Consider the following 72,089-nt stretch of genomic DNA (forward strand, 5'->3'; position numbering starts at 1 on the left):
TTCCTGCTCCGGTGTGAACGGACACGTCCACTCAGCCGCAGTCTCTCTGATAGGGCGTCCTCACTGGCGGCCGGCTCAACAGGGACCCGCACCGGCAGGCGCTGGGGTCAAATTCCGAGCGTGGCAGTCACCTCACTTGGTCCTCGAGGTGCCGCTCCAGCTGCGCCTCCTCCTCACCCTGAGCAGCCCTGGTCGGCAACGTGTGCTCGGCTGTTTCGCGCCCTTCTCCGGTCTCCATCAGCCACCAGTCCCTGGGCTCCGCTCCACAGGGCTGCGCAGCAGCCTCAAGGGAGAGACAAATTTCAGGCTCCCTCAGTTACCGGTCCACAGTCGCGCCACCACTTCAGTCACCAGGGCTTGTGGATTCAGGCTCCCCCACGAGTCTCCTATCTCCGAGTGCGTGTGGGGCAGCTCTCCAGGCTGCTTCGTTCCTCTTGCCGGTCGCTCACAGGCAGGTCCTCCTCCCCAGTCGCAGTAACCGCCCAGCACCTCCGTAACACGTGGAGGGTGTCACCGCTCTCTGTTATGACTCCGCCGCCGTTCCCTCCTGTAGTCTGCCACTCGTTGTAGCCGAGCGCTGTAGGCCAAGCACTCCCGCCGTTAAAGGCTGCATTCATCTCGGCCAGGCTGCAATTTGAGGTTCGTTGGCCGGATTGCGAAGGGCTGATTCTCGGGTCGTGGAGCAAAGCACTCTCCCAGAAACTCCTTGAGTGGCCCAGGCCCCTCCACGCACCCCCTGAGTGGGTCAGGGGAGTCCGAGCAGACTTTAAATCTGGATAATTGAAGGCTCGGAGACGGAGCTCGCTTTCTAGGTGGCCATCATCCGCGGCTCCAAGCCACACCCCCCATCCACTTGATAATCTGATGCATCTCCTCACTCGCTAATGTAACCTTTGAAACACCCATTCTAAAATATAGATTACCATTATTGAAACCATAGACACACCAATACCAGTTAGTACATACCCATTCACTGATGCTTAGGTCTACATACACATTCACTCATTCACCCATACAATCACTTATACATGCAGTCACTCGTCAATACAACACTATCATATGCACTCATACATGTATTCAGACTGTCGCATACTGCCACTCATCCATGGAATTACTCACTGACCTAGATAGTCATGCAAAGAATCAATGGCACTCCCATTTACTCACCTCTACAGTTATACATACACCACCTCACTAATTCATACAGATAGTAATGCATACTTACTCTCTTATATAATCAATGTTACAAATGGACGCTCATTTATACAGCCACTCTCGTAATCACTCACTGTCACATATAGTTATTTATATACAACATCACTCACATAAACTGCCTTTTACATATGTAGCTACTTACTTGTACCACTGACGTCTCAATTCACTCACAAACACACCCTTACACACACTCACCCAGTCATATAGCTGTTTCCGCATGCACTCTTAAACCCATAGAGCCAGTGAATCAACTAGTCACACATCTATGCACAGAGTCACACACCTCCAACCCACCCACACACACACTCAGGAACTGCTACAAATGCTCAGGCAAACAATAAGTAACCCATACATACTGTCATGTAGCTACTGACTAAAAAATGTACTAGCTTACACAATAACAGACACACTGATACAGACATTCACACAGTTCAGTCACCAATGCATGCATTCAGTAAGATAAGTTTAATCAGTGACTTACACAGTCAGTCACACACCTTGTAAATCCTTCATACAGACATTTATACACTCACTGATTCTGAAATACACCTTTGCATATATATAAAATGTATTTAAACTTTATTGAAACACATAGTCACTGGATGATGTCATCAGTGATGTCATTTGAGAAGTCATCAGTGATGTCATCAGTAATGTCACTGACCATGCCAAGAATGATGTATTATGTGACCTCATGAGCAGTGCATTGCGAGGGCGCGAGTTATAGTTAGCTTAACTAACTTTAACGGTGGAATTTCTCTGGTTTTGTATGAGTAAACTGTCCAACTAACTATAACATCCCTTAAACCTATGGTTTTTCAGTGAATATTTATATATATATATGTATATATATATATGTATATATATATATATATATATATATATATATATATATATATATATATATATATATATATATATATATATATATATATATATATATATATATTCAAATAGGATCATTCCATCTGAAAACCTGAAAACCAACCATCCAGCACTCCAAGGGGCATTGGTTACTCAATACTTTTATTTACATGACGAATAACTTCAACGCATTTCAGCAGTCTCACGCTACCTTGTTCACGATGCATGAGCGCCATTGCTTTTTTGTTAAAATACTCAATATAATAGAGAAAATCAACGAGGGACTTCATTCACAGTAATTATCAAGCGATGCTTTTTCGCTTGCAAAGCGGCTCCATGTTACAACATGCTTGGTTTAAACAAACAATAATTTATACAGATAGTTCACTATGTTTCATGCCCTCTGTAACATTCCTTGTACAGAAATGGGTATTCAGATGTTGTTATCATTACATGACATTAGTAATTCGAACAATCAATGAATCTGGATAAATATAATTTGCAGGAATATTAATTCATTGCATTTTTAATCCATTATTTTTGTTGATTAAATATATAATTACATCATTGTCCATGATTTTAATTTTTGACCCGTTTCATATATTCATGAATTTTGGCTGTTAATTAAAGTACAAGTGCAAAGGCTCATTTGAGCATTTCAGAAAGTTTACTCTGCAAATGCCTGTTATATACTGTGCAATTCTTGACAATACAGTGCTTGTGCTTGAATGCACATCAATCAGTCCCCCATCACTGAAATTTATAGACTAGATAACAAAACTTAACTTCTTTTTCAAGTACAAATGCTTACACATTTATTATTTTTAAACCCTTCACTGGCATGAAAAACTTTCATATACTTAAAAATGCACATGGAGGAAGAGAATATTTCCAAAATGTAAACCATATTTTTCATGATTATATCATCTAAATAAAGTGCCAGTGCTTTAGTAAACAAGAAATGATTCATTTTTTACACCAATCTTGAAAACTTGATTACAGTACAAAACTATTGTATGTGCAAGTGCTTCACAGTATATTGTTTTTCTAAAAACAAGGGAAGGAGATAAGAAAAGGAATATACAAGGGGAAATTTTCATTACAAAAACAAGTTTCATATAGCACATAAAAACACTTAAAAGAACTTGAAATAATTTTTTTTCTGTATTACAAATATCATAAGGTACTATGGTTTTAAAAGTTTCTCATTCCTACTATTATAAATTAACCATTGCACCCTTCCTGTCCAAGAATTATTCCAAAACATTATTTTATATAACATCAATTGCGTGTAGCTACGTCCCTCGTTTTGCGACATACAGACAAATAATAACATTTAAAACAAAAATAACTAATGGTCTTTACTATGTGCAGATTTAACTCCATTTTCTTGTTTCCATCTTTTTCTTAATAAAAGCAGGTATACAGATCCTCATCTACATTCAGCCATGAGGCTCCATGCTATTGAACTCAAGTATAAAATATGTCTCCAAAATTCTGAGTTATTTTTCCCTATCCCTGCCTCTTCTTTTCCTGGGGATTTCTGCTATACAGCTATCCTGCAAGTTAGAGGGATTGCTGTGGCGATGGATTTTAAAATGCCTTGCAATCAGATAAGTCCCATCCTGATTTGCAATCGCTCTCCGATGTTGCAGAATTCTTTTATATACAGGCAAGGTTGTACTTCCTATATAAATATTCGAACGTGGGCACAGCAGTAGGTAAACAACAAAACTGGATCTACAGGTCAGAAAGCTTTTGATAGTGATGATTTTATTTTATAATGTCTTTAAACCTGTGAGATTCATGCCATGTTGGCATGCCTTACATTTAAAACGTTTTCTAAAACCCCGTTTTTTTTTCGTAGCTATGTGGAGACGCTCTGTCTCTCCTTTCCTGATATTCACTTCTCACAATTAGGTCTTTTAATTAATTAGATTTTCTATACGTAATATCTCGATGTTTTCTCACCTTAAGACCCACTACTGGATCGTCCCTTATCAGATGGCAATGTCTGTTCAGAATAGATCTGATTTCTTTATGTTTGATGTTAAATGTTGTCAGGTATCTATGATTCTCCAGACTTTTTTGCTCTTTTTTATCACTTTTCATCTTTTGGGTTCTAGATGGTTCAAACAATACTTTGTGTCTCTCTAGGGTCCTGTCTTTGGTGGCCGCCCCTTTTATGACCTCAGGTAGATTTCCTCTCTGGATAAACCTATCTGTCATTTCCTGTTCTATTCTGCAGTACTCTTCCTGGTTGCTAAATGCCCACCGTGCTCTATATAACTCCCCAAAAAGGATGCTCCTAATTAGTGGTGCTGGGTGAGCACTATCCGCGTGAAGGATAGTGTTGCCAGCTGTAGCCTTTCTAAAAATAGTGGTCTCTAATTTCTCACCAGTTTAATTCAGATATCTAAGAAGTCTATGCTAATCTTACTGTGTTGCCCCACAAACTTCAGATTAAGAACATTTTGGTTAAGGTCCCTGATGAAGATTTCAATGTCCGTTTCCGTGCCCTGCCACAGCACAAAAACATCATCGATAAACCTAACCCACAGTAAAATCTGTTCTGACCACTGTTCAAGGGGCGGTCCTCTGAGCACCTGCTCCTTCCACCAGCCAAGATGTAAATTAGCATAGCTGGGGGCAAAGCAGGTGCCCATCGCCGGCCCTTGTTCTTGTTGAAAAAGTTCTTCACCATACAGAAATATGTTCCTTGTGAGGCACCATTCCATTAACTCTAAAATCAGTTGATTTTGCTTCAGGAATCTTATCGGTCTCTTATTCAACAAGTATTCAGTAGCTTTAAGAACATCCATGTGTCCTATACTGGTATATAAGGGGGATGTTAGAACTGGGGGTCTCTAGTTGGCAGAGGTAGGTACCACTGTCCACATAGGGACCCTTGCTTCTAGTCAGGGTAAGGAGGAAACACTCTTTAGATAACCTCTGCTCACCCCCTTGGTAGCTTGGCACAAGCAGTCAGGCTTATCCAAAAGCAATGTGTAAAGTATAGTTAGCAGTAGTTCACAGTAACACAGTGAAAATACCACAAACTGACTCCACAACAGTTTAGAAAAATAAAGGTATAAACGACATAAATCCAACATACACAGTTCAAGAATATGGTTGCAAAAGAGTTCTTAAAGTTGCTATAAAATAATCCACAGCTGCGTTAAAAGTTCACAGTTGCGTCACGTTTTGCTCACAGTACCTTTTAAAAGTAAAAAGTTCCAAAGCAGAAGCTGGTGCAGTGGAAAACAAGCGATGCGTTGCTCCTGGGACCCTGGGGAGGCGATGCGACAACCACGCTGCAGCAGCGGGCGTATTGCGACGAATCCGGTCTGTATGGGGAGGAAGGCGAACTTGTATGGATTCCGGTGCGAAGGTTCCGTAGGAGGTTTTCTCTCGCAAAGGCATGATGCGATGATCTTTGGAGTTGCGACGATCTCTGGGGTGACGATGTGTGGACTAGGGGTAATCTCTCTCTTGCAGCTCCTCGATGCTATGGCTTCTGCGATGACACTTGCAGCAACGTGATGCTTTCCGCAAGCATGCGGTGCGGCAATCTCACCCAGCGACGACAGGCTCTGAGACGACACTCGCAGCAATGGTAATCTTCCTGCACAGGTCTGGTGTGTCCCGCAAACGAAGGATGCGACGGCACTGGCAGAGGCAACAGGCGCTGCGGCGATCTCGGCCTTCGTAGTGGCGGGAATTTCCTTGCACTGTCGGGGATGCGATCCGCAAGCGAGCAATGCGTCAAAACTTGCAGAAAATCTTTAAAAGCTTGGTTTCCAGCTCTGCAAAACAGGTTCAACTTCCAGAGGCACCACACATGGGCCACGCACTCCAGGAAGGACAGAACTCTCTCAGTCGAGTTCAGGGAAGCTGGGGGTGAAGTCCTTTTGTTTCTGGGGTTTAAAAACAAGGAGCCCTTCTTAGGCCATTGGAGATTCCTTCAAGCAAAAGGAAACAGCACAAAGCAAAGTCCTTCCCCTCCCCTTGGCAGCGAAGCAACAGCAGGTCAGTCCAGTAGACCAACAACAGGACAGTCTTCCTTCTTCAGTTTCAGCGTTCTCCTTGGCAGAGGTTCCTTCTTGATTCCAGGATGATCTAATTTTCTGTAGTCAGGGGTCCTGTACTTATACCCCTAAAAGTCTTTGTTCCTTTTATGCAGGAGGGCTTTGAGTCCGGTCTGAACCAGTTCTGGGTGTTCCTTGAGCACTTTGTTTTCCTGGCTTCTCCTTTCAGAGTGAGGGGCAGGGTCGTCAGCCGCCCAGCAGGAGGTGGAGCCAGCATTGTGGAAGGCAGGCACAGCCCTATTCAGGCCCAGGTGCTATCTCCTCCCACCACTCTAATTGAAATGCAGTCATTAAGCCTAGGGCTGACTCAGCCAGCCTCCTGGGGAATCCCCAGCCCCTGTCACTCTCAACCCAGACAGTCAATTCACAAACAGGCCAAGGCACACTTTCTAAAAGTGCTATTCTCAAACACAGGAGTTAAACAATTTCCTAAAAGATGTGTTATTAAATTCTGAGTTCTGGTATACCAGACTTTTATGTCCCATCTTGCTCTTATGGGAAGATACGCTGGTAGCCACTGTATCCAGCATCCCCAATGATAGCCTATGGAGCAAGATAGCCTTGCAGAAGTGAAAAACGAAAATGGCTGTAATTCACTACCAGAGCATGTCACCTGCACAAGTACATGCTCTACCTTTCACATACAGTGCACCCTGCCCAAGGGGGTACCTTAGGCCTTTCATAGGGGTGACCAATGTGCACAGAAAGGGAAGGGTTAGACCTGGTCAGTGGGGACACTGACCAGGAGGACATGGCAGTTCACAGACTTCACACCGGCACTGAACAGGGCTACTCATGTGGGTGGCTCAATCAGTGCTGCAGGCCCACTAGTAGCATTTGTCATCACCAGCCCTGGCACACCCAGTGCACTTTACTAGGGACTTCTTGGTGATGCAAATATGCCAATTATGTATGGCCAATCACAATAACAATTTACACAGGGAGAATTTACACTCTGACACTGATCAGCAGTGGCAGAGTGTCCAAAGCATCTAAACCAGCAAAAAGGAAATCCAGCACAGCATCAAAAATGCAGGAGGTAGAGGCAAAAAGATAGGGGTAAACCAGGCCAAAGATGCTAGACTAACAGTGGAAATATCAAGATTCAACATTACCATGGTGGTTTCATTCCAGCATATGTCATATGCATTTAAGAAAATCTGTGGAGTTCTTAATAAATGACGTCAGAGTTCTCACAATGGGTTTATAGTCAATATATCTCGACTAACCCTGGGGAAAGGACTACGCTAAACTCGCATAGTTTGCGAAGTTGGCACTACTTCGAACTACGCGAATTTCACATAGCACAGTGCAAACACAAATAGTGTAGTGTAGTGCAGCGGTAATTTTTTGCTTGCTTGCGGTCCTCAACGTCAAGTTGGCGAACGGGAGCAAGCAAAATGACATTCCAGCGAGACTTTTTCCTCGTTCACAATCAGCAACATCAAGTTGCCTATCGTGAGCGTGGAAAATAAGCCTCCCGGCGAGCTTCTCAACGCGGGGAGGTCAGGTTTCTCATTGCGAGTGGTCGCTTATGCTCGCGACTGCTCACGATGAGAAAATACCAGTCCGTGTTGAGAAGGCTGCCGCTTGAGTAAAAATCTACTTAATGATTGCACAGTGCCGACAAGCATCCGGCAAAGTGCAATCATCGTGGACAGCGTACAACACAGTTTGCATAGTGCTACGGGTAGCTCATGTAGTGCGAAGTGCCCTTTGCGTAGCTTCGTGTGGCGCTACTTCTCAAACTACACCCAGGGTTAATCTCGACGCATTTTCAAACAAGCTGCCACATGAAGAAATTACTGGCCTCCCAGGTGGATTAGTGGTGCACCTTCAGGAGCATGTCGAAAACTGGTATTGCCGGCTTTTCCTTCTTGATGAGCTTGTACTCATCCCAGCTCAGCAGTTCTTCCTGTTTCTAAACATCTAGTTTTTTTAAAAATTGTTCCTTCACCCCCTTAAATTCCTTCATACTGATTCTGCTGTGACATTCACAATTGTTAAGTTGGCTGAGTGCTTCTTTTTTATACAATTCACGACCCCACTGTATAACATTTCCTCCTTTATCAGAAAATTTGACCAGTACCCTCTCCTCTTACTGTAGTTTAGTCACCGTTTTATGTAATAAAGCTTTTTTGGATTAATTTTCTTTTCCTTTGGACTTGCTTCATAATACAGTTGTTTGAAATCTTTTGTTACATTTTCAACAAAGATCTCCAAATTGTCTCTTGCCAACTGTGGTGTAAATCTGAAGGGTGGCCGGAATGGAGTGTGGTACTCTCTTTCTAACAGCGGTGCATTGTTATCTTTTGTCATGTTTTGAGCCATGTAAATTTACATATAACTTCATTATTATTTTTCATGTGGCATTCCTATTAATCATTGATGTGCACAGTATAACTTTATTGACAAAGAGGACACAAGTATGTCTTTTATTTTTATACATTTGCACAAAATGAGCACTTTCCTCTTTAAAAGAAATCGATGATGCACTAAGCTTTGCCAGTGAGAAAGGAGTAACGCAACACCGAAACGCGTCGGGACCCAGTGTTGCAATAAACATACTTGGAATTGTGGCCATGGCTCCAGTGTTTCGTTTGTTACACAAACTTATTTCATTGGATTTTTGTGGATATATATATATATATAGTTATATATAGGAGTGACATTATAGCTAGTTGTTAAGACCTTAATATATGTTAAAAAAACGAAATTCGACAACTGTGGAGGACGTGATGTAGGAGAGCCACACCTCCGGGTAATCGCAGGTAGCCACGCCCCCCATGATGGCGACTCTCGGCGTTGCCTGGTCGGCGTGTATGCCTAGCTCACGAGTGCTATGAATGCGGCAGCTTAACGTTGAAATCCGCTGCTGATGCAGAGAAAGGAGGCAGAAGCGGCTGCTGTTGTTTTTGCTGGAGAAGGGATTATCTTCCATGATTGAGCTCGATTACAGCGTCTTGGATGTGGGCGCAGCGGAGAAAGGCAAGGGGGAGATAATGGAGACTGCAGCACGGACCTAGGAGGGGGCTTGTGCAGCGGCAGTTCTTTGAAAGTCTGTTGAGGGCGGGCAAGAGGCTTCTAGGAACCCGCACTCACGGAGGCAGAGGAGGGTTTGGCTTTTGGAGGCTCAAGGTCTGTGGAGAAAACGGAAGGAGTGGCGAGTTGTGACCAGGGGAGGAGTTACTACTGAGATACAATGTGCAAAAATACCGCAGCAATAAGGCAACAAGAAATTAATAATTTATGCACCTAGAGGGGGAGAAGACTATATCATTGGTAATATAAGGCATTGGAAATTGGACATTTGAGCATTTGAGCGCTGCCGCTGTGAGTTAGTTGGGACTTCTCCACGACTTTTGGTCAGACTGACTTGGTTAATCAGTTTAATATGGGGAGGCACGACAAATTGGGTCGGTTGGTATCCAGAGGAGACACGTCCATTGCCCTAAAAGTAATAACACGGCTGGCGAAGCCGCAGAAAAGTTCGACACTGGGAGGCAGTAAGGCAGGTGTAGTGGGGGAGTCCCACCTGCATAATTCCAGTTTTGAGAGTTCAGAGGATGAATAGATACCACTGAAAGCAACAATGGAACCTCCCAGGATGTCTGTGGAAGTCTGAACCCCCCCTACAATTTCTGCTAGTAAACCTGAAGATAGAAATACGCCTAAAAGGGGGGAAAAATGACAAGAAAGAGGAAGGGGGAGAAAGGAGGTCCCCATCTTCGTGAAAAAATCGGTACAACCTACCTCCCAGCAATCCATTTTATCGCCATCTCAGAACACAGCTCCTGGCTCCGGTCTTGCCTCCTCGAGTCCACTCTCACTCCCGCTGGACCTAAGTGTGTCAACTTTAGCATCTCCCGAAAATTCCATTGTGGCGAAAGCAACTCCAGATAATCAAAACCTACTACCTTCACCTTCAAGTCCAAACCTCATTACTTCGATGCAAGGACCAGACTTGGATTTGTCAAATCAGGCAACCCCGTCCTCTTCAGCCTCCTCACCTGGTGGTAATGCAGAGCAAGCTTTAGCTCAGCCATTAACTTCATTCATTCAGGCGAATCAGACGCAGATATCAGACGGGAGCAATTCTGTCCTCTCTTCACAAACACTGGTCGCACAGAGCCAGCAGGTACTTAATCTCGAGAATGACAAGGAAGTATTGAATGTATTCACTGAGGATCCAGAAGCAGCCACTGGAACTACTAAACAAATGGAAATTAAAACATTGCTTAATCTTATCCTGGAAGAGATTAAGGATATGAAGAAATCCCAAGAAAATGAAATTGCTTCTCTACATTCTAGATTAAATAAAATGAGGAGGCAGTTACATGTCTTCCAGGTAGAGTACAAGAATCTGAGTCACGGATCTCTCAGTTGGAGGACCAGATGTTGGGATTGCTTACTATAGTGCGGGATGTCAATAAGGACAAGCTTTTACTTGAAAATAAACTTGAGGAGTTGGAGAACCACTCACGGAGAATGAACCTTCGTATTGTTGGTGTGCCAGAGAGAGTGGAGGGAGCTCAGGCACCACAATGGGTGGAGTCCATCATTAGAGAAAAGGTCCTTCCGGAGTTTAGTGGAGACTTGACTATCACAAGGGCCCATAGGGTTCCGTTTCATCCTTTACCAAGTTCAAGTGGTCCGCGGACGATATTAGTAAACTTTTCAGATTATCAAATCAAGGAGAAGATCCTTACTAGGGCCATACAACAAAAGCAGTTTCCAATGAATGAAACGTCAATTTTTAGGTTTTTTCCAGACATGTGGGCAGCTGCTGCTTGCAGACGGAAGGAATTGGTTAAATTGCTCTTTCTGTTTAAAGCACAAGGAGCACAGGTATCTATTGCCCAACAATCTAAATTACGGGTCCTTGTTAAAGGGAAGCTCCACATGTTTACGAACATAGACGATGCACAGGAGCTCCTTAACACCTTGGCTGCTAGGGGATTTCCCCTCCTGTGCTGATCCTTGGTGAACTCCATTGTTCATGACGAGCTCAGCTCGTCATAAGCACAGCCCAACCGTGCCTCATGACGAGCTGAGCTCGTCATGAGCAGCGAAGGAGTTAAGGAAATGTCAGGGCCTCAGTAAGGTGGTTTATATCTGTCTTGTTTCTTAGTTGGGGAAAAATCCCCCTACAAAAAAAAATGGTGTTGTGGTCTGTTTCAGTTTAGGATTTGGAAAAGAAAAGGTAAGTCGAGAATGATGAGAAAATGAAGTAATAATCAATCTAGTAAGCTTTAAAAGGCTATCACTCTTAAACCAGATCAATTATGAAATATCAAAAAAAAATGTGTCACGGGGGAGGTTAACTAAATTCAATCACATGGCACCTTTAAAGGAAGCGGGGAAGAGCAAGAGGTGGAATGTGTGGGGAAGTAGGGGTCTCACCTCTTGGGGGGGAGGGTTGGGGGAGGAGAAGGGTTGGGGGTGGTTAAAAAGTTCAGGTGTAAAATGAGTAGAAGCAGAGGTGTATCAGTTAAGAATACAGAAAAGTACAAGTTCATGATCCGGCTTGAAAAGAAGGGGAAGAACAAAGATTAGTAGATGTTGTTTTCACTCTGTGAATGTCAATGGAATGCTGAATAAATCCAAGTATGGGGCACTAATAAGATGGCTAATTTCCTGCGCCCCACGGGTCCTGTTTTTTCAGGAAACTCATTTGAAAACAAATTTTCCTAAATTGTATCTTCCTAGATATTTCTCACATGTATTTTTTGCCTCTGCTGGGTTAGCTAAAAGAGGGGTGGCAATATATTATAGCCGTAATCTTCCCTGGGAGTTCAGGCACATTAGGAGAGACCCGCATGGGCGATGGATCTGGGTAGAGGCCAAGATGAACGAAACGCTGCTAAACTTTATCAATTATTATGGTAAATAGTCAATGATACCAACCCATCACTTAGGATTACTGAGTTACTCAGAGAAATCCCGGGGAAAATTGTGATTGGTGGAGATTTCAATTTTATTTAAGACTTGAAGAAAGATACCTCAAATAAGAACAAAAAAGAGCTGAAACCTCAGACTAAGAAAGTTTTAGAAGCCCTAAAGCAGGAGCATTTATTAGTAGATCAATGGTGGTTCTGCAATCCCCTGGTGGCCGAAGTTACTTGTTACTCCAAGCAATTTCATGCAGCCTCCCGGATAGATTTTATCCTTAGCTCATGGTCTCTAAGGGTATTAGACATCTCTATAGGGATTAATCCTTTCTCTGACCATTCTCTGGTTGAAGTTAAAGTTGAGATCGAGGGGGGAGTCAAAGCTCAGTGCAGGTGGCAGATGGACCGGCTGCTCCTCCAAGATTCCATATGGGTGGCTTCAACAAGGGAATGGATATTTTATTCAGAATGAGGGCACAGCAGAGATCTTTTCAGTCTGGGGAGGCTTTAAGGCAGCTAGAAGAGGTCATATGGAAAGGGGCGACCAATCGGTCCCCCCGAACGTATGGTCGAGTACCACGATCCCCCCGGGAAGCCATCTTGGGCGGGAGGCGAGTCTCGGCTGGTATGCCCGAAGCGGCGTAGCCGGGGCGCGCCTTTTTCCCGCCCTAGAGTGGGCTGGCCTAGACACCAACACGGCCGGCCACGCCCTTGGAGGCAGGCGGGGGCGGGTTCACGCCCACCCTGAAGACGGATAAAAGGAGCAGAAGCTAACAAAGCATCCTCTTGTTCCTGTGCTCTGAAGCTGCACCTCCCCGCTGCACGTGAGCTCGAGACGGAACGAAGAGCAATTTTGAGCGTTGTAATCCCTCTTTTTGTCTTTCAGATATCCCGTCTAAGAATGCCCAAGAAGGTCGGAAAGCGGGTCGGTACCGATGAGATGCTCCGTATGCTCATGAAGGAGATAGCCGATCTGAAGAGAAAGGTTGAGGCCAAGGACGGGGAGGGAGGACCGAAACGGCCTTTACCGGGAGCAATTCCCGGTGGAAAGAGCAAGAGGCCTAGAAAGGGAGCACTTGGGGGGGAGACCCCGGTTCCCGAAGCGCCACGAGAAGAGCCAACCCCGGCGCCAAAGGAGGGGAACCCAATCCCTGTAGTGGTCACCCCTGCGAACAGGGAGGATATGCCCCCCGAGTTAGCGGCGCAATTGGCAGCGTGGTTGGGAAACGATAGCGAGGGCGCCACGGCTGACGACGCCCGGGCAGTGATGAGACAACTGCGGGAATCGAGGGAGGCTGCGAAAGCTCCATCTCCTGTTCCCCCGCAGGTCCCAGCGGTTGGAAGTACAGCAGGCCCAAGTTCGGCGACAAGCGTGGGGTCTACTTCAGGTAAGCGGCCATTGCCGATTGCGGGGGGGGACTCTGCACCTTCTCGAAAGGAGAAGATTGCCCAGCACGTCCCACTAGAAATCAAGGAGTTGATTTGGGCGGACAAATATGTAAACATGTTTTCATTGCTTACCGACCATTACGAGATCGAACATGTAAAGAGTCAAAAGGAGCTCATGCATCCGAGTGTTTGGCGCGCTAAAATGGCCGCCTTTAAGGTTGATGAGACCATTGGTACTTGGGGCAGAGCGTGGGGAATTTTTACTTCCATCATGGGGGAACGCAGACCTGAGTTGTTGACCGAGTTACCCATCTATCAGTCACGTATTATGGAGTATTCTGTGGCATATGGGGGCAATCAGTGGTTCTGCTATGATAATCTGTTTAGAAAAGCTAAGGAACACAACCCGTTGTTGTCCTGGGACTGTTACGACTCTGTGTCTTGGCAAAAAATGGAGAGTACAGGGATGTTGAAGGTGCCATTAGTAGGGAGTAACGGGGGGAATCCTCCCGCCAAAACTCTGGGACGCCCTTTCGGACAGGTTCAGGTACCGAGTCCCACACGAAGCCGAGTGGCAACACAGGTAAAAGGGGGATATGTTGGAATTTTAACAGGGGCAAATGTACCAGGCCCCAGGGGTCATGCAAATTCAAACATGAGTGTGGGGGATGCGGGCAGCCATCCCACCCTGAGTCCATGTGCAGAGCCAAAACGGGTGATAACGGTGGTAAGGGAGGCGCCAAACAAGTCTAATATAGTCCGAGGGGCGCCTTTACCGACCCCGATTGATACCATGGCAATGATTCCTTGGCTCAGCGAATACCCAGATTATGCTTCCGCTGGGGTGTTGCGGAACGGGTTTTCATATGGTTTCCGCATCCCAGTGGGGGATTTTCAGGGGGTACCGGACTGTAAGAATCAAATGTCGGTCTTACAGCACACGGCGGTGGTTCAGGTAAAGATTAAGAAAGAGGTGACTCGAGGTCGTGTCGCCGGTCCATACGATGTTCCGCCAGTTGCAAATTTTGTGTGTTCTCCTCTAGGGGTGGTTCCCAAGAAGGACCCGGGGGAGTTTCGGCTGATACACAATTTGTCAGCCCCACATGGTCTTTCCGTAAATGATGCGATAGATCCGGAAGTATGTTCGGTGCGGTACGCATCTTTCGATGAGGCCGTCGCCATGTTGAATCGCCTGGGGCCCGGGACGCTGATGGCCAAATCGGACATCGAGTCAGCGTTCCGGTTGCTCCCGGTACACCCAGACGATCAGCGTCTCCTTGGTTTCCAGTTTCAGGGTCGCTATTACATGGATAAATATATGCCAATGGGTTGCTCGATTTCATGTGCCTATTTCGAGAAATTCAGTTGTTTTCTACAGTGGGTATTCACGAGGAAGACAGGTTTTCAACATGTTATGCACTATCTCGATGACTTTCTGTTTCTGGGGGCTGCCGGGGATTCTGAGTGTGGACAGGCCTTACATGAATTTTGTGTCCTAATGAATCAATTTGGTGTGCCATTAGCGCCAGGTAAGACTGTCGGTCCGTCGACCTTGATCGAGTTTCTGGGGATCGAGCTCGACTCAGTGGAAGGTTGTTTTCGTTTACCTAAGGAAAAGGTGTTAAAATTCAGGTTACCCCCTGAGACATGTATTCGTGCAACGAAAGTGAACTTGCATCAATTGCAACAGGTGGTGGGTCAGTTGAATTTTGCCCTAAGAGTAATGCCGATGGCGCGCCCCTTTTCCCGCTCGATTGCACAGTCCATGGTCGGCTTGAAGGAAGGACATCATCGTACGAGACTCTCGGCAGAGGTTCGCCAGGACATGCGCATTTGGATAGCATTCCTGGCGGATTTCAATGGTCGAATTGTCTGGAACAAACCAGCAGTGTCTTCCGAGGAGTTGGGACTATGGACAGACTCGGCGGGGAGTGTGGGTTTTGGCGCCATATTGGGTACACAATGGTCGGCTCAAAAATGGCTGTCATGGTGGCATGAGTGTGGGTTGACGAGTAACATTGCTTTTCTCGAACTGTTCCCTATTCTGGTGGCCTTGAAAACATGGCCAGAAGGGTTTAAGGGTCACTCTGTGGTTTTCTGGTCTGATAACATGACCGTGGTTGAGTGTATCAATAGTCAGGCAGCACGTTGCAAATTGATTCTGAGACTACTCAAGGAAATTGTGTTGTTGTGCATGCAACTAAATGTACTGTTTAGGGAGCGGCAAGTGCCGGGGGTGATGAACCAAGCGGCTGATGCGCTCTCTCGTTTCCGTATGCAGGCCTTCTGGGGTTTTCTGCCCACAGTGGACCCGGTGGCGGCACCCTTTCCCGAAGCTCTCTGGTCTCTCGGTGCCCCGAACTACAAGACCTCGTGGGAGAGAGTTTAGCACCCAGGACGAGGAAGGCATATGAAGGGGCGTTCCGTTCCTATTGGGCCTTTTTGGGTACTGCCGGGAGGGGGCTTTGGGGGCTGGAAGAGTCTGTAGTAAGATTCCTGCTCTCTTTACGTCACGCAGGCAAGTCAGTGGCTACGGCCCAGAGGCATCGGGCCGCCATTTCCTTCATGGCAAGGGCTCATGGGATCCAGGACCCGACAGCGTCTTTCGTTGTGCAGAAAGCGCTACGTGGGTGGCAACGCCTTGAGGGTCGCAGAGTAGACGATAGGCACCCGATAGGTTTGGATAGGTTGGCCCTGTTATTGTCCGTGCTACCGGTAACATGTTCATCCCAGTACAAAGCAGTGTTGTTCCGAGCCGCATTTGCATTAGCATTCCATGGGGCTATGCGGGTAAGCGAATTAGTGGCAAAGAACAAGCAGGATACAATGGGGGGACTGTGCCGGGAACACATTCAGGTCAGAGGGGAGACAATGACGGTCTCGTTTGTAAAGTCCAAATCCGACCAGGATGCAATCGGGGACTGTGTAATCATCCAGAGGATCCCCGGGTCTGCCATGTGCCCTGTTGGGTGCGTAGAAGCATATTTAGCGCAGAGGGTGGCAGCATGGGGGGGGACCTTGATAAGACACGCTGACGCCACCCCACTGACGAGGTTTCAGTTTCAGCGGGTGCTTGCGATGTCGATTTCTGCCGCGGGCTTGAACCCTGGCGATTTTGGGACTCATTCCTTTCGGATAGGGGCTGCTACGGAAGCTACAGCCAGGGGTCTGAATGTTGATCAAATAAAACGTGTGGGGCGTTGGTCCTCGAACTGTTATAAGAGGTATGTACGGTTGCACATGTTGTGAAGCTGTAACGATGTACTCACGCTTCTTGTTTTTGTTTGGTTTTCAGTTGCGCAAGCCTACGAGGCGGGGCAGACTGTCCAGTCGACCCGACACCGGGGGGCCAGCGGTCAGACGGCTGGGAAAAAGGAGGTGTGGGTCGTGGGCCACTCATACGTGAGGCGTGCCGCGGACGTATTCAAAGCAGGTGACATGATTCACGTGGCTGGGGAATACGGGTACAGTGTGTCCTTCTACGGAAAGTTAACCCACAATGGTGGCTGGGCCCAATGGGAGGGAGGGTAGGCAGGGCCAAACTAGAGAAAGTCAAAAAATGTGCCTATGCCTCCAAATGTACATTCAGTGTTTGTATTACTGTAATTTGGAGGCATAGGCACATTTTTTGACTTTCTTCTACGGAAAGGGCGGGCTCTGTATTGACCAGTTTCAGGCATTTTTCGAGGGTTTGTTAGGGCGGACAAGGTCACCGCCGTCTGTAGTCATAGTACATCTTGGGGGCAATGATTTGGTGACCACTGGTAGACGACTTCTTCTTGAGGCGATGCTTTCCACGGTAAGTTGGTTGGCGAGAAGAGTTCCAGGGTGCACGATTGCATGGTCCCATATGATCCCACGGAAAGTGTGGCGGGGGGCTATTTCTGTTTCTGCGCTGAATCATTCAGTAAGGAAAATTAATAATAAAGTGAGTAGATTGTTTCGTTCAAGTACACTGCATTCTGTTTCGCATGGTTGTATTAAAGGGGACAGTATGTATTTGGGGGACGGTGTTCATTTGTCCCGGGTGGGGAACGAATTACTCATAGGAGACTTCATAGCATGGATAAGGAGTTTACAACATGACCTTTAGGTAGGAGTGTTTTGTGGGGGGTCCGGATAGCCGGTCAACTATCCGGCCTGTGGCGGTAAGGTCATGATTGGTGAGCAGTAATTGGAAGATCCCTATGAGGGGGCGTCACCCATTACGTATGGGAGCGCGCGGGGGAGGTGGCCAATTGGCCCCTCAATGGGGAGGCGGTCCTGTCTAAGGAGAGGCCGCCGGAAGGAAAGGAAAGGTGGTCAAGGCCCCTTCCTGGATAGGAGGGGCTACGGCCCCTCCTGGGGAATTTCCCGGGGCCAGGACATCTGCGACGGCAGATGGGTAAGTTGTGTGGGGTGCGGGAGGGGGTTTACGCTACCTTTTAGACACCTCACACGAGTCCTCGAACGACCGTTAAATGGCGTCGAGTTTATTTGGGCCCCCGTCAAGTACAAAGGGAAATTGGTAAATGCACTTGAGGTATGCCTCTGTGCGGTCGCCCCTCTCACAAGTGAGGGGGGTATTTCTGGTTTAGGGATCTGACACCGGTTACGACCTTGCCGTTGGCCCTTAACGTTAGGATGTACAATTTCAAGTCAAATGTTTTGTAGGATGTTAGTTCGGCTAGGAGAACCTTTGTATTAGAGATCTGTTAAGGTTAGCCAACATCGTAATGTGGAAATGAAATTGTACATTATATGAAACTGTTATTTTAATGTTTTCTTTTGTTTCATATTTTAATAAATACGGCCGGAAAGGGTGACTCCCTTCCCGCCTTCCAAAAGTTCAAGAACTGTTTCCGGTTTCCCAATTCTTGGGGATTGTGTTGAGAGGGGGTGGCGGGTATCTCGGCCATATGGAAAGGGGCGACCAATCGGTCCCCCCGAACGTATGGTCGAGTACCACGATCCCCCCGGGAAGCCATCTTGGGCGGGAGGCGAGTCTCGGCTGGTATGCCCGAAGCGGCGTAGCCGGGGCGCGCCTTTTTCCCGCCCTAGAGTGGGCTGGCCTAGACACCAACACGGCCGGCCACGCCCTTGGAGGCAGGCGGGGGCGGGTTCACGCCCACCCTGAAGACGGATAAAAGGAGCAGAAGCTAACAAAGCATCCTCTTGTTCCTGTGCTCTGAAGCTGCACCTCCCCGCTGCACGTGAGCTCGAGACGGAACGAAGAGCAATTTTGACCCACCCACCAGCCCCTGAGGACAGCGATTCGTTGTAAATACAGTTGATAGTATCTTTGATTTTCTCTGCTTTCTTACAGGTTGTGATGATTGTCGTGATAGTTCTTAACGATGCAATAAAGATTGATGATTTTCAGTATATGTTGCTAATAAAGTAATTTTGAACAAGGATTGATCAGTATTTACGCTTGATAATAAATGCTGTTTTGCTTTAGAGATCGTAGTAACTTAGGTAAAACTGTCGTATTTATTTTGGTCGGGCGGTAAGGTCATGATCGGTGAGCAGTAATTGGAAGATCCCTATGAGGGGGCGTCACCCATTACGGATGGGAGCGCGCGGGGGAGGTGGCCAATTGGCCCCTCAATGGGGAGGCGGTCCTGTCTAAGGAGAGGCCGCCGGAAGGAAAGGAAAGGTGGTCAAGGCCCCTTCCTGGATAGGAGGGGCTACGGCCCCTCCTGGGGAATTTCCCGGGGCCAGGACATCTGCGACGGCACATGGGTAAGTTGTGTGGGGTGCGGGAGGGGGTTTACGCTACCTTTTAGACACCTCACACGAGTCCTCGAACGACCGTTAAATGGCGTCGAGTTTATTTGGGCCCCCGTCAAGTACAAAGGGAAATTGGTAAATGCACTTGAGGTATGCCTCTGTGCGGTCGCCCCTCTCACAAGTGAGGGGGGTATTTCTGGTTTAGGGATCTGACACCGGTTACGACCTTGCCGTTGGCCCTTAACGTTAGGATGTACAATTTCAAGTCAAATGTTTTGTAGGATGTTAGTTCGGCTAGGAGAACCTTTGTATTAGAGATCTGTTAAGGTTAGCCAACATCGTAATGTGGAAATGAAATTGTACATTATATGAAACTGTTATTTTAATGTTTTCTTTTGTTTCATATTTTAATAAATACGGCCGGGAAGGGTGACTCCCTTCCCGCCTTCCAAAAGTTCAAGAACTGTTTCCGGTTTCCCAATTCTTGGGGATTGTGTTGAGAGGGGGTGGCGGGTATCTCGGCCATATGATAGCTCGGTCTGCCGCACAGACGAGAGAATGGCGAGACAAGATCAATAAACTTCAGTTGGATGTGTCAAAGGCTTCAGGTTCTGGAAGTTTTTTCCTCAGGGGGGACAGATGCAGCCCTACAATTGGAAAGGGCGAAAGCTGCCTTAAAGGAGTTTTTTCTAATCAAGGAGATTAATAGCTCTAAAACCTACCAGCAAACAATATATGAAGAGAGACAAATGGTGGGGAAGATGTTAGCGGGGCAGACAAAATCCAAACAGGAGAAATCTTCAATTATGGAGATTTTTGATCAAAAAACACAAAATATAGTTAGAGATAAGGATGACATAGCCCGGGTATTTCTAGAACATTACTCTCAGTTGTACTCAACGACATACGAGGTAGAGACGGAACATATTTAGAGATATTTCGATGAAGTCCATCTCCCTACGGTATCTACCTTTCTGCTAGATAAACTAGAGAGTGAAATTACAGATTTTGAAATCCGGTACACAGTAAAAGTGATTGCTGAGGCAAAAGCATGTGGAGCCGACGGACTCCCAATTGAATTTTATAAATCTTTCGCAAAAGAATTGACTCCATTCTTGTCTAAACTATTTAATGCTGTTGGATTGGGAGAACAGGTCCCTTCTAGCTTTAAGGAGTCCATCATAATCAGTTTTGTTAAAAAGGGGAAGGATGATAAAGAAGTCAATTCGTATAGGACAATCAGCCTTCTCAATGCCGATTTTAAAATTCTTATGAAAATTTGGGCCCAGCGTTTCTCCCCGATTGCCCAGGAATTAATTCATGTCGACCAGTCCGTATTTGTCCAGGGAATAACGATGGCCTCAAATACCGGGTATTTAATTCAGGCATTAGACTATGTATCTAACAATAAAATTCCAACTTTTATTTCGATGGTCGACGCTGAAAAGGCTTTCGACTTGGTTAATTGGGAAGCTTTATTTATCAGCCTATTAAAATTTGGGTTTCCTGAGGGGATAGTAAATATGTTAAAAACATCTATCACAATGCACAAGCAAGGGCGGTGGTTAACTCTAACTCAATAGGGATAGTAAATATAAATAGAGTTACCAGGCAAGGGTGCCCGATGTCCCCCATCCTATTTACTTTCTTTATTGAGCCCCTCACAATAAGGATACGCAGAAACCCTGACATTAAGCCACCCATACCAGGAATGGCTAAAATCAAACTATTCACCGACAACATTATTTTATATTTACATCCTGATAGACCAACCCTAGATCAAGCAATAGGCGAATTTAGTAGATTCAAACTGATAGGTGGATATAAAATCATTCAGAGTAAAACTGAGGTATTAGTGAGGAATTCAAACTGTAATTTTCTACCTGAGAACTTGAAAACCCAAATTCTACAAAAAGAACTGATTAGATACCTGGGTATCTATGTCTTCAATCAGTTCGATCAACTATTTAGTTTGAATTATGAAACAATGCTAAATAAAATTAAACATTTGTTGGATAGATGGACTCTATTGCCATTGACTTTGATTGGCAGTGTTGCCTTAGTAAAAATGTCGATCCTTCCTTTAATGATCTTTCTTTTTTCAAACGTACCACTAATAATTAATTCCCAGTATTTTAAAGAGGTTGATTCCTTGATCAGGGGATTTGTCTGGAACAAAAAACGCTTGGGGGTAAAATTGAGTATACTCCAGTTGGAAACTACACAAGGGGGCTCAGCTCTACCAAATATACGTATGTACTATATGGCAGCAATAATGGACCTAACAGCACCTTTATTGAGGTCCAATGGTCTATTTGACGTATTTTCTATGAAAAGATGATTCAGGATGGTGGATCTCAAGTACTGATCTTTTTAAAAACAGCAAAATTATCCAAAAAAACAGGTATAAGACTATTTGGGACTTTGCGTTTAGACTGCAATCTTTATTTACGCAGGGAGGGAGCTATGGGTTTCACTACTTGAAATTGGAGGAGTGTAAGAGTTTGGGGCTTCAGATTCAGTTAAACAAACTTCAAAAGTGGAAAGATCTAGGCTTTGGTAATTTGGCTTCATTCTTTATTGTACAGAGACCTATTACCTAGCAGGAAATTATGGCCAGAACTGACAATAAGTTAAAATTTGGATTTCTGGAATTTCTTCAGATAATGAATTTCATAAATAAATACAATCTATCGCTGAGTACAACACCTCTGGCCACTGCTCTATATAAAATAGGATTAGCAGGAATAGGTAACTGCTACAAGTTTCTGAAAAAGGGTGTAGAATCTCCCTTAGTTGATGACATTTTGGCTAAAATATCTCAGGAAAACTAACTGCTCCTTCTCAAAACAGGAATGGGAATGGATTGCTGAGTTAGGTGGCAAGACTCTTTGTGCAGCCAGTCTTTCATATTGCGCTGGTTGGCTTTTCTAACTCCCAAAGCGTTAAATAAGCGTTTTCCGGGAGTAGAAAATAGATGTTTCAGATGCCAACGCCTGGAGGAGGGAGATTGGCTCCATACTTTTTATACATGTCCCGAACTGGTCAACTATTGGTGTGAAATTTTCTCTGTAATTAGTAGGGATATTAACAAGGTAATTAAACCCGAAGCTTAGAACGCGCTCTTTGGCATCTCAACGAAGAGAAGCGATCTGTCTAGGTCAGAAGAATCTTATATGGCAATCTGTACCTTGGTGGCCCGCTCCCTAATATTGCAAAACTGGAGGCCAACGGAGATACAATCTTATTGTAAATGGGGTAATAAGATGAGTCGGACCAAACATTTTGAAGACTCCTATGCCAAAAGAGTAGGATCCACGAGAAAGTTTATTAAAAGTTGGAAGTTCCACAACAACAGTGAACTTTTAGCCTCCACATAATATTTCGATAGTAATAATATGTCAATTTGAGGATGGGTCCGTAAGTTTGCACTGTATGCCTTCTATTTCCTTATAGAAATGTGGCTTATTTTATATTCAAGCACTTTAGCACTAGACACTTTATGCATACTGATAGTATAGGCCAGTTAAGTTGGTATTTGTGGAATATTGTGATGGTATAATATGGTAGCACTTTGCACTTAGCACTTTTTGCACAAGGCACTTTATGAATGACAACAGTTCTGGCCGGATATGTAGAATTAGGGACATTTATTATCAATATTGTGATATTATGACAGCAACATATTACTAAGGAATAGAATCCATTAGGCATTTTAAGTGATATGTATGCTGTCTATGTACAAAATAATTATTGTTGAATATATGATGATTTTACTCAATGTTATCTTGAGCTGCTAAAACCCATTGTAAAGGATATAAATGTTTTTTATTTTTCTGTTAATCCTCTGCTTTGCTCAATATATATATTTTGTTTAAACGAAATTCTTGGAAAAAACAAAGAACGTTAAAGTGACCAAAGTTTCGTTATAATTAAGAGTTGTATGATGTATATAGTAACGCTAAAAATACGAAAATGGCTGAAATACACCAGTGATAGATTATTGATTCAACTATAATTTGTGCCATGGTTTTTTTGTTAACGTTGTGTCACATTCCTACATCGAACTATAACGTTGCTATTTTCAGTTAGAGCATTTCAATTTTAGCATTCATCTTCCGATGACATATTAAAATTACACTTTCTCTCATTTATTTCTAAATGACAAGTTGAAGATTGGGTGTAGGACTCATCCACCATGACAACCTCTCTTTGCAACAAAAAAAATGCATGTTATTTTACATGTTTTAGCAAACCGTCCCGTCTGCTTTAACAGATTGCCTTATGGCCGACATGTTCTTTCTTGTCAAACTGCACTATATTTGGTGCCTGTCTGGTGAAATGTCACCATAAATTCAAAAGCACAAAAAAATGCCAACGTGAATATTCATGCTTTGATGTCCAAGTCCTGAAATAGAACTTGCTGTTAAATAGAAGTACTCTGCAGTCCCGGGAACATCTAATGACGCAATCCAGCATCAATTTACATTTTCCGCGTTCTAGAAAATTGCAGACAAGAATGTTTGGTGTCGAACGTGATGAGTATTTCATAAAGCTTAATCAGGCGCATGGCTCTGTTTACCAATCTCAGCTTTACCGAGGCACTATATATGAAACGGAAGTGGCTTTACACGATACCGAACACTGACGCACCGATTCCATGGTCGAGCAGTAGTGTTTCTTATCGTATTCACACGCCCCTTGCTGTCTTCCCCAGTGTTGCTGGGACGATTTAGAGACATGATGCCAGGGAGAACTATGGCTATTTATTAAATTAGGTGGTGAACTGAATCAATGCAACGTGCGGGGGGGGGGGGGGGGTTGGTGGGAGGGGGTTGGGGGATACCTGTGCCTGTGTCAAATAGATTCATGCCTATTACACAGTTAGATCAGCTGGACTGACTCTCACATCAAGCCACTACTCCCAGACAAAGCTGCTTGATTGTTGGTCCAAGGTCGATAAACCCTGGTGCTGGGCTAGTAAACACAACATCTGTCTTGGCTAAAGAAAAGCATCTTCAGGAATGGTCTTTAGAATGGTACAGTCAAATCCATAATGATAGCCTCATGGAATGTGGCTGGATTGGTAAATAAGCTGGCAAATGTAGACTGCCAAAACTTTATTGCACGGTATGCAGAGCCAGATTCACTAAACTAACTTAAGACAAAGTCCTAAACTTACTGCTTTTGGTATTCACAGAAGTTAGGATTTTGTCTTAAGTTTGTCTTAAGATAGACTTAAGACAGACTTAAGATAGACTTAATTTAGGATTTTGTCTTAAGTCTGTCTTAAGTCTGTTTTAAGACAAATTCAAGACAAAATCCTAACTTCTGTGAATACCAAAAGTAGTAAGTTTAGGATTTTGTCTTAAGTTAGTTCTGTGAATCGGGGCCGCAGTTCTTGGACAGCGTGTCTGTTGCCGGCTATGCTATCTACTTTTCCCCTGCAGATCTAGGATCCATGGTCAGGGCCAACTCTTCTCTCCCTCAAATTTCCTACTCAGGTTATATGAACAAGTCTGTGCTCTGTACACTATCAACTCAGTCTGTTACATTGTCTAACTAAGCATATGCCACTGAATAATTTTTAGAACAATGTTTTTTACACAAGCAATGCTGCAATGGCAAAAACACTTCTTGAGGACATTGAACGTAGTGCAAGAAATATAAGGGAAAGCTATTTAGTTGTAAGGTTGGTTGACATTTAACACAAAGCATTTCTCTCTATTCTCAACAGTCCTGTGGGTTGGTGGACGACGTGGGGGGTCTTATTAGTAATTTTTCCAATAGTTTGTTTGGCGGTGAGCTTTATATGATAATTATGAAGTATAACCTAACATCTGACTTTGACTTCTTGAGTTGTGATCCAGTTATCACCCCAACTTTTTGGGGAGTGTAGTCTAAGTATAACCGATTTTATTTTATTCTTGGCAAGTCTAAGAGAAAGTGTAGATGATTTTTCTGTATCAGAATCTCCCCTTAGCAATCATATGCTTTTATCCTTATCAATTCAAGGCACGTTTTTTTGCCAGGAGGCAGCTGGAGGTCAATTTCTAGTCCCATGACACTGACATATATGAAGAACAAAGCAGTGACCATGAGCTGGATACATGCTGTAAAATGAGTCTTTCCTGACTACCTTACTGGGTTCAACCATCCCTGACTTCTTGCTGTGCCTTGGCAATAATATTAATATCAGGGGCCATGAGTTGTTAATCAGATTCTATAGAATCTGTAACGCAGTAGATGATATGCTCACAGTCCACTTAGACGTAATATTGGGAAGCAAGTTAAGTGGTTCGATGTCATCTGCATAAAGGCTCCTTATCAGCTGTAGGAAGGCGCACAAGAAGGCTTTAATGGTCTGCAAAAAGATTATTAGCGAGGAAGCTTATCTCTCCCTATCACTGGCTAGTGATCTCAAAGACAGCAAGGTTTTTTGGAAGAAGGTGAACCATGATTATTTTGAGATAAACCAGGACGTTGGTCCTGTCACAGCGATTCCACCGGATTCCTGCGTAGCTCACTTTACCCATCTGTATTCTGGCCCTCCTTCTATGGAGTCCTCTGCTCCTGCAAACACAGCTGTAACTCCAGCACGAGCCTCCCCAGTTTCTTCCTTTTGACCTTTGTCCTTCTCTACACCATTCTCAGGATTAGAGATTAAATTGAGTGATGTGATAGCTGCAATTGGTAGTTGCCCTGTGGGGAAAGCTGCCAGGCCGGATGGGATACTGGCTGATCTTTATAAGGCAAATATACCTCTGTGGGCTCCCCTTTTAACACCTTGGCTGCTATTGATATTTTCCTCCTGTGCTAAAAATCCTTGATCATTATAGTTTCATGAGCAGGGAAGGGGTTAACAAATGTGTGTAAGATAATTCTAATAACATGCCCACTTATGACCTGGTCCCATGCAACCATTGTTCCCATCTTCAAATTAGGAGAACCCAGAGTGCTATTGGCCGATACAACTGATCAATTCACCAACAAAATAATGGGAAGAATCTTGCTGGAGCACTTGCAAACTTGGGCTAGTCAGCAAAATGTGCTCTTGGAGCTCCGGCTTTCATCCTGGTTTATGGACAGCTAAGCAGCGCCTCAACTTATATCTTTTAATAAGTAAGTACCTGTGGCCAAGGACGGGAAAGGTGTATATGGCATTCATGGATCTGAGTTAAAAATGCATTCAGTCAACAGATCCAACCTGTGGAGCTTCATGCTAGACCATGGGGAGAGGTGAATATTGTCAATTTATTGAGAGAACTCCACGCAGAGATGACTGCTAATGTGAGATATGGCCTGGGGACGGGAGACAACTGAACCTTTAAAACTTGCCAGAGCAGTGCACCAGGGTTGCAATCTGGCACCCTTCCTTTTCTCTCTGTATGTGAATGGTTTAGAAGAGCAATTATATGATTTGAGTAGGCAATGTGTGTGTCCTGGCACTGATCTACGTCGACAACACAACTTTTACTGCCAGGACTGAGACTGAGCTACAATGATTGCTTGATCGACTTTGCACAATGAATGAATGAATGAAACAGCTTTTATATAGGTCAACGTTCACTCCAAGGAGTATATTGGCGCTGATGCAGAGGAAGAAAAGGGCACCTTCCAGGAGAAGGAAAAAGACAGGCATAATCTCAGATGATAAATCCAATCCAATCCAAAAATTCTTTATTTCGTTCATTAAGACCATAAAAGATACAATGCATAATACATTAAAACAGAGGTATTAAAAAAAAAGATGTGGTTATAAAAACACATTACATGAAATTAATTGCCAGGTCATTCCAGACATGATGAAGGATGAGAAAAACTGTACATAGTTAGGAAGCATTTCATAGCACAATAAAAAGCACAATCCCTAATTATAGGAACAAGTTCATGTTTTTGGCATTTGTGCCTCTAACAGTTTTTTCCTAATCTGCCACATTGCCATAATAAATTTCGCCACTGCAAAAACTACAACAGGCATAATCTCAGATGATAAATGATCAAAGAAAAAACCAAGCCGGATTCTCTGGAATACCAAAGATCAGTGTTTTTTTCAGGACTTCCAAGAAGTACATTTTGCGTCTTTTAAAACAGGCAAATATTAGACATTGTCGGGCTGCTCTGACATTTCTGCAGTCAGTATCAACAATGACGATTGTTTTTTAACTGCAACTTTTATTTAGCCTGCTATACGGGAGAGGGTGTCAGCTATATTGTGATTCCAGTTTTCTTCCTTTGTATGTATTTCAAACTTGTCATGCTTTTTTTTAATGTTTTATGTTAATGGTTTTATGACTCTTTTATGGTTACATGATGGTCAAAAAAGATTGCTAATGATGAAGTACAATCCCTTTTTTAAAACAGCAGGATTTTTTCATAAGATTAAGTCTGACATTTGATCTTTTTTAAAAAAAATGGTTTTATATAGGCAAACGAAACCTGAAGATATCGGCTTTTATATAGGGCGTACTAGACCCGAAGATATCAGGTACAAGATCCCTTACATGGCACCAGTTTCCTTACACAAGGACACATTCATTTTTTTACGCACCAGGATACTAAGTGAATTGACCAGAACCACAGAATGTTGAGCGTCTTTGACGAGGATCGAACCCGGTTCCCCAGCCTCGACCTCGGCCGCTCTAGGGGCCTCATTTATGAGGCCGTGCGTCACTTTTACGCCACTGGTGCGTCACTTTTTGTGACGCACCAGCAGTGTAAAAAATGTGCCTTGTTGCACCAAATTTACAAAGTGACGCATCTAGGTAGATGCGTCACTTTGTAAACCCCTGCGCTTCATTATACCTGCGCCAGGTATAATGTATGCAGGGGGGGCGTTCTGACACAAGAAAAGGTCACAGCAGTGACGCAGTAAAATCTATAAGATTTCACTGAGCCACTTCTAGGACGCAAATGCGTCAATTTCTTAAACCTGCCTCACAGCAGGCGTAAGACTGACGCAGGCCCTTTCACATGGGGCTTTCCCCATGTGAAAGGACACATTGATGGAGTTGCGTCACTTTTGTGACACACTCCAGCAATGCGTCACTTTTGCGCCATGCAGATACGTCAGAAATACTGAGGTATCTGTAACTCCTTGCACAACGATGCGTCATACTGTAAATATGACGCATCATTGGTGTCCCAAGGAGGGCGCAATGAAAAGTGACTCATAGCTGTTTTGATGCAGCGATGCGTCACTTTTCATAAATGAGGCCCACGCCGTCTAGACCTTCGTCTTTGAACATGCAGCAAATGTGACAAGATAAACACAAAACGTGAGGGCATTTTTATTGTTTCTTCACCTTTTGAACTTCAGCCTACTTCCAGCGCCCATGGTATTCGCTGGTACCAAGAGTGATGCAGTCATGTTTGATCCGACGTTCTAATGCATCAAAGTTCCTGCCACACTATTTGTAAGATACGCACGCGGTAAAAAGAGGAGGTGCAATTGAGAGTTAGACACAACAAATGAATACATTTGAGCCTCTATTTATCATTTAAGATTAACCAGTGTCTCCATCGAAGGTCCCGAGAACAGATTTGGCTTCCTCAATCAATGATCTTTGCCTGAAGAAAGGCGTGCATCTTCCATTATTTAAACAGCCGCGGAGACAGAGGAGGTATTCGCATAATTCGGAGGGTTCTGGCTGGCGGAAAAAGCAGCGCTGCCATTTGTAAGGGAACGACGTAGCAGGTAAATACATAAAAGATGAAAATGGGAAAACGCTTCCGTCGGAGGCGCACTTTGAACAGTCATTACGGTCCTCGCTGATTGCTGTGTGAGAGATGCTCGGTACCCGGGCCCCAGGAGACCGTGAACAATGACACCACGTGCAGTTTCCTAATACAAAAAGTGTTACTTATGCTGAATATCCCGCGGCATCCAGATAAATAATAAGAGAGGCTACAGCTCCCAGGGCTGCATGACAACACCCTGTTGAAAATATAATGCTTTTGTGCTTGTCACTCACCTCTAATGATACATCCCTTGATAAAGGATGCCATATGCTACAGCATACATGTATTGATGTGCACCGCCTGATCTGGTCTCTTCTCTTTCACTGAGTGCATTTCTATTCCTTTGGTCCCAGGCAACCATTCTAATGACTGCATGCCCTTCCTCCAGGCTGACAACAACCGCCAAACAACTGCTCTTTAGTCTTTAGAATAAATGCAGCAAATAATCTACAGGCATTGAGACGCACACCGTAAACATTGCAATGTATGACACCTACCGAACGAATGAACTCAACAAAAAACTCACAAAAATACATTGAAATACATCATTCCGATTATTCTCAGTGAAACAGTTTTTGCAAGTTCAAAATATTTTCAGATTTAATGTGTTATAATATTTGCATTTTAATGGTGTGTAACCAATAAAGGATATGTTGTTTCTCTACTGAAAAAAAAAATCTGAATGTAAAGTGCATGCTTTTTTCTGTTATCTCTACTGATATTCTAGTAAATGAACACAAAACTTCTCAGGTTTTTGATAATTTCTGAAAAGGTACTATCACTATCTATTTTTCCATATTCTTTGAAAATGACATTCTCTGGTATATTTGAACCATGCACCCATAGTATGGGTAAAATATATCCAAACAAATACAGTGCCATGTTATGCTAATTATCCTGAACCCCACTACAAATGTCGGTGACAGTGTAATATGGTCAGGCAATGACAATGCAGAGCGCCACTGTGAAGAGTGCACATTTGTACACCAGCCGCGGCCGGCAGTGGGAGTACCTGCAGGGCAGTGACGTGGGGAGGTGGAGGGGCAGGGTGGGGGTTAGTATTAGATGGATTACGGAGCTTCCAGGTAAGTAAACATTTAAATGAATAAAACGAATTTCGTTGAGTGAACTGCATCCCCAAATGCGATGCAGTGCGCGCAACGAAATTCGTTTTATTTATTTAAATGTTTACTTAGCTGTAAAACTCTGTAATCAATACATTACTACTGCCTAAGCATGGGCGGAAAATCCGTTTCGCTCGCGGATTTTGCGGATTTTCGGTAAATTCGCAATCCGCGAGATTTGCGAATCTCCCGCAAAATCCGCAAATCCGCGAGCAGCGGATTTTATGGCTTGCTCGCACTGTTCGCGTGAGTTCGCGGCTTCCCAGTACAACTTCGCGCCCCGCGAATAAGTGCTAAATTGCAGAAATACGATCTTAGCAAAACTGAAACTACTTACCAGGTTCAAAAGTTCAGGCTCATCATTAGTAGCCATTTCCTGTAGTGCTTCCTGAGGGGCCCCTCCAGAGTTCAGTTGCCAGTTGTAACTATTATGTGACCCTGCTCTGAACCTCAGAATAGTTACACATATGCCACAAAGGTCCTGAATTACAGCTAAGGGAGACAAGCAGGAGCCAGGCTGGAAGTTCAAATCCATTAATCAGCCCCTAATTCATTATTGTCAGTTGGGGCAGGGCAGGTGTTGTAACTAATTTTGCAACAATGAAAGCACTTAGCAAGTGCAAAAGATCACTAATCAGGAAGCACTTAGGAAGCAGGTGCCAGCTAAAAAAATGTTCTGTGATACATTAATCAGCCCCAAATTAATTCAGGTCACTTGAGGCAGGGAAGGTGTGCTTTGCTTTGCCACAATAATGTACACTGACTGGACAACCAGAGGGTGCTGTGATGAAACAGAGGGTGGCATGGGTGGGCCAGAGGGTGGCATGAGTAGTCAGAGAGTGGCAGTGGTGACAGAGAGTGGCAAACACAAAAAAAAAAAAAAATCCGCAAATTCGCGAGAATTCGCGGATTTTGCGGATTGCGAGTTCGCCCATGCTTACTACTGCCCACCCTGCCTCTCCCCACGTCACCGCCCTGCAGGTACTCCCACTGCCGGCCGCGGTTGTTGTACACCTAAAAATAACAAAGCATAATAAAATGAGTTTAAACAATATACAATTGAAAGCAAGTTGTTGTTCAAACAGCTGATTTCGACTTCTGGAGCTTTGACTACTGTGATCTGAGTCTTTCTGTAAAGGCTCTAGGCCAAGGTTTTTTTTAAGTGAATTTCGCTCGTCCTCTCAGTACAGCCCAAAATCATACTGATATAAGACTGCTCTCTTCCTGTGACAGGTTAAAGAGTGTCACTGGTCAAGAGGAGTATCCATAGAAGGTGTCAGACATTATGTATTACCAAATATTGATGTATCAGAATGTATAAAGTATATCCAGTCTGTTAGTAATATGTTAAATAAAATCAGAGTAAGATAATTCACTCCCCTCTTACTTGCATTTGTTGGTCACACATATAGCGTATTGGTGTCATGTTTACTAGGACCCTTGTATTTCTGGGTGGACTTTGAAGAGGAAGTATGTAAAGCGATGGGAGTTGTTAAGGTGTGGTTAATGTGTAATATGATGTTATGGGCAATGTGTGAGTATATGCTGCGGAATGAAGAAGTCTTTAACTGCAGCTCCAGTGTGGCATATTTAATTTGCATGCTTCAGGGCTGGGGTAGACGCTTTAACTGGCGAGGAGTATGGCATATGTCCTTGAGAAGACTCTGTTCATCACCACCCCCTTTTCTAAATCGTTTTTGGCCACTATAGGTGTGGCAGGGTATACTCAGACATGAGTCCCTTTCTCACTGCTCCATCAGGATTCAAGCAAGCCGGGCCGAAGAAGGCTGAAATGCCAGAAACCGGTCCCCGGTAGCTTGTCTCCTTTCTGGTGAAGAATTGGCTTGGTAGTTTAGTCTGCCCTGTTCCCATGATGCACTGGGCCAGGGACAGACTGATTCGCATATAGCCAGGTTCTGAGCTGGGATGGGGCAGTGAGATAAATAACGGTGATGGATCAAACCCTGATCTTTTGACTGGGTAAGAGTGGTCTGTTTAACTCAGACACTCTGTTCATCACCACCCCCTTTTCTAAATCGTTTTTGGCCACTATAGGTGTGGCAGGGTATACTCAGACATGAGTCCCTTTCTCACTGCTCCATCAGGATTCAAGCAAGCCGGGCCGAAGAAGGCTGAAATGCCAGAAACCGGTCCCCGGTAGCTTGTCTCCTTTCTGGTGAAGAATTGGCTTGGTAGTTTAGTCTGCCCTGTTCCCATGATGCACTGGGCCAGGGACAGACTGATTTGCATATAGCCAGGTTCTGAGCTGGAATGGGGCAGTGAGATAAATAACGGTGATGGATCAAGCCCTGATCTTTTGACTGGGTAAGAGTGGTCTGTTTAACTCAGACACTCTGTTCATCACCACCCCCTTTTCTAAATCGTTTTTGGCCACTATAGGTGTGGCAGGGTATACTCAGACATGAGTCCCTTTCTCACTGCTCCATCAGGATTCAAGCAAGCCGGGCCGAAGAAGGCTGAAATGCCAGAAACCGGTCCCCAGTAGCTTGTCTCCTTTCTGGTGAAGAATTGGCTCGGTAGTTTAGTCTACCCTGTTCCCATGATGCACTGGGCCAGGGACAGACTGATTTGCATATAGCCAGGTTCTGAGCTGGGATGGGGCAGTGAGATAAATAACGGTGATGGATCAAGCCCTGATCTTTTGACTGGGTAAGAGTGGTCTGTTTAACTCAGACACTCTGTTCATCACCACCCCCTTTTCTAAATCCTCTCTGAGAGTTTGCAACAATAGAGCAAACTGCTCATGCATGCCACGTGAGCCTACAATTGATGTAGAGCGGTCTGCGACTGGCACATGTGGAGTCAAAGCCCTGCTCAAGCCCATACATAGATGCCAAAGTGATCGAAGGTCTTGTAGAGGAGCATATTCAAAACACTCAAAAAACCTCTGAAGGAGTGGGCGATAGAGATGCAGCACTACACCCCAACTATAAATCAATTATTCAAATGAAGCCAAAGGAAATTACAGCAACAGTAAAGTATGAGAGACAGAAAACATGGTCACTGTCAAGGGCTGTTAAAACATCCTGTGACCCCAGATAAAGCAGAAGACCTGTGCTTGCGGGAGTTGTTGGCGCAGGGAAAAGCTGTCTGAACAGCACATGCTCTCAATGGCAGAAGAAGGGAGCATGAAATACACCCTAGCCATGTTCCTAAAGCCACCACTGCCTTAAAACACTTCTAAGAAACAGAACATTAGTGCCAAGTGAACTGCTTGGATTGAAACCTTCAATGACTTTATAATGCACTAGAAGAAGAAGATGAAAAAAAGTTCATAAAATGTTTGAAATAAAAACTTGCAGTTGATGGTGTGAAGGAAGTGTTAAAGAAAATCTCACAAACTGGTGCAAAATTGTACGAAAAGGTAACAGAAGCGTTGCAGGCCAAGTTCACTTTGCAAGTGTTGTGACTTCACAGACGAAGAAGCCATGCACCTAAAGAGCCATTGATGGCTGCCTTTCAGATTTGTTTAGAAAGTGCATGCTAAGAGAAGCACACAGTCTAGAAAAAGTGTTGATGGCTGCCAGAACAGTAAAATGAGCAGACCGACAAGCTGCTGACATGGAAACAGGAACATCACTCCAAAAGTGGCACTGATTGTGAAAAGCAAGCACAAGCCAAAACAAGATACACGTTAAGTCAACATTTTAAAAGAAAACAAAGCTATACTTTCTATGTGGATTTTTGTTTCCTCATTAAGGCAAATATCCATTGGACAAGTCTGCAGAGGTTGTGAGAAAGAGAAGTATTTCTGAGCCAAGCGAAAGAAAAATCAAGTCGGTCACAACAGCAAGAAAATATGGATGCTGCAACATTCAATAAGTGTTCTCGCCACACCCTTAAGGCCAATAAGTAACATCAGCTACAACAAGTGGAAACCAGGCAAGATCAATCATCTTCAAACTCATCGAACAAAGGCTGTTCGATGTTTCTATCAAGTCTCAGTTAAGAATATAGGTATGCTCTGATGATATCTACAAACGAACGGCGTGCATGTTAGATCATAGTTCAGAGAATATTCACCAGACAAAGGAACAAACTTCATTTGGACACTGTCCTGAAACCACTTTGAAAGTGAACAATCACCCAACAACTTTCATCATAGATAGTGGAGCGTCGATTAACATCACACCAGTGGAAAAGTTTAACAGCCTATCCCCTGTGTCTTGCCTAATTTCTTCAGGCACAAAAGTGTATATTTGGGCCGCTTCTGAGCCATTGCAAAGCTGAGGGTCATTCACAGCGACAATGCGACACGAGCCACAATTCATGTTCTATAAGGGACTTCATTGAGTGCCTGCTGGTTCAGTTTTGCCACCTGTGCTGATATGGGGTTTCCCTCAACTGCAACCGATGTACTCTGTCCTCTATACATGAGACAATTCCTGTAATAGTTCCATAGCCTGGGAAAACTAAAGGAAATTAAATTTCAGCTTTATGTCAATAAAGACATTCAGTCTGTTGCTCAACAACACTACTGAGCTGCTTTTCATTTACAAGAAGCTGTAGATAAAGAGTTGGAAGCCCTCCTAAAACATGACATAATTGAACGCTCCACAGTCCCCATGCCATGGGTTTTGCCCATAGTGGTAGTACAAAAGAAGGATTGTAGTGTAGCAGTGCACATCTGCAATGATATGACCCAGGCAAACAAAGCCATTGAGAGGGAGAGACACCCTGGTCCCCGCATAGTGGACATGATCATGCAATTGAACAGAGCCACATTTTTTTCCCATCTCGACCCGAATGAATCACTTTAACTGGAGGAGAACTGCAGGTACATTACTTCCTTTTCAACTCATGTTGGTTTGTTCAGATATACAAGGCTGAGTTGTGAATTATTCTCTGCTGCGAAGATATTTCAGTATGTTTTTTGCTGAGTTATCTAACCTGTTGCACATGCTTTCAATTACAGTAATGACATACTGGTTTTTGGGAGAACACAAGAAGTACACAATAGAGCCCTTAACCAAGTGTGCCAGTTACTTAATGATGCTGGTCGCACCCTGAATGCTCCAAAGTGAGAGTTTCACAAAACCAAACTCACGTTTCTGGGGCACATATTCCCTGATGGGGGAATGATTCCAGACCCTGTGTTAGACTTGGCATCTTTGCTGTGGTTTTCCCTGAATTTTTGCCTCTATCTTCTGTATTTTTTACGCTATGCTGGATGTCGTTTTTGCTGGCTTAGATGCTTTGGGCACTTTGCCACTTCTGATCAGTGTCAAAGTGCAAGTGCTCCCTGTGTAAGTTGTTATTATGATTGGTTCTTCCTGATTGGCAGATTTTATTTACTGGTCAGTCTCTAGTAAAGTGCGCTGAGTGTGCCAGGGCTGGTAAATCAAATACTACTAGTGGGCCTGCAGGACTGAATGTGCAGCGCACATGAGCAGTTCTGAAAGGGTATCTCAGACCTGCCACTACGGTGTCTATTTGCAGTTGTTAACTGCCATGTCTACTTGGCAAGTACAACTATTTTCCAGGCCCTAACCTTCCCTTTCCTTACATGTTAGTCACCCCTAAGGTAGGCCCAAGGTACCCCTGTGGTCAGGTTGCAGTGTATGTGAAAGGAAGGACATGCCCTGTTGTGTGTGGCATGTCCTGATAGTGAATTACTGCCAATGTAGTTTTTAACTATTGCAAGGTTACCTGCTCCCATAGGATAGAATGGGGAGTTTGTTTAGAACAACGTATAAACATAACTGCCCTAGGAAGAAGGTAGGAAAATAAAGTTTAGTATGACTGGACACAGAATGTTAACATGCATCTTTTAGTGAGGGTGATTTTTACATTCTGTGTTTGAAAATACTTTTAGAAAGTAGGTATTTTCTTGTTTAGCCATCCAGTGTGCCTCCGCTAGGATGTGGATTGACTGTTTGGGTTTGGAGTGTCAGGGGCTGGGGAGGAGCAGTGGCTCCAGAGAGCCTGATTAGTAGGGGGAGGAGATTTCCTTTAACCTGAATGGGCCTGGTCTGCTTTCCACAATGTTGTCTCCACACCCTGGCAGGAAGCTGCACCAGAGAGGACGTAACAGGTTTTAACTGCGCACAGGGCTTCTCTGCACAAAGAGAACTAATACATTTTGGGCTATGAGTATTAGACCTAAAACTCCTGAACTTTAGACTACTTCTGGATTCAAGAGGAACCTTTGCCAAGGAGAAGTGCTAGGGAACCTCAGGAGAAGTACTGCCTTTCTCTGTGTCTGGGGTTGGTCTGCAGTTGCTGTTTCTGCTAAGGAAAGGAGAAGGACTTGGTTGTGTGCTGTTTCCCCTGCTCGAGGAAAGTCTCCTAGGGCTTGAGTATAGCTTGACTCCTGTTTTGAAGGCTCATGAACACAAAGACTTTACCCCCAGCTCCCCTGGACTTCCAAGTGGGAGTTCTGACCTGCCTAGAAGTGCCTGTGACTGTGTGGGGCCTCTGGAGGTTGATTTTACTGCTGGGAGCTGGAAAGCAACCCAAGAACAAGAAAATTGATGCATCGCTCTTCTTGCAACAGTTTTTCCAACTCAACGCTGTGGTGCAAGAATAATCTTTCCGCAACATTGCACTGCTGCTGACACTGATGCAAAGACTGACACCACTGCAAGATTCAATGCATTGAGGGATCATGGCTCAAGAAACTGACGCATACTGCTCGACGACGCCGCCGCATTGTTCGCCGACGCATCCCGGATTTCCACGCATCATCCCTGTGCAGCAAGTTTTCACTGACGTATCACCCATGGATGCGAGTCGTCTCAGAATCGACGCATCACTTCCCCCTACAGACCAGACTCACACACCGCTCCCCTGTGTCCAGTGGAACTGTCACATCGCATCCACAAAGGTCTCAGGAATTAACGCATCTCCTTTTTTCCCATGCTTCCCATCGCTGCAGCTATTTGGCTTGGTGAATTTTGTCACAACGACAGGTACTTTGCAAGAAATCACGCATCCATAGTTTTCTATGTACTCAGTTGCTAAAACCTTTTGAAAGTCATTTTGCTTAACCGCATCGCTGCGGTGGTTATTTTTCCGCTGTGCGGCAAAATTCAAACAGCAATGCTACATGACGAGCTCAGCTCGTCATCAGCACACGACCACCGTGGCTGATGACGAGCTGAGCTCGTCATCAGCAGCGAAGGGATTAATACTTGTATATTCGATTTTTGTTTTGGTCTTGTTAAGTTTAGATAAACATACATTATTTTTCTAAACCGTGTGGTGTTCATTTGTAGTGTTACCACTGTGATACTGTGAGTGTTGGTACAAATACTTTACACATTACCTTTGGGATAAGCATATCTGCTCAAACCAACACACCAAGGGGGTGAGCAGGGGTTATATAGAGTGACTAGAAGCAAGGGAACGTATTTGGCCAAAGGTACCTACCTCTGCAAACTAGAGACCCCCATTTCTAACACCCTGACAAAGTGCAAGCACTGTCTTCCACTTGCCTCCTCCCCCAAGAAGTTACCATGCTGAGATGCTTTCTAGGTCTGGCCAGTTATTGCTCAAGATACCTTTGCAACTTTGCTACAGTGAGGGCACCATTAAGTGACTTGACAAAGAAAAATGTACAGTCTCAATGGTCTCCATAATACATCAGGAGTCTTTGAGACATTAAATATGTGATTGAAAATTAAATTAAAATTACCAACATCGACCCCAACTTAAATACCAAAATAATGTTTGATTCAAGCCAGGTAAGGGGTGGTGCAATCATTGCTCAACACAATGGGCATTCAAATGTTCAGAGACACATTGTGGCCTATGCCAGTAAGAGCCTGTTTGAGACAGAATCTGCCTACTCTCAGCTTGTGAAGGAGGGTCTCGCTGTGGTATGGGCGTGTGAACATTTTAAGTACTTCCTCTATGGAAAACGGTTCACTGTTGTCACAGATCTCCAGGTATTAGTAACACTTTTTCGAAACACCAAGGCTAAAATGCCCACTCGCATCAAAAGATTTGGCATATTTATTTTTTTGAGTGCCAATATCTCACTACAGTTTGACCTCAAAGAGAGCTGAAGCATATCTCAACTTTATTGTGAGATTCAGCACACCAGTGGCTCTGTCTGTGGAACAAATCATTGGTGAAACTAATGCTGACAAAAACATGACCATCATCAAAGAACTCACTACCTTGCACTCTTGGAAGATTAATACCTAACCCCTTGCTGACGATGTTGAATACCTATAGTTCACAAATGTACAGGATGAGTAAGCTGTAACTCAAGAAGGCGTAATACTACAAGGCTCGGGCATTGCCATACCTAAAAGCCTAAGACAGCAGGTCAATAAAATGGCCCAGGGAGGACACTGTGGTGTTGTAGCCACCAAGAGAGCCCTAAGAGATTGAGTGTGGTTTCCTCAGCTAGATGAGTAAGTGTAGAAAGAGCTGAAGGCATACGACATTTGAAACTGTTTGTCCCCCAAGGTGATGCAACACCTTGTGACAATGTCTGACCTTCCTGTCCATGCCTGGGAGAGGGTTGCAGTAGATTCTTTTGGGCCTTTCAGAAAATGGAAAACATAGGAAGAAACTTAAAACATATCTATACACCCGGTAGGCTGGGTCCGCTGCCGGTTGGGGTTACTCTGCCACCACCTCTCACCATAGCGCGGGGACAGGCCGGTGCGCGTAACCAGGCGCGCGTAACCAGGTGCTTTATAAATTTCCCTTATTATATTATTATATATCATGATGAATAATAGCATTTTCCTTTGGTGATAGATTTATCTTTGACAAACTCATGACAAAGTTATAGAATGCCTTGATGACATCTTTTCATCGTGGGGCATACTCAAAATCCTCAAATCTTACAACGACCAGCCCTTTAACAACACAGCGACTGGGGATGGAAACATGGCTATGGGAGAATCTGCTGCATGGGAGAGGAGATGCAGAAGATAAGTGTGGGATAAGAGGGGAATTTGGAAAGTTCTCCGGTAAGTCCATGAATAGAGGACAAGGATTGGTTATGTATGTAATGATGAAGCTATTAAGGACCCCCTGTGTAGTATATGGAACTCCCAGGACAGGGTAATACTACAATGCGGAAAAATTTCCCAGGCAGTTACTGAGATTCAATTTACATTATTTATGACATAGCTAGATAAATGGGGGATAACCCAAACTCAGTGCAGACAAGATTTTTTGTAAAAATATCAATTATCTTTTATTGAGATTGTTTTCTAAAAATTAACACATGATAAAAGCACACAATATATGTATTCAACCACATTGATATATGATGCATTAGGTACAATGCAATCACCATAAGTAACGAATGGTGAATGGATATTCACAAAGAGATAAATAAATCATAGTAAGTCATATACCTGTGTAATAACAACATATATGAAAAACAGACAGGATGGAATCAAACTAATATGCTGTGGCTGGGTGATGAAAGTTCTCAGTTGGTTATGTATGTAGTCTGCCAAGGGGGGAGGTGGGGTGATGGCTCACCTGTGATGACAGAGGTGTAACACTGATGACTGAATATTATGAGGATGTCAAATTTGATTCTGGCTCACAGTTGTTTAAAAGTGGATCCAATAACAACATATCTAAAAATAAAAAGCACTAACTCCACTGTTGTGCACACCCCTTGGCATCAATACATGTGCTGCAGTAATCAATGCACAATATGTAAGGGTGCTGAGGAATATGCACTGTAAGTCAATTTGATATTTGGCAGCACTATTGTTTAGCATAAACGCATCCTCACATCCATGCATTTTGCACTAAGAAAATAGCGCCAAATGCCCAATCCAGCCAGTCATGGAATTCTGCAAAATCTCATGGAATTTCTATGCAAATTCCACCCACCCTTACTAATTAGTCAGTTTCCAGGTAAATAGTGAAGTTTCCTTGTTATTTGCACAGCTGTCGGTCACACTCTGCAGAATCTGTAGTAGTTTGCCAGTGACGGGGGTAACTAGTGTTTTTGTTCCATTTGCATGGGTGACAGCCAAACTGTGCAGGATCTCTACTATTCAGTAAGGAGCCAAGTAAATATTTAACTGTCTCTGCTGTTTGCACAGCTGCTGGGCAAAAACTACAGAATATCTACTACTTAATCAGCAGCTGGGGGTACAGCAAAGTTTTTCTTCTATTTGCATGGCCACAGTGCAAAACCTCTACTGCTTAGCCAGAGTGCAGGTAAATTATGAGGTTTTTCTGCTTTTTGCATGGCTGTCAGCTGAGCTGTGCAAAATTCTACTATGTAGTCAGCTGCTGGGTAAATATCTAAGTTTCACTGCTATTTTTCCTCCCCTCAGCCAGACATTGCCGAATCCCTACAAGTTAACCAGTGTAAATGGTAATGTTTCTCTGCTATCTTTAAGACCATGGACAAATAGTAATTTGTACATTCTCGCCAGTGGGCGAGTAAATAGCAGAAGAATATCATTATTTACCCTGCTGACTGGTAAATAGCATCTGCCTTGTACAGTTTGGTAAACACACTATTTTAATTTCTATTTGAACTCCAGAACCTGTAGAAATAAGTCAAACAAAATCTTTACAGCATGTCTCTAAGCATGGTGCTTTAAATCATGCTGATGAAGGAACCCTGTATAATTTTAGGGTAACACCCGTTAGTCATAGGAATGATCACATTTTTACAATTAGCAAACCATTGATGCACTAGACCAGGAATTGTTAAGGAAGTCAGTCTAGTTCCTGACAGCAGGAAGCAATATGTGTAAAATCCTAATTATTGTACTCCCAGATGATTTCCATAAGTACTTTTTTGTTTTACATCGCATTGTAGCAAACCATTATCATGTATCAAGATGTGGAAAGTGAAAGTCAACATTATAATGTATTCATAATTAGTACTGCTATGAAGAAAAGCAAACATATTTTTATCTTAGAGTACTCTATAGTACTTCATTATTTACAATGACATAAGAGACTCTTTGCATTGTTTACTTATTAGCGAGGCAGATCAATGCACTGCAGACGCTCTGTCTTTCAGAGTTAGACCGTCTTCACTGTTGCCATGCATCTAAATCACATTTTCCACTAAGCAGAGTGTGCTCTAGGAAAATAAAAAACTAAACTATATGTACTTGCCCATTTTAAATGCAAAGTATTTCTGTGATGTTTCCATTAAAGCAGGTGGCACTTTTGAACTACAGTACCACAAAGGAAATATGATAGCTGAGGGACAAACATCAACACAAGCAACAAAAGTGTGGTCGGGCAACAAAATATTTTAGAAATTGGCAATGGTGTAAGGGGAACTAACTGTTGCAGGGCTTCTGCTGGCACTGATGGACGTGGGAAAAAAATTCTCTGAGAATCAATACATTTGCAGTCAAGGTGTGGCAGCAGAAAGGGGGAAAGACAAGGGGTTGTGGGGTAACAAAGAGCAGAGGGTTTGAAACACTCTGATCCACAGTAATTGGCAAAAAAAGGAAAATGTGACAGTAAATCCGCTCTGTTTTACTTAATGTGTCACAAACAGGCTGAATTAAAAAAAATATAACATGCTTGATTTTATCCAGGCCCCCTGACTGCAAAAAAATTATTGTACAGAGGTTTTAATTTTTAATGTATGTTTTTGGATCATTAGAGAAGTGATTTAGCTTGGGTAGACATTGCTGATCCGGAACAAATTTTTCTGGACGACATTTTAAAAAATAGCGAATGATTTGCAGTGATAATATAATATATTTCAAGAACAATTAGACCTGTATACTTCATTTTGGTGTCAACACAGAGGTTTTGGGGGTCAAATAGTCTTATAGAGACAGAAAATAACTCCACAGGGCAACCCTTCTGCCATTTTCCAAAATTGCAGCTATAATAGAGGAAGAGACATGCATAGGCCTGGGCGGGGAACTCTTCTCCGTTCGCTGAATTTGTGGAGTTTTATGCACTCCGCGCTCTGCAAAGCTTGCAAAGTGCAGAAAGCTCTGCTTCGTGTAGTGCAACAGAGTTTTTTACCTGCTTGCGATCACGAACAGTAAGTTGGCGAGCGCGAGATGCTGCTTGGGTAGTATTTCCACCCGGGCGTCAGGAAGACCAGTGCAAACGGAAGTTTGCACTACACTTCACCACTTGAAAAACTCTGCAGAGTTTTTTTTTTACTTCGCTGAGTTTAGTGTAGCAAAACTCCACAAACTGCACCCAGGCTTGGACATGCATAGAGATGAAACAAATAATAATGGTTTTTAATCTTTTTATGTATGCTCCAAACAATGGTTACGATCTGAATATGGAAAGAAAGAATATTTATCACTCCTGTTTAAGACACATTTTCATAGTTCACTTTTTTTGTATTGACAATCACTCGTCCATTTTCAGAATGTTGAATATTTAAGAAGAGCATATCGACAGGGACATCCTTTGTAGCACAGGTTTTGCAAGTACATGTAGGTGTAAGATCTGTGGGTAGAGGTTTTAGAAATGTTGTAGGTGTTAGCATCCCATCAATATCTTCCCAATCAAATTCACATTGTTCTTTCTCTTTTTTTTTTATAAAGTTTTTATTAGCCATTAGGTACATTCATAATAATTTGTTTATACAGCTGGTTCCAAAAAAAAAAAAAAATAAATAAATATAAAATACGAACATTAATACAATCCATCCATAAATAAAAATACTAACAAGAGCATATAATCAAAAGATACAACCTTACAGTTTCGCTTCAACAAAATTAAATTATTCCTAGTGTCTTACTTTAACCTATACCCATTCTATCTCCTAATGTATCCTGGCCTTTTCCCAGCCATTTTGCTAAGGAGGTCCAGATCTTCTCCCCTCTCTTCCTGGCTCTACAGCCCTTGTTTTTATAGAGCGCCATTTCCATATTATATATATTCAATAGGCGGTGTAGCCAAGCAGTATATGCAGGTGGGTTCGAGTCTTTCCACGCTGTAGCTATTAATAGTCTTGCAACCGCTATTGAGACAAAAACAAAGTCCCTATGAGCAGATATTCCCTCACATTGGCCATCATACCCAAAGAGCATCACTGATGCATTAATCTTAATTGTACAGTTCATCAGTACATACCAGAATCTTTCTATCCCCTTTATTATAGGATTTAGGGACGTACATGCATAAAACATATGTGTACTGTGCGCAGGACTGAGCTGACATCTGGGGCAGTGATCGTTATCTCTTTTCCCCACCCAAAGAGTTTTTCTGGGGTATAATATAGGTTAAACACCGTTTAATAATGTTGGGTTTGAAGATTTGCGGCCAAAAATATTTTTTCTCCCAGTTTAATTGACATATCAATGTCTATATCCTCATCCCCCAGCTTTAATGCCCACTTTTACTCAGTTTTCTCCATATCATCGGGTATTGTTTCTATTAAGATTTTATAAACTTCCCCAATCCTCCCATCCCCCCGATATACTTTATCAATAGGCGGTATTGCCTGTAGATTTCCCTGTTTCTTGACTCAGTTTTGTATATAACCCTTCATTTTAATATATTTAAAATATGTTCTATTTCCAATCTCAAATTTCTGAGCCAATTCTGAAAAAGACTGCATATCCAAATTTTCGTTAAATATATCCCCAATGTGCCGTATACCTGCCTGCACCCACTCTCTAGCCATGCTATCCCAACATTCTGCAGGAAAAATCGATGATCCCCATAATGGGGTATATCGGTTACATTTTAGAATTTCCATAATTCTACATACTTTGCTCCAAACCAACCTAGCTGCTTTCAAGCATTTGGATTGGGATTTTTTATAAAATATATGTTCTTGCTGTCTGAGTAGGAGCCCTGCTGGTTCTTTCTCTATGTATGCATGATCCAAAACATTTACACATATTCTGATCAAATACAATGCTCTTTTACTGTGTCCACGCACAGAATATGATGTCGGTGGAAGGTCACTTAGCGGGACTGATCTCTTGAACTCACTTTACTGAAGATAGTCAAATGTGTGACTGTCAGAATTAATTTTCCACACACAAGGTATTTTTCTATGTTACATTCTTCTTCTGTCTCAGCAAATCCTTTCAGAAACTTTACTGATTTAGCAGTTAAAGCTCTAATCTTTGTTCCAATTTTGCTCAAAGTGTCATCATCCATAAGAATATGTGCCTTGATAAGACCATTGCACATCTCTGGGTCAAGTTTCTTGTACAGAATAGACAGCAGGACTTAGTGTCTTTTCTTGCCTGCTCCATATCGTATCCATAACTCCGACAATCCTTGACTTATGAACATTGCAACAAATCTAGATAGCACAATAATAACCTCTGTGTCATTTGACAATACAATGACTCGACTGGAACCATTTTGAATTTATCTCTGCAGGCACCAACTCCTTATTGACAATCATTTTACTTGCAATAATTAGAAATGCAGTGTTACCTGAAGCATCAGCAATGTTTCGGTGAGTTAACATCTCCAAGTTCATCTTTTTTTTTTCTTTTTTTTTTTGTGTCCTCATATTTTGCCCTTGGTAACCAAATAGTAGCACGTGAAGATGGACTTACTGTCACAGGTAGACTGGTAGGGGCTCTAAGTAGAACAGCACAAGTTGCCCCTCAGTAAGTATTGCCAAACTCCAACTACACCACATTGGAACAACCGTCAGGGTCATATGCTGCATAAAAATACCCATTACTGTACTGAAGTCAACTTTATTGGGTATAAACACATGTGGAAAAAGTGCCAAGCAACGTAATCATTGGACCTTGGGGAGAAAAAAAATATAAAATGGTCAATTAGAGAACCGTTACCAATTTAATAGCAGCCAGAAGTTTCTCTTGCGTGAGTTGCCTGATCTTGAGAGGTCCAACTTCGATATTTGTAGCACAGAAGTGCGCCAGTCCAGCAAGGAAGGAGGTAACGGGTCTTTCCATCTCTTACATATCTCCCTCCTGGCCAACAAAATACCATAAAAAAGTAAATTTTTTGCCAACCCCTGAAACTCAGGAGAAACACTAAAGATAACAAGAGCAGGACATAATATAACCTGGGATCACAAGGAAGTGGAGAGTGATAGGCAAACTGCATTCCAAAAAGGTGGTAGAAGTAGGCAATCTAGGAACATATGCAAATCGGAGGCGGCTACCAAACCGCATTTAGGGCATGAGACAGGCGAATTATCCGAGAACTTTGACATGCGTTGTGGGGAATAGTAGGCCCTATGCAGTGTGAACAGGTGGTTCCGGCATAGCCAAGATGGTTTCACAATATTGATCTTAAAAGACTCAAACCACATGTTCTCCAAACTGGTGTTGGTAATATGTGCGGTCCACAGCAAATCGGGCAACTGGAACTCACCCTCGATTTCATCAAGTAAAAGATTGTACCAAAGGGAGACCTCTTTCTTAGTTGGAGGCTTATTTATTAAGAGGGACACTATTTTGCTATCACCCCCTAACTGAAATCTACCTTTAACAGAAATCTGTGAGTGTGCCCAACTTTGTATTTGTAGGTATTTAAACCTAGAAAACCCAGCCCCTATCTTTGAACTCAATACCTCCCACAGGAGTAGGCTACCATCAACAAAAAGATCCCCCCATACCACCAATCCTGCCTCACGCAGCGGCACAGCAAGACTATCCTAAAGCCAGCTGGGGGATCCAGGTGAATTCCATAATGGAGCCTTGCAAGAATATTAATCATTTTTAATGGAACGCCTGAGTTTAGCCAATGTTTTAGATATATCTCTCAACACCTTCAGTTTTACTTTAAAAAAAAACTTGGGATCCCCAAACTTAAACAAAAATTCATGATCAGCAACCTTTTCCCCTCTAAGCAATGCTGCAAACATGTGCCCACATCCCGAGTTTATCGGAGATTTTAACAGCATCCTGGCATGGGACAACTGAAAGGCCCACCCATAGAGCTGTAGGTCAGGTGCCACCAAGCCGCCCTTCTCTCTTCGGCACCTGATCTTCTTCCAAGCAATTCTAGGACTGCGATTATTCCAAATAAAAGAGCATATGTCACTTTGGAGTTTGGCTATCATTGTAGGTTCAAAAAAGAGGGGGATGGTATTAAATAGAAATGTAACCTTCGGAAGAATAGTCATTTTGACTAGGTTGGATCTGCCCAATAAAGATAACGGAAGTGAAGACCATGATTTCATAAGTCTACGACACTCCTTGGCAATAAGCGGGAAATTTGATGGAACTATCTTGTTTATATCCTTGTATATATTTAGACCCAAGTAACATAGGACTGGACTAAGCTGTACCCCTGCCACAGGCACAGGGTCATTCCAGACCATTATATCCGTTATATCCGTCTTGGCAGCATTGACATGGATCCAAACTCCTCAGCCAACGCAATTACAGCCGGAAATGCCGAACGTAGTTCCGATGAAAAAATGAGAACGTCGTCCGCATATAAGGCTACCTTCCTCTCCCAACCCTCAAACATAAAAGGCTTGATGTTGCAATTGTCCCGAATCCGTTGAGCAAAAGGCTCCATATACAGATCGAACAGAAGGGGGGAGAGGGGGCAGCCTTGACGGGTACCCCGAGTGATGTTAAATGGGTCTGATAGTTCTCTGTTGACAAGTATAGAGGCTGAAGGGTTTCTATACAGGAGTTTGACTACGCGCCTACATTTTTGGCCGATGTTAAATTTTCCCAAGACCTCCGATAGGTAAACCCAGTTAACCCTATTGAAGGCCTTGGTGGCATCCAAAGTCAGAACTGCAAGGGGAAGTGACGCCGCTGTCGCCATATCGATGGCACCTATAAGATCATAGGTCAACTCGTGTCGCTGACGCCCCCTTACAAAGCCCTTTTGATCTATATGCAAGATGTTTGTTGCGACTGCCCCCAACCTATTTGCCAACACAGATGTGAAGATTTTATAATCTGTGTTTAAGATAGAAATTGGTCTATAAGACCCACAATTAGTTGCTGATTTTCCTGGTTTTAATATCAGTGTTATTGAGGCACTATTCCATGGAGTAGGAGGGGGCATCCCTTCCTGGAGAATCTTATTAAACAATTCAGTTAAGAAAGGGATGATTGTTGGAATTAGGGCTTTATAAATTTCCGATGGCAGACCATCTGGTCCCGATGCCCTCCCTTTTTTACTACAAGCCACTGCCATCCAAACTTCCTCTTGAGAAATAGGATCTTCTAGTACAATGTTTTGTTCTGGTGACAGTGCCTGAAGAGAGACCCCAGCCAGCCAGTCTTCAACCTGCTTTGACTCAACATTCTTATCTTCACAGTATATTTCACTAAAGAAATCTCAAAGCGCTCTCCTAATGTCAACATCGGTTGAGAATGTCACACCACCGGACGTAATTGAGTTAATGTTATTCCGAGCTTGCTCGGTCTTCGTCTTCCAGGCCAACAACTTGCCAGCTCCCTCGTTATATTCAAAATGTGCCAACTTACTGGCTTCCCATCTCTCTAAGACCTTAGCATTTAAGACTGAGCTTAGCTCACCTTTTAAGGTGGTCACTTTATCCTGCCACTCCTGTACTGTGGTCGAATGGGTGTCTGGATGCCTAGCAATTTCTGTTTGAATTCTAGTCATCTCCAGTTCTAAAGAGGCCACTGCTTCCCTATAGATCTTGTTCTTATGTGAAGCTTTATTAGTTATGTAACCCCTTAAGAATGCTTTAAGCGCATCCCATAGTTCATCTTATTCGATATTGATGACCAGAATTTATCAAGTTGCACAGGTATAGGTGTCACATTTTTGATGCACGCAAGGTCAATTGTTCCACTTGTAGATAATCATCTGATTCTCTCAGATTCTTTGACAGGTAGTTCAAGATAATTGTCAAAGATAATGTGCAGTTCTTGCAAGGTGCACACTGACTTTGATATCTGCCTGAAATATTTCTCTGAAGTTTTGCATGAATTTTAACCATTCACAATTGTGACATATAACCCACAACAATAGCAGTTTTCAATAAGGATACCTTTTCTAATTAAAATTCTTCAGGTGAAATTTTTTTATTTAGCTCTTGTATGAGTGTGTGCTTTATTGCTTTGTTTGCACCATCTCCATCAAATATGGAGTTTGTTAGAAGAAGATCATGCAACAGAATGTTCATGATAAAGATACTTTATTTTGCTTTATCCATTTCTCGATGTGCTAGCAAAAGTTATTGTTTTGTACCTGTTTTGTAGTGGCTGGTTGGACAAAACTCCTACAATGGCAATTAAAGTGTAGAAGTTTAGCTTTAGTGATTAATATAAAAAGCTTTTTCGTTTTCAATACAAATCTCTCCTCCTTCAGTTCTGCGTATAGTTTCAATCTATGTTCCAGGACATCTAGTAAACATGTCTTTATATCATTATCCACATATTGTTTGGTCACAAAGTTTTGTAGTCACACATGCTGTTAATTCAAAGGGGTCTCCTTTCTGCTGCACGAAATGAAGAAGGCTGTCAACACGTTTATTAAAACATTCCCCTCTTTTTCCCACAAGATCATGGTGAGGAACAGTTTCCCGATGGGTCATTAATTTTGAATTTGCCATCTCTCTGAAAATATTGCAAATAGAATGGACTTCATGGTAAACAAGCTGCTATTTAACAACATATTCACTCTTACGCACCTGACCAATAATTCCCTGGAAGCTTTTCTGTGATTTTCATTAACTGCATCCACAGCATTGAACCTTTCCTCTCTGTCTTTCACCACAAAATGGTCTTTGGATGACTTTTCTGTAGAGGTATGTTTTTTCCACCTCTAGCTTCTTCACTCTTTCCAAATACCAGGACCAATATCTCAGGTAGTTTATGCAATCAAATTTGCAAATTACAGTCATCAGCGACTCCATATTCTTCACGTGCAGCTCCCAATCACCTTTCCGATCAGCGAGTGTCATGTTTTGCACTAGAGCTATCGTGTGTAAAATATTTCCCCAGTACTTGCAAAGTTCTTATTTTTCTTCACATTCTTTGACAAACTGTATGAACTTGAGTTTCAGGTTTTCTGATTTTGAGTGTATTGAATATTGCCTGGCTTTCCATTATGTCATTTGAATGAAGTGCATCCTGTGCCTTGTTCTTTTCTGAGATATGATATGCAAAACCTAATTTGTCATTCTTGTTCCAGAAAGCATTCCAACCCAATGTTTAAATTGCCTGAAATATGCTGAGCATACCTTGGAACAAACTAACATAATGAGTTCTTCGTAATACTAACTGGACAGTTTTGCTTCAGGCTCAAAAGTGCATTGTCTATGCCACATCCAGTGAGATAACTTCCTGCACACAGCAACACAACTTTTTTTCATGTTGAAAATATTCATGATTGATAAAGATCATCACATTTTACTAGATTGCTCATAAAAATGTCAGCCACAATACCGAAAACACCTACATCGCAGAATATTAGCAGGATTGGCTGGTCTTTAAGCTGAGCATGCACATTTAGGAAAATTGTTAGAGCTGCTTATATTGTTGCGTAGTTTATGACTATCGATGATAATAATGGTAAAAACCCAACCTTCATCAATGGAATGGTATTCTGGGAGCTCTTTTTTTTCTCGAAGTTTTATATAGCACGAACTTGACCCGAAATCAGGTATCAGAGCGCTTTACATGAGCACCAGTTGCTTTACATGAGGACACATTTGTTTTTATTGTTAGACACAGGGAGATTAAGAGATTTTCCCAGAATGCCAGGATATTGAGAGTCCTTGCTGGGAGTTAAACCCGGTTCCCCAGATTTGAAGTCCATTGCCCTAACCGTTAGCCTACATTCTATCCTGAGCATGAATTCCAGCCCACAGAGAAACTGGCTTTTCTTAATCCTTCAGTCTGCACCGAATAAGCAATATGATAAATTTGGTTAAATCAGCTTTATGGACTGCAGCATCATGTAGAAGAACATACATGTCCTCAGCCACTTTGTAACTTTCTGGTAGACTGGGACGTGTTGATGGCTTGTACTGATTTTGCACACGTTGGTTAAGGTAGTTGCGTTATAAGTTTGCAGCTGCAGCTACTCCATTGGAACAGTCTTGAAAAAGCAGCAGGGCAGTATCATGTGGTCTGAATGTTCCAGATAAAGAAGAGCTGTCTACAAAACCAAAAGTATAAAGAGCAACAATTATAAATACTTTTCGGGTAAAGTGACTTAGAAGTGGTGTGTTGCCGGATTGACAGGATTTTACAGCATGAGCTGCTAACAAGTTCCTGCTCTGTACTATGTCATTATAACTTGTTGATACACCAATCATGTTCATTGAAGTGATTAGCTCTCTACTTTTGCACTTGTCATAGATTGCATGGGCAGTCATTATGTGTAGCAGAGTTTTCATTTTGCCCTGATGTAATTCATAAAACATGGTTTGGAAAAGACAGTACAATTGAACAGCATAAGCCTGTTGGTTCTTTGGATTGTCTTCCAATTCTTTGCTTATATATTCAAAGACATCATGAATGTTGTCGGCTTGTGTTCTGAACTCAAAAGCTTTAGTTTGTAACAGTTTTGCTTTGCAGATATTAAACAATGATGTAATATTTTTAAAATCAATCACAGGACTTGATACAGTGGTGTTGAACAACAAATGAAGAAAAATACAAATAATGTACTGGTTCCAAATATTCTTGGAACATTTCAGGAAACCAAATTTCGGATGTCACAGAAATGCTGCCAGATGTCTGAGGAAACTCATCCTTTTTGGAAGAGGAAACCTCACACACATAATAGTTTCATGCTTCATCATCTACATGCTATCCCCACCCTGATACATCAATGCCACCAGGGTGGGCTCGACCTCCCTAAAGAATCTAATGGAAGGAGGGAGTTCTTAATAAAAACTTCTGGACAAAAGAGGGGGAATCCAGATTAAACAAACATGCCTCAGGGTTCCTAGCTTATTACCTTTAATCAAGAGGACACTGGGTATTTCCAAAACCAATCACGGACAGGTATGTTGAGGGCAATGGCAAAAACATGTCTCCAATTTGCCAACATGTGTCTGCCTATTACTGGTAGCCTAAATGTTATGTGTCATTTTTCAAGGCTGGTGGATCCCTAAAATGTGTTGATGTGGCTCTATTGGTCACTAACACACAATGCTAAAAAAGTGTGAGCTACCTTTTAACCCTGGTGAGTCCTACCTAGAGCTGAACAATGATTTCTTTCACTCTTATTTGAGAGAATTTAATGAATGCATGCATGTGCTAGTGAAAGGAACATAGAAGTGGTGTTGAATGAGCCTGTCTGGGTTAGGGGTGGGCGGAATTTGCATAATCGCGTTACGCAAATCTCTGCGAAAAGGTAAGAAATCTCCAAGAACATGCAGAAATTTCACAAGCACGCCGAATTGCATGTTCGTGATGCTTTTTTCTTGTTCGCAATTGCTGTTTGCATGCTCGGGGGGAAATATCTTGCGAACACGGATTTTGAGAACGCGAACAAGCAAAAAATTTCGCGAAGTCGCGGAATGCAGAATTTTAGGCGATTTCGCGTTCTCCGCAGAACGTGAAATTACCCAAATTCCGCAAATTCTGCAAGCGGAACGGAATTTACCACTCAGGCCTAGTCTGAGTCACATCGATTGTTCCTGGAAAATAGATTATACTTAGTGAATACAACGACCAGCACATGTACTGCAAGCAAATTAAGGGACTGATTTAGCCCCTGGTTCCAGCGGTGATCTCTATTCATTTACAAGGGCCACTGCCAAGCTAGCTCTTGTGAAGGCACTGAAAGTTTGATGAATGTCTGCAATGTTTTAGTTGGACTTGCAACAAACAGCTTAGTTTTTCAGACACAAACTCGCAAAGTGTAAGTTTATGCCTGGAAAACAAACAAAAAAAAAAACAATGTCTCCCACACCTTGCAAGTATTTTCCCGTGATTTGGGTGGGTCATCATTTATTTATTTCCCTTATTCATGATTACCCGATTTACCTGGAGGTGAGAGACAGAAATAAATGGAATTAGTCTCAAATTGTCAGTTGTAAATAGGGCAGATGATCAGATGCGCTATGGAGAAGGGGCAGTTGGAATAAAACATCTGTTGGAAGATTCAGTGTGGGCACCATCATCTGCAAATTGACTGTTCTGCCCTCATTGAAAAAAATTGAGCAGAAAGACTGAGGGATTGATGGACAGGGTACTCTGTCATGTTTTTGATGAAGTACAGTCTTCCGAACCCTAATTCAGGTCTTAAGCTTGATAAGTGTGAGCTACCTTTTAACCCAGGTGAGTCTTACCTGGAGCTGGATGTTAGGGTTTAGACAGCCTTACCTTCCCACAGTTCTACTTTCTATGGGCATGCATTGGCAGGTCAACTGGTTGAGCACAGTCAATCGGTGTGCTTCTGGTCTTCTAAAAGGAAGCCGATGCCGATTCCCTTTGCCTGGTTTCTTCTCCCGGTCTGGGTACCAGGAAAGACTTTGCTTTTGGATCCGGTTTCTTCCTGTTGTTTCTGGGACCTTTGCTCTTCGTGTGCTGGACACGGTGTCTGCAGGCTTGCAAGCATCTTGTTGCTGTTGTCCTGGATCACGACACTTTGCTGCGCTTCCCATCCAGATTTGTCCTTTACCCTTCTGACCTTCTTTTGTTGTGTTGCAGGACTTTTCCTTCCAGCACCTGCAGCTGAGGACTACACAGCGAGACACTTCCTGGATTTTTCGGAGCCTATCCATGTTGTTTTGTGACATTTTCTTTTTCCGGTAGCATTTTTTATGTGCGTGGCCACGGCATACTTTTCCCTGCTATACCGGGAAGTCTTTCTCCGGGTATTGCTTGTATAAATAGGAGAGCGTTTTTTTTCTGTCTGTAGACTTTTTCCCCCTTGCTGTTTTTTTGTGTGTAATGGGATTTACCTACGTGCTATATGGGAGTTATTTTGTTTCAACCCGGACACTGCTCATTGATTTTTGTACTATGAACAAGTAAGCAGCACTACAGACTTCTGGACTGGTAAGGAAGTATACTGGTGTGACTTATGCGGGCCTGTTAATGCATGTCCATGAATAGATACATGTATACATATATTGGGATTTCGTGTTATTTTGTCTCACAATACAGGTGCAGGAGTTGCGAATCTCTTGTAGTGATTGAAAGAACAGAGCCCAGGCGTGGTATCCTTGTATTCCTTTCTCATCCTTTCCCATTTTTTCCCACCTTCTCCCTGTGTTCTGGTGGCAAGTCCACTGCGTGAGATCAGTGTTTGCTGCAAGGGCGGAGGGGGCGGACTGGGCATATCCTCGCTTCTGCAGTGTAGGGCATAGCCAGGTGGTAATCTGACAGAAAACCATGCCCACGAAAAATTAACAATGCCCGAGCGAGGATGTATGAGACAGGGAATGCTGTAATTTCTTACTTAGCGAATACAGCAGCTATGTGGGCTGTTCCATTGGTGGACAATGACGATCCTGTGTTGTATAATTATCAGGCATTTAAGGAGCAAATGCAATGTTTGTTTGCTAAGCATGCTTTTATGCAGGCCAGCAAAGCAGAGTTATTGAAACTGAGACAGGGCAAGCAAGATTTATTGACCTATGTCTCTACGTTTAATCGTTTGGTCTTTGAAACACAGTGGCCAATGGCAAAAAGGAACTCTTTATTTTATCAGGGTTTGTGTGAGGAGCTGAAGGACATTGTGTCTCAGGTAGTGGATCCTCCCGAAGATTGTGTAGCCTTTATTGATTTGGTGGTGAAATTAAACCGCGGGTTGTCTGAAAGGCGTGGGGAGAGTAATCGCTTTTAGGTTTCCGGTGTAGTACCAGTAAGGAATGACATTAGAAATTCCGTTAGACAAAAGCAAGGAACTGAACCTATAGAGACAGACGGAGTCAGAGGTCCATTGTCGAGTGAGGGAAAGGAGAGGCGGCAAGTGCAAAACCTCTGTTTGTATTGTGGAAGGGGAGCCATTATGCTCGCGAACATCCTGTGTAGCCATCTAGCTTGCCCTTGAGAAATACTGTGGCGTTTGTTGGTAAGCAGGGGGCGTCCCACGGGAGAGATCGTTTACAGTGCTCCAGGTGAGATCTCTGGTGCAGTAAAGAAGGTGCCACAACATTGTACTATCACTGTCTGTTTGGTAGTGTCTAATAGTAATCGAGTGACTTTAACTCTGTTACTTGATTCGGAAGTAACAGGAAATTTTATGGACATCCAATTAGTTGAGAAGTTGAAGGTCCCATGTGTGTTTAAGGAACAGCTAGAACCTGTTAGAGCAATAGATGGGACTGAATTGTCCTCTGGATCCATAACCCGCCGTACAAAACCTTTGTGCTTGTTGTGTGACAATGGAAATTCTGAGTCCATTCGATTTAATTGATGCCCCTTCCTTTGGCATAGTTCTCGGGGTGCCCTGGCTGCAGACACATAACCCTTGGATTGATTGGGTGAGGCGGACAGTGACTTTAGATTCTGTTCATTATTTACAATGTTGTTATCAGGTCGCTACAGATTGGGCTATGCCTTTGACCTGTGCAGTGGGTGATGGTGGAGAAATGAGAGATATCCCAGCCCCATATGCAATGTTTAGTGAAGTGTTTGACAAGAGTCGGGCTAACATTCTTCTGCCACATCTGTCTTTTGATTGCCGAATTGATTTGTTGCCTGGTGCTACGTTGCCTGGTAGTCGCTTGTATGCACTGTCAGGACCGGAGGAGTGGCATTTGAAGGAATATCTGGATGAGATGTTGACAACTGGTTTCATTCGTCCGTCCTCCTCTCCTGTGTCCTCTACTATCTTTTTCATACCTAAGACGGAGGGCAGTCTTCGAGTGTGTGGATTACAGGGCACTCAACAAAGATGCAATAAAGAATAAATATCCACTCCTGTTGATCCCTGTATTGTTAGACCAACTGAAGCATGCTACTGTTTTTACTAAGGTGGATCTTAGGGGTGCGTACCATCTTATTCATGTCCGTGAAGGAGATGAATGGAAGACAGCCTTTCGGACAAAGTTTGGTTTATTTGAATGTTGTGTTATGCCTTTTTGGTTTATGTAACGCTCCAGCTGCTTTTCAGTTCTTTATTAACAAGGGTTGAGAGAGTTTTTGGATTTGAGTGTAATAGTGTATATCAACAAAATTTTGAATTTTTCGAAAACTGTTGTTGATCATGAGTTGCACGTTTCACAAGTGCTGCAGAAATTGAAAGATCACCAGTTGTACGTAAAGATGGAGAAATGTAAATTCCATACTTAGTGTTGGGATTAAGATGGATCCTCGTAAGATACAGGCCATCGTCACTTGGCCGTCGCCTACGTGTGTTAACGACATACAGGTCCTACTTAGTTTTGCCAACTTTTACCGACGGATCATTTCTCATTTTTCCGATGTAGTGGCCCCTGTGACTGGGAAAGGGGGTACCTTTTGTTTGGTCCCCTATTGCACAAGCAGCTTTTTATTTGTTGGTTGACAAATTCACCTCGGCCCCTGTACTTGTTCATCCGGACCCTGCCTTACCGTTCTATGTAAAGGATGATGCCTCTTTGTGTGCAGTGGGTGGTGTTCTCTCTCAGAGGGATGTGGAGACAGGTTTTATGCACCCGATTGCGTTCTTTTCTAAAACTTTGTTACCAGCTGAACACAATTATACAGTGGCAGAGAGAGAATTGCTGGCTATAAAAGCTATCTTTTGAGGAATGGAGGCATCATCTGTGGGGGGCTTGGTATTCTGTTACCATATATACAGATCATAAGAACTTAGAGTTTCTTCATTCAGCCAGAGCATTGACCCCGAGACAAATGCGTTGGGTTTTGTTCTTCAATGAACACAATTTTATCATTACGTATAGGCCTGCAGTCCAACAAGTGAAATCAGATGCTTTGTCACACATACATGTGGATCAGGTAGAAGTAGTTTCAGAGACGGAAAAATATACATGCAAATGAACATTTTTTTAAACTAGAAGTATAGAATCACTCCTTAACAATATTTGAAAATCGAAAATGAAAAAGAATTTGACTAAAAACATATGATTTAGAAAAAAGAAATGAAAATAATGGTTTTCAATTTTAAATGAACGGGAAAAAATTTAGAAACCTTTGAAAATTCTGAAAATATTGGAACTACTTTGGGGCAGATTTATATTGGACTTGTGCCACGTTTGCGTCACGCAACGGTGGCGTAAACGTGGCGCATCCCTGCAACCCATTTACAACGTGACGCATCTAGGCAGATGCGTCACGTTGTAAAGTCCTGCGCCACATGTGGGTGTTCTGTCCAGGTTGGGCGTTCCGGGACAGGTGCGACTCGCAAAAGTGGCTGAGTGAAATCTACAAGATTTCACTCAGTCACTTTTAGGCCTATGCTGCGTCAAAACCATGTGCCTGCTTGAAGCAGGCATAAGGCTTGACGCAGCATTGGAGAGATAGGGCAACCCCGAGCCTTGCTGGATCTGCGTCGCACTTGTGATGCAATTTCAGCAATGCGCCACCTTTACGGCACAGATGCGTCACGCATCTGTGCCGTTTTTGCCCCATGGTGCACCGCATTGTAAATGCGGCGCACCATGGGTGGCCGAGCTGCGGCGCACAATAACTGGCGCATCCCTGGGGATGCGCCAGTTATTGTAAATCTGCCCCTAAGTCTTAGAAGCTGAAAAGAAATCTCAAAATTAAAAAAAAAAATCTCGCTATAAAGGGGTAAGTTTAGAAGCCAACAGCACACTTACATTTTCAAAACAGCAAATCCGAAAAATTGTTCCAAAATATTAGGCAATATTCCTTATGATAAGTGTAGCTTAGAGTCGCATAGCCCAAAAAATATTCAAAATCGTTAGGATCAGTAGGGAAAGTTTTTGTGAGGGTAGCAGAACCAGACAACTATTCTAACTCCAGAGGGTGCGTTCAGTAGGGAAAGTGTTGGTCAGTGTAGTTGTGCCAGATAACTATTTTAACTCCAGAGGGTGTATTCAGTATGGAAAGTGTTGGTCAATGTAGCGGTGCAAGATAACTATTCTAACTCCAGTGGGTGCATTCATTAGGGAAAGTGTTGGTCACTGTAGCAGTGCCAGATAACTATTCTAACTCCAGAGGGTGCATTCAGTAGGGAAACTGTTGGTCAGTGTAGCAGTGCCAGATAACTATTCTAACTCCAGAGGTTGTTTTCAGTAGAGAAAGTGCTGGTGAGTCTAGCGGTGCCAAATAATTATTCTAACTCCATTGGCTTTTTTCTGTAGGGAAAGTGTTTGGGAGAGTAGTCGTGCCAGAAAACTATTCTAAATCAAGAGGTTGCGTTCAGTAGGGAAAGTGTTGGTCAGTGTAGCAGTGCCACATAACTATTAAAACTCCAGAGGGTGCATTCAGTAGGTAAAGTGTTGGTCAGTGTAGCAGTGCAAGATAACTATTGTAACTCCAGAGGGTGCGTTCAGTAGGGAAAGTGTTGGTCAGTGTAGCAGTGCAAGATAACTATTCTAACTCCAGAGTGCGCATTCAGTACGGAAAGTGTTGGTAAGTGTAGCAGTACCAGATAACTATTCTAACTCGAGAGGGTGCGTTCAGTAGGGAAAGTGTTGGTCAATGAAGCGGTGCCAGATAACTATTCTAACTCCAGAGGGTGCTTTCTGTATTGAAAGTGTTGGTCAGTGTAGCAGTGCCAGATAACTATTGTAACTCCAGAGGGTGCGTTCAGTAGGGAAAGTGTTGGTCAGTGTAGCGGTGCAAGATAACTATTCTAACTCCAGAGTGCGCATTCAGTAGGGAAAGTGTTGGTAAGTGTAGCAGTACCAGATAACTATTCTAACTCGAGAGGGTGCGTTCAGTAGGGAAAGTGTTGGTCAATGAAGCGGTGCCAGATAACTATTCTAACTCCAGAGTGCGCAGTGAAGTAGTGTGGCTCACTGGTTAGAGGCGGCAGACCCGAGAGCAGAGGACGGCCCGGGACCAGGGTTCGATTCCCGGCGCGGCAGGTTTCTGGACCAGGGTCAGCGGACTCGATAATTCTCTCGCCTCGGTGCCCACTCTGATCAGCAATCACACTCGGCAACTCTGGGCATTAGCTTGCCTCATCTTCACTAACGGCCCCACCAGACCGCCGGGGATGCCTGGTCTCACCCTGGAGATACCCATTAAGGGACCATCTCTCAGGGAAGCCAGGAAGGGTTTCGCAGCGGTCGAAGCGCCTTGGGACCCTACGGGTAAGTAGTGCGCTATATAAATGCCAATACATTTACATTTACATTCAGTAGGGAAAGTGTTGGTAAGTGTAGCAGTGCCAGTTAACTATTATAACTCCAGACTGTGCGTTTAGTAGGAAAAGTGTAGGTCAGTATAGCGGTGCAAGATGTTTTAACAAATAAATAAAACTTTTTTTTTTCATTTCGCAACAGAAATCCTCAAAAGCAGCACAGAAATAACAGCAAATTTGAATTTTGCAATAAAAACAAGGCAGCCAAAGACTAGCAAAACAAAAAATCCAAACTCAAAAGCTCAATAAAGAGGTGAGAAAAGAACATTAAAAAGCATATACAGACAATTTGTTTTACAAAAATGTTTTTTTTCAAATTAACATAGTAAGGGAAAATCCAAAGTATTGTATCACCAATGAGTGTATTCCAAAATTAAGGAGAAAGTAAATGTTTTAGCGTCAAAAAACAAATCACACAACAGAGAGACAGTTAAGTAGGCAAGGTGTAGATCAGCCTAACCGAGCCAAATATGAATTGTAAGACAAAATTTAACTTAAGGTAAGATAAAACGTTTTGTCAGTGTAGCAGTGCCAGATAACTTTTCTAACTCAAGAGGGTGCATTCAGTAGGGAAAGTGTTGGTGAGTGTAGCTGTGCCCAAAACTATTCTAACTCCAGAGGGTGCGTTCAGTAGGGTAAGTCTTGGTCAGTGTAGCAGTGCCAGATAACCATTCTAACTCCAGAGGGTGCATTCAGTAGGGAAAGTGTTGGTCAGTGTAGCGGTGCCAGATAACTATTCTAACTCCAGAGGGTGCATTCAGTAGGGAAAGTGTTGGTGAGTGTATCGGTGACCCAAACTATTCCAACTCCACAGGGTGTTTTCAGTAGGGAAAGTGTTTGTCAGTGTAGCGGTGCCAGATAACTATTCTAACTCCAGAGGGTGCGTTCATTAGGGAAAGTGTCGGTCACTGTAGCAGTGCCAGATAACTATTCTAACTCCAGAGGGTGCATTCAGTAGGGAAAGTGTTGTCAGTGTAGCAGTGCCAGATAACTATTCTAACTCCAGAGGGTGCGATCAATAGGGAAAGTGTTGGTCAGTTTAGAGGTGCAAGATAACTATTTTAACTCCAGAGAGTGCATTCATTAGGAAAAGTGTTGGTTAGTGTAGCAGTGCCAGATAACTATTCTAACTCCAGAGGTTGTTTTCAGTAGAGAAAGTGCTGGTGAGTCTAGCGGTGCCAAATAATTATTCTAACTCCATTGGCTTTTTTCTGTAGGGAAAGTGTTTGGGAGAGTAGTCGTGCCAGAAAACTATTCTAAATCAAGAGGTTGCGTTCAGTAGGGAAAGTGTTGGTCAGTGTAGCAGTGCCACATAACTATTAAAACTCCAGAGGGTGCATTCAGTAGGTAAAGTGTTGGTCAGTGTAGCAGTGCAAGATAACTATTGTAACTCCAGAGGGTGCGTTCAGTAGGGAAAGTGTTGGTCAGTGTAGCAGTGCAAGATAACTATTCTAACTCCAGAGTGCGCATACAGTACGGAAAGTGTTGGTAAGTGTAGCAGTACCAGATAACTATTCTAACTCGAGAGGGTGCGTTCAGTAGGGAAAGTGTTGGTCAATGAAGCGGTGCCAGATAACTATTCTAACTCCAGAGGGTGCTTTCTGTATTGAAAGTGTTGGTCAGTGTAGCAGTGCCAGATAACTATTGTAACTCCAGAGGGTGCGTTCAGTAGGGAAAGTGTTGGTCAGTGTAGCGGTGCAAGATAACTATTCTAACTCCAGAGTGCGCATTCAGTAGGGAAAGTGTTGGTAAGTGTAGCAGTACCAGATAACTATTCTAACTCGAGAGGGTGCGTTCAGTAGGGAAAGTGTTGGTCAATGAAGCGGTGCCAGATAACTATTCTAACTCCAGAGTGCGCAGTGAAGTAGTGTGGCTCACTGGTTAGAGGCGGCAGACCCGAGAGCAGAGGACGGCCCGGGACCAGGGTTCGATTCCCGGCGCGGCAGGTTTCTGGACCAGGGTCAGCGGACTCGATAATTCTCTCGCCTCGGTGCCCACTCTGATCAGCAATCACACTCGGCAACTCTGGGCATTAGCTTGCCTCATCTTCACTAACGGCCCCACCAGACCGCCGGGGATGCCTGGTCTCACCCTGGAGATACCCATTAAGGGACCATCTCTCAGGAAAGCCAGGAAGGGTTTCGCAGCGGTCGAAGCGCCTTGGGACCCTACGGGTAAGTAGTGCGCTATATAAATGCCAATACATTTACATTTACATTCAGTAGGGAAAGTGTTGGTAAGTGTAGCAGTGCCAGTTAACTATTATAACTCCAGACTGTGCGTTTAGTAGGAAAAGTGTAGGTCAGTATAGCGGTGCAAGATGTTTTAACAAATAAATAACACTTTTTTTTTTCATTTCGCAACAGAAATCCTCAAAAGCAGCACAGAAATAACAGCAAATTTGAATTTTGCAATAAAAACAAGGCAGCCAAAGACTAGCAAAACAAAAAATCCAAACTCAAAAGCTCAATAAAGAGGTGAGAAAAGAACATTAAAAAGCATATACAGACAATTTGTTTTACAAAAATGTTTTTTTTCAAATTAACATAGTAAGGGAAAATCCAAAGTATTGTATCACCAATGAGTGTATTCGAAAATTAAGGAGAAAGTAAATGTTTTAGCGTCAAAAAACAAATCACACAACAGAGAGACAGTTAAGTAGGCAAGATGTAGATCAGCCTAACCGAGCCAAATATGAATTGTAAGACAAAATTTAACTTAAGGTAAGATAAAACGCTTTGTCAGTGTAGCAGTGCCAGATAACTTTTCTAACTCAAGAGGGTGCATTCAGTAGGGAAAGTGTTGGTGAGTGTAGCTGTGCCCAAAACTATTCTAACTCCAGAGGGTGCGTTCAGTAGGGTAAGTCTTGGTCAGTGTAGCAGTGCCAGATAACCATTCTAACTCCAGAGGGTGCATTCAGTAGGGAAAGTGTTGGTCAGTGTAGCGGTGCCAGATAACTATTCTAACTCCAGAGGGTGCATTCAGTAGGGAAAGTGTTGGTGAGTGTATCGGTGACCCAAACTATTCCAACTCCACAGGGTGTTTTCAGTAGGGAAAGTGTTTGTCAGTGTAGCGGTGCCAGATAACTATTCTAACTCCAGAGGGTGCGTTCATTAGGGAAAGTGTCGGTCACTGTAGCAGTGCCAGATAACTATTCTAACTCCAGAGGGTGCATTCAGTAGGGAAAGTGTTGTCAGTGTAGCAGTGCCAGATAACTATTCTAACTCCAGAGGGTGCGATCAATAGGGAAAGTGTTGGTCAGTTTAGAGGTGCAAGATAACTATTTTAACTCCAGAGGGTGCATTCATTAGGAAAAGTGTTGGTTAGTGTAGCAGTGCCAGATAACTATTCTAACTCCAGGGGGTGAGTTCTCTAGGAAAAGTGTTGATCAGTGTAGTTGTGCCAGAAAACTATTCTAACTCCAGAGGGTGCTTAGTGTAGTTCCTATTTTCCCAATAGGCTCTGCGCATTGGAATAACATAAACAGCAGTGTAGACGTAGGACTGAGGTCATCTAGGTCTCTACTGACTATGTTAAACTTAATTTAGGTTTGCGCCAGCTAGCTCAGAGGTCACTGGAAACGTTCTTGAATGAAATAGGGAGGGACAAGCTGCCCTGGCTCAGACAAGAAAGGATTCAGTTTCCGACAACCGCATAAACATGACAACTTTGCTCCCTCAGAATGTGAGTATATCTCTAGAGTCGTGCGAAAACAATAGACAGCTATTTCACTCAGTCAGTAGAGCCTACTTAGTTTCACCAGAATGCAGAGAAATAGAGAGACGGGCGTTTTCAATAAAAAGGTGTTATTTATTGAGCAGTCTTCTTTCTCATGCAAAAGAAATGAATTGCCACGATTGCAATACTTGAAGTAAAGTAAAGTGCGTACAGTAAAAATAGTATTATGAAATAATACTGTAAAAGCATTGATATGGTTTCTTAGCCATATGATACTTTAAAATGGATAAAATATATACATACATAAATACATTGACTAAGGTACTCAACTGGTGCTTCTAACTAAGCCTACCCCGGTGTACCTGACCTAAGCCTAATACTTGGGAAGGGATGAGTAAGTAGCAGTTTTAAGTTAAGTTGGTTAAGATAATTTTGCCAAAAATCTGCATCAAGAATTCTCTCAAGGGTCTAGTCAGCTCCGTACCTTGGTAATAGAATGTGGGAGGTCTGGTATCTCTTTCCTCAGGACTCGATATCCCAGCAACCTTTGAGGGTAGGCTGGAAACACCGGAGATGGATTTTCTCGGCTGGAGAAAAAGACAGCGTCTCTCTCAGTGCGTCAAACAGGAGGGGCGGCGTCCTTGGGCACTCGCATCAGCTGGGCTCTCGGGCAAGTAGATGGCTGCTCTGCTCCAAACTACCGTGTGTTTGCTTAAGGCAACTGTTGGTATTTTATACCTGAAAGGTGCCGGGTTTGACGTAAGGTTGGACATAAGACAACTAACAGTTCTTGTTCAAATCAAAACAAAAGCAGAGGGGTTTTCCCGGGCTGCTGGAGTCTTGGTTTGTTTAAAGAACGCGTTGTGCTTTCTAGGAGTCGATGGGAATAGCCATGCTGTGCTTTGGTTTGCATGGGCTAATCCTGAATATGAATCTGATTCTTATGCCTTTATCAGGATATTATTGATTATAACCTCACAAGGGCAAAAATCGGGAATATCGATTTAGGGTCCTAGATATGAACACGACAGTGCATTCAGTAGGGAAAGTGTTGGTGAGTGTAGCAGTGCCATGTAACTATTCTAACTCCAGAGGGTGTTTTAGTAGGGATCGTTTTGGTGAGTGTAGGGGTGCCAAATAATTATTCTAACTCCAGTGGCTTTTTTCAGTAGGGAAAGTGTTTGGGAGAGTAGCTGTGCCAGAAAACTATTCTAAATCCAGAGGGTGCGTTCAGTAGGGGAAGTGTTGGTCAGTGTTGCAGTACCAGATAACTATTCTAACTCCAGAGGGTGCGTTCAGTAGGGAAAGTGTTGGTGAGAGTAGCTGTGCCAGAAAACTATTCTAACTCCAGAGGGTGCGTTCAGTATGGAAAGTGTTTGTCAGTGTAGCCATGCCAGGACACTATTCTAACTCCAGTGGGTTTTTTCGGTAGGGAAAGTTTTTGTGAGTGTAGCTGTGCCAGAAAACTATTCTAAATCCAGAGGGTGCATTCAGAAGGGAAAGTGTTGGTCAGTGTAGCGGTGCCCAAAAACTTTTACAAATTCAGAGTGTATTTTCATTTGGAAAAATGTTATAAAGTGTAGCAGTGCCAGATAAGTATTCTTACACCTTAAGTTGTTTTGTCCTTGAAATGTTTTATACAATGTATTGGTGACAAATTAAGCAAGTACAACTTTATAAATGGTATTTAATTTAAAATATTTCTATATTATTTTTTTAAAACATCTTCTTTTCTTTTTTTTAGATTTTCAAGCCACGTCCACTTCAAGGGAGGCAAAATATGTCACTCTGCCAAAGGAAATAGATTACTGAATTTTGTTGGCTATATATATTGAGCCAAGGAGTCATTGGAGGTGTGTTCAATATCATTCTTCACATTGCAGAGGCAGAGCGGTAACAATGGGAAACTTGGTAGAGAAAACCACCGAACATAACCACTCTGCCTCTGCAATGAAGATAGAAATTAGAGAAAATATTAATCAAATTAAATCTCAAGCAACAACCTCCAATGCTGCGAAATTTCCTGCCATTGCTTTCGATCCCTTACAGGAAGACAGTGGTTCAGGCATTGATAATGTCCAGATTGGACTATGTTAACTCCCTGTATCTCAGTCTTCCTGAGTATCTTCTGAGCCGACTTCAAGTGATTCAGAACTCGGCAGCCAGAGCCATTTTCTTGACAGGTTCTAGAACCCATACGACCCAGCTCTTGTCCTCTCTTCACTAGCTTCCAGTACGGAAAAGAATTCTGTTTAAAGAATTGGTCCTGGTTTTCAAGGCTTTCCATAAGATCCAAACCCTGTATCTTAGAGACAGATTTCAGCCTTATCTCCCTCAGAGCACTTTGAGATCTTTCTCCCAACTTTTGGTCAATACTCCTAGAGTGTTACGTGCCCGGATATCGGGCAGATCTTTTCATGCAACTGCCTCTCGGCTTTGGAACAGCCTTCCGTTTGTGATCAGACAGAGTGCTGATCTTCTTTCCTTTAGGAAAAGTCTTAAGTAATTCTGATGTTGATGGAAAAATAAAAAAAATTTAAATAAAAAAAAAAAAAGGAAAAGTCTTCAAGACATGGGTCTTTCAGCTGTGAGTCTTTAGTAGTGTTCGGTTGTGCTTTGTGTGACGTGACATCTGGATGTTTTAGCGCCGGGACACTCCTGGGATTAGCTGCGCGCTTTATAAATAAACGTTAACATAACATACCTGCTGTGGCACTATTATGAGGGAGGTAGCACAACATATTCCTATGCATGTTGCTAGTTCTATGCCTAGTATTCACAATTTAAGAAGGATTATACAACGACAACAGCAGGCAAATAACCCGCAACTCTTAACTCCTCAGTCGTATTCTGATATTCTTATTCCTCATAATCTAACACTTACTGTTACTCATGAAACCTTTCTCTTATATGACAACGAAAACCCTCAAAAAAGTCTTTTAATTTTCAGCACACCCCGTAACCTACTAAAATTAGAGTCCAGTGATATTTGGATGATGGATGGTACGTTTAAATCTTCGCCCCATCCATTTTCACAAATATACACTATACGTGCCTATATTAACCAAGCAGTTGTTCCACTAGTCATAGTTTACTACCTGCTAAACATTCCTCGACATATACTGAATTTTTATCAGTAATAAAAATCTAAAACAAATAACAAAAGTCCAAGAAAAGTTATAATTGACTACGAATTAGCTGTGATTAATACCATTTCAAAAACCTATACGGACACCCAAATTCAAGGATGTTTTTTCCATTTTTCCCAGGCATATTGGAGCAAGATTAAAAACATCCTTAGTTGAGGAGTATATACCTGATAGTAAACTGCAGTTTGAATTGAAGAAACTCACAGCTTTGTGTTTTGTTCCACCCAAATGTGTAGAAGAGTACTACACATCAATTTCAGAAAGTGATGTGTCTAATGAAGATAAATTGGGCCCATTACTAAATTACTTCAAAGACACATGGATTGGCCATCTAAACAGGTCAGGGTGCAAAAGGAACCTGAAGTTTTCTATCCAAATTTGGAACTGCTACATGACCTGCTTAGAGGGTGGAGCAAAAACCAATAACACCATTGAAGGATGGCACAACTCCTTCAATAAAACAATTGGAAAATCATATCCAAATTTCCATCATTTTTGGGAAATTTTGAGGAAGGAGCAAATTTTCCAAGAAATGAGGATTGCACAATGTTATCTGGAAGTCTAAATCCACGTACCTGTAAAAAAATAAAGGAAATGTCAGAGAGACTATAGCCACATATTAAACAATTTTCGTTGATGGTGGCTTCAGACTTCCTTGAAAATATTGCGCACATCCTACATTACTAATAGTACCATTTTTATTCTGCTCGTTATTTGCCTGTTTTTTATTTTATATTATATTTTTTGGATGGTTTTTAAACATCAATTAAACATGCAATTTTTTTACACTAAAAATCATCTTTTTTTAATTAATTTTTCCAAAACATAAAATTTTTCATCTATGTCATTTCAATATTACTACTAATTATTTATTCTAGACCTTTTTATTAATATAATCTCAACTCTTTTTCTTATCTGGCTAATTTGATTACGCTGTTTTTGAATCTTTTTTTTTAATAATTTTTTTAAATTAAGTATAATCCTTCTTATTTTTTAACATAAAATATTTTTAATATACTCCTTTATCAAAATAAAAAAACTCACCTTTTAATAACCAATTTTTTTTTGTAAATCTTTGTAAATACTAGGGGGCCCATTACGATGTCGGGCGGATTGCCTCCTCCAGGCTGGCGGTAGCCACAGCCGGCCACCGCCGGCCTGGCGAAGGCTATCCGCTCGACATCCACACTCGTTTCCCCCCGCCATATTAGTATGGCGGGGGTACAGTGGCGGAATGAAAGACCGTCCGCCTCTTTTCTGCCCCGGTCGCCTTGCGGCCGGGGCGGAAAAGGATTAATATGGTGGCGGTGTCTATCAGACACCGCCAGCCATATCATGATGGTTATCTTTAGGTGCCTTTCCGCGGCGGCGATGCCGCCACGGAAAGGCATGTGGACTTCACTCTGGGGGCCCTCTGCGGGCCCCCAGAGTGAAGCATTGGTGGGGGGTACACACGGGGGGTACCTGTGGTACCCCCCTTCAATAGCATTAACAAAGCGGCAGGCACCACGCGGTGCCTGCCGCTTTGTTAATGCAAATCCTGAAATGCATGTTTAGCATTGTGGTGGGCGGTGGAGAGAGCACCGCCCATCACAATGCTAAAAATACAGAATATGCCCGTCACTGTGGCGGCCACATCCTAATACCCCCCACAGGACCCCGGCCCTTATGGCGGGCGGGCGGTCCTCAATTCTGACAGGATGGTGGGCGGACAAAGTCTGCCCATCATCCTAATGACCCCCAAGGTATTTCAACTTCAACATGCATAGGAATTTTTTAACCACTTCTACTTTTTATTTTTCTATGTAATACATACATTTCTACCTCCCTCCTCTGTCCTTATAATATATATAGCCTTTTTTAATGATTTATTTTTAATTAAAATATTAATCTTACCTTTGCGCAGATCAGTCGTCCAGCTGGGCCTTAATTTTACACTTGCTGTATCCATAGAAGACTCCATTCAACCAAACCAGCATCTTCATCTGTAAAAATAATCAGAATTGTTTTATAATTGCATTCTATTAAACTTTAGATATAATTTTATAAATTAAATCTATTTATCAAAACCTATGAAAAAGTTACAAATAATACATAATTTTGTTAAATAAATAAACTTTTTTTGTGAAATTAATATACTTAATAATCCGCATCTTTCAAATAAAGTAAATCAACATTTTTTTAAATCATTTTCTTTTGTTTTATTTACTAATAATAGATATATAAAATGTATTTTGAAAATATATTCTACAAACATATCCTTATGCTTTGGATGGTTTCCTTTTTTTTTTAACCACACTGCTTTTTCTATGCCGTTTTTCATACTTGATTCAATAGCCACCAGTCATCCTTCATATTTTTCTCAATTCAGTTGCACTTTGCACATAAATCCCACTATCTGCAACATTATCTTATAAAAATCCCTGACAATTACCTTCGATCTGTGATTAATTTGCTTCTTTTTCCATTTAACAACCCCCTTTTTTCACCCTCCTAAACGTTGATTATCAATTTTATTCACTCTTCAAAAGCATCTATTTTCAATCCCTTTCTTCAACAACACTAACCTGCCTCCTATGGTTAACTCGCATCTCGTACCATTCTTCTACCCCCTTATTCCACCCTCCTTTATATTTCCAACAAATGCATCTTTATGTTAAATACAATTATAATATTTAAATAATACTTACCGTTTCAAACGTATTCTCTCTTCATCACCATCTTTTTTAAATCCCTTCCTTCAACGCCACTAACCTTACTTCTATGTTTTACTTCTTAACTCGTACCATTCTTCTATACCCTTATGCCACCCTCCTTTACTTTCATCTTTTAAATAAATAAAATTTAAAAAATTAAAATAAACGTACCTATTTCATTTTAATCCTGCATCCATTTCCGACGATCACACGCTGCTAAGTAAACCAATTTTTTTTAAACATTTTACCGCTTTCGACAAATGTAGTTGTAAACATAAAAGAAAGACAATTTTTCAATCTTTAAACAACACATACCTTTCAATCTGCTTCACCTTCACGAAAAATCTACTGCCACTCAAGAACTTGATTTACTCTGTTCCTCCATTTTAATACTAAATTTAAGTTTCAACATATATATATTTTTTTTAAGTATTCTTAAAAAAGGATGTGCTTCGTGAGTAGGAACTGACCATTGCAGACATAATTAATTTGGTAAGTCTCGTCTTAAAAATAAATATTTAGGACTTATAAAACTATCATAGCAGATCTAGCAAAGGTTCAACTTTCTGGGCTGTAGAAATAGGTTTGTCCTGCTTGGAGTTTCTTAACAGCAGCAAATCAGTTTCTTTGGGCAATCAACAGGTAAGTATCAGACCTCTTCGGATACAGCTGTCCACCTTGTCCTGCTGGAGAAATCTGAGCACCATCACAGAGATAGTTCCAAAAGTAAAATCCTTGACCGGACCATTCCGCTTGTATCTGACCTTGGGAGACATCAAGGTCAGCTACTTCCAGTCTACCATGACCATAGACTCTCATTGGAGCTAATCACATTTCCCCATTATTTTCAATTAAAACTTTAAAAACTGAAATCTCCCATTCCCTTTTTTGGATTTGTGCCCTTTTAGTATCATTTATTTATTAAACTTTCCTCCATTTTTCTTAAATTGGTAGGGATTGTTCTTGTGTTGTGTTTTCGCTTTATAGTGTTTGTGTGCTGCCTAAATACTTTACACATGTCCCTGAGTTAATCTAGTGTTTCCTATGCTATACCTGCCAGGCGTTTGAGCTCAGTTTATTTTATTGACTTTAGGGGTTTACTCTGATAGCATGAGTTATTATTCTTTGAGGTTGGCAGCCACCCACTGCAAATAATATTCCACTTCCTTACAAAGGCATAAGGATTAATGTACATTTGCCATTTGAACCACTGGCATGTCAGGTCACTGGAGGCTGAAGAATCTCTTACATGGAAGAGAAAAACTTGTGAAAGTTAGAGACCTGTTGTGATTGTATGTGCATCCTCTGCTTCTCCCAGTGTGGTGGATGCAATGGATGCACATTTGAATGCCAATCGTGTGTCATGAAATAAGACTAAAAAACAATGGCCCTCATACTCCGTGGGTTTTCTCGCAAAGTGTCTAACCATTGTTTGTTCTTCTAGTGATAACCATGCTAAATAGGGAAGGACAACCATCATTTATACTGGTATTCCATTGGTGGACAAGCAATCTCTTTATGAGTTTAAAGAGGAGTACTGAGCTGAACCTATGACATATCAATGATTCAAATGAGGTTGAGGAGCCCTGAGTTTGGAGAATGAGAGAATAAATAATTTATGATGGAACTTTCATCCCACTAAATTCTCAAGACTGTAAATGTATTAGAGGGTCCGTTGATACGTACCTTTATCACAGTGGTATTCAACCTAAACCTCCACTCAAAATATCTTCTGACCATAATATGGTTGTAAAATATTTTGACTTCAAAATATCACGAGCAAAAACATTGAAGGAAAGTATGTTTGTTTTAATTTGTAACAACAATATTAAAGTTTAAACTATTGTTTAGTATCACATGTGTTTTGTTATGTTTTTCATTGTATTATATTATATTTTTATTTCACCATTTCTGTTATTATGTTTAAAAATATTTTAAGTTGTTGTTTCGGCCACCAGCTCATGCTCACACTCACTCCCCAGTGCATCTGTCGGCCATAGACGGACGCTGGGCAGCAATATAAAGGACTCATTTAGTTTCCAATGGATCGGCGTTCTAGAACGTATCTCAGTCCTCGAGGACCAATTTTAATGGGGGAGGTATCTTTGGAAATTAGAGAATCTCTCCTTTCAATTGATGTGATATCTCTCTCTAGTGGAACCCTGCTTGGGGAGGTCACCACAGGAGGGCTACCTCAAGCAGGGATTCACTCACTGGACACCAGAGTGGAGAAGCCCCCTAGGCATGGGAATGTAATTTCCCTGCTCTGCTCCCTTGCCTTGGGCACCATAAGTGTTTTGCCCTCTCAGGGTTGAATGGGGTTTTCACCCAAATGTGGCCCTCAGAGATGGCAGAAAGCCCACTGGACACTACAGACTGTATTTTCACTGCATTTTTTTCTTTGAGTGGGGAGTGACCTTTGGGCTTGGGCCTGTGTCTACCCTAAATTGGGCCCCAAAAGTCGTTTTGTCCCCCGGGGGATGGATGCAGTATTTTCCCCCATCTGTTCCCCTAGACATCTGGTTGGAAATATAGGTGATTCACATTAACTCTGCTTTGATCCTTTACTGTCGTAGGCACTATGCCCAGTCACACAAGTGGGGTAGTGCTTTTATTCAAAACAATTGGGGGAAAGCTGGGTGGTAGGAATTTTGCAGATTACAAATTCAAGAAGTTCATATCACAGAAATGCAAGAAAATGTGAGATTTTAGGCAACAAGAGATTTGCAGTGCATTGTGGGTAAAAAAACAATGACGGAATTCACACAAGGCACAGCACCAGGGCTCCCCCAGGTGTCTAGTCGGGTTTGGCAGTTTACCCTGGTGGCCACCGAACCCAAGCCCAAATAATGCAGCTCCCCTTTGCCAAAAGTTTTGAACAGGAAATGTTGATGTGTCCACATTGCAATTTGGGCTTTTTATGTTCGCGGGTGCTGGGCCCTCCCACCCAGGTGAGGTACCATTTTTATCAAGATACTTAAAGGAACTCTGAGTGGGAGGAAATATTTGGCTCCCCGCAGATTCCAGAACTTTCTTCCACACAATGTGAGGAAAATGTGCAACTTCAGACACAGGTTGAGTTATGCTAGGGCTTCTGAATAGGAACACATTGTAAAAGCCATGCAATCTTCACCTCTGTGGACACTCCTGTGTATCTAAGTTTCAGAAATGTGCAGATTTGAGAGGTTTGTCTGGGTGAGCTATGGCTAGCGTTATATTTTGCAGGTACCAACATTGCAGAGAAGGGTCATATTTTGGGTAGAAAAATGTCATGTCCATTTTGCCTTTTGACCATCAGCGTGTGGGAGCACATGCTGTTGGTAATTCTTTGGCTGATGAAGCGGTCAAGTATGCAGTAGCCACGTGTTTCATTGCAGCAGTTACAAGGTCCATGACTAGGATTGATGATGAAATTTTGGCAGCTATTGCTGCTAAGAAGGATGGAATTGCTCTTGTGCATGGCTTCCCTTCAAAGTATTCTTATCATTTATCTCCCGAACACGTTCCTCATGCTACAATTCCTAATGTTGGGGATCGGCTGATTCCAAACATGGACCGCAGACCTACTTTGATCGTTGCTCCACACGAGGGCATGGCTTCTACACATGCCTGAATGACTGCGACAGTTTCTATTCTACAGCAACGTTAATTGTGGCTTGCTTTATATGAACAGACCCGTAATTATGTACTTTCGTGTGACTTTTGTCAACAAACTTAGCCTTCTACGGTTTCACATCCACCACAAACACAGCTGTGTATATCCATTCAGCCTGTGTGCATCTTGTTCACTGTGGTCCTTTCTCTTCTGATACTGCATATAAATATATTTTGGTTGCAGTAAATTCGTGCACTAGATTCCTCTGGGTTTGGCCACAGCGCTGTGCTGATGCTCGAAATGTCACTAGAGATTAGCGTGTCTTTGTAGGGATGTTTGCCTGTGGCACCTTCCACTCTGACCAAGGTCCAACGTTTGCCTCTAGGGCATACAAGGACGCAAAGAGGTCATTTGGGTGCAGGTACAGTTTTTGTCTCCATATAGGCCGGAGGGCAGTTCCATAGCGAATGAACCATGACTTAAAGCAATCTTTGACAGCTAGAGTCTTAGGTACTGGCAGGAACTGGCCCACCCATTTGTATGGAGTTCAACATGCACTTAATAATCTCCCTAGAAGATCCTTGGGTGAGCGGACCCCATACGAAATACTCTTTGACATTAAGATGTTTGTGTCAGATCTTGATGGTCTAGACGTTGTGACAGCAACCCTTAATGTAGGTAATCATTCTACTATGTTACAGGGCCTACAAAAGACCCGTTACAGCTACGCAACTGAACATTTGCCCTCTTCCAATGATGCAGCACTGCTGATTCCAGTAGCCGGCTGGCTTCCAAAGATTGTGCACCGGTTTCAGTGCTTGGACTAAAGGGTACTTGTACAGTCATTTTACCACC

The sequence above is a fragment of the Lissotriton vulgaris genome, chromosome 8 (genome assembly GCF_964263255.1).
Source record: "Lissotriton vulgaris chromosome 8, aLisVul1.2, whole genome shotgun sequence".
NCBI classification, from domain to species: domain Eukaryota; kingdom Metazoa; phylum Chordata; class Amphibia; order Caudata; family Salamandridae; genus Lissotriton; species Lissotriton vulgaris.